Source organism: Amaranthus tricolor, chromosome 7, assembly GCF_026212465.1.
Source record: "Amaranthus tricolor cultivar Red isolate AtriRed21 chromosome 7, ASM2621246v1, whole genome shotgun sequence".
Taxonomy (NCBI): domain Eukaryota; kingdom Viridiplantae; phylum Streptophyta; class Magnoliopsida; order Caryophyllales; family Amaranthaceae; genus Amaranthus; species Amaranthus tricolor.
This window is the reverse complement of record NC_080053.1, coordinates 20,421,572-20,477,610: the sequence shown is the minus strand read 5'-3', so window position 1 is coordinate 20,477,610 and position 56,039 is coordinate 20,421,572. Positions and strand designations below refer to the sequence as shown.

At 33.1% G+C, this 56,039-nt stretch overlaps 5 protein-coding genes across 6 annotated transcripts in view; 2 read left to right on the top strand and 3 right to left on the bottom strand.

Moving 5' to 3' along the window:
* Positions 1-9,279: 9,279 nt before the first annotated feature.
* Positions 9,280-12,051, bottom strand: LOC130818989 (uncharacterized). 2 transcript variants are annotated; one of them, XR_009044046.1, is made up of 3 exons: positions 11,463-12,051; positions 10,935-11,007; positions 9,280-10,513 (listed from the first exon to the last, which is right to left on the bottom strand). XR_009044046.1 is itself a non-coding variant. In XM_057685285.1 (2 exons), exon 2 carries the CDS (start codon positions 10,243-10,245, stop codon positions 9,799-9,801), a length of 447 nt encoding a protein of 148 aa, XP_057541268.1. In that variant the 5' UTR covers positions 10,246-10,513; positions 11,463-12,051; the 3' UTR covers positions 9,280-9,798. The 2 variants fall into 2 exon arrangements, 1 of the variants encoding a protein (XP_057541268.1); XM_057685285.1 differs by lacking the exon at positions 10,935-11,007.
* A 2,073-nt stretch (positions 12,052-14,124) lies between these two features.
* Positions 14,125-34,874, top strand: LOC130818988 (mitochondrial Rho GTPase 1-like). Its single transcript, XM_057685284.1, has 15 exons — positions 14,125-14,344; positions 14,455-14,669; positions 14,999-15,131; positions 15,658-15,807; positions 16,279-16,455; positions 16,584-16,838; positions 18,581-18,649; positions 19,341-19,396; positions 19,475-19,556; positions 20,071-20,282; positions 20,561-20,630; positions 25,760-25,872; positions 26,830-26,980; positions 33,612-33,798; positions 34,449-34,874. The coding sequence occupies exons 2-15, from the start codon at positions 14,461-14,463 to the stop codon at positions 34,517-34,519; spliced, it is 1,935 nt and encodes a 644-aa protein (XP_057541267.1). The 5' UTR covers positions 14,125-14,344; positions 14,455-14,460; the 3' UTR covers positions 34,520-34,874.
* Positions 34,875-36,429: 1,555 nt separating this feature from the next.
* LOC130818987 (putative UDP-glucuronate:xylan alpha-glucuronosyltransferase 5) lies at positions 36,430-39,871 on the top strand. The gene is made up of 2 exons (XM_057685283.1): positions 36,430-37,289; positions 38,857-39,871. The coding sequence occupies exons 1-2, from the start codon at positions 36,515-36,517 to the stop codon at positions 39,780-39,782; spliced, it is 1,701 nt and encodes a 566-aa protein (XP_057541266.1). The 5' UTR covers positions 36,430-36,514; the 3' UTR covers positions 39,783-39,871.
* Positions 39,872-40,540: 669 nt separating this feature from the next.
* LOC130818985 (kinesin-like protein KIN-14S) lies at positions 40,541-45,605 on the bottom strand. Its single transcript, XM_057685282.1, has 12 exons — positions 45,374-45,605; positions 45,196-45,279; positions 44,416-44,546; positions 44,233-44,332; positions 43,845-44,141; positions 43,469-43,748; positions 42,833-42,994; positions 42,431-42,646; positions 42,294-42,331; positions 42,004-42,167; positions 41,811-41,924; positions 40,541-41,731 (listed from the first exon to the last, which is right to left on the bottom strand). The coding sequence occupies exons 1-12, from the start codon at positions 45,378-45,380 to the stop codon at positions 40,739-40,741; spliced, it is 2,586 nt and encodes an 861-aa protein (XP_057541265.1). The 5' UTR covers positions 45,381-45,605; the 3' UTR covers positions 40,541-40,738.
* A 10,265-nt stretch (positions 45,606-55,870) lies between these two features.
* The window catches only part of LOC130818984 (uncharacterized), a 636-nt gene continuing 467 nt past the window's right edge, over positions 55,871-56,039 (bottom strand). The window contains exon 2 of the mRNA XM_057685281.1: positions 55,871-56,039. This exon is cut by the window's right edge and continues 230 nt beyond it. Within this exon, the coding sequence (XP_057541264.1) occupies positions 55,964-56,039 (76 nt within the window). The 3' untranslated portion in view covers positions 55,871-55,963.

Here is a 56,039-nt window from a genome sequence, read left to right as displayed (position 1 = left end):
CATTTTTTCTCAAAATGATGGTTGTTTCACCTAATAATTTGGTAAAGAAGTATTATAGTAGTAATATTTTTATTTTATGTATTTTTAAATACTAAAACTCTTTTAATGGTATGCAATTAAATCAAAATAATAATACTGATGATATTATTCTAAATTTCTAAGTCATTTGTTCATAAAAATAAAGTAAAACTCATGAAATTTTTCAAACAAAATTGTAAAGATTGTGTTTTTTCCAATATATTGAAAATACTTTTTAAACAAAAATTATTTTAAATAGTGTCAAATCTCAATGCCTACTAATATGGAGCAAATGAAATTGTGCACTAACTCATATTTTCTTAATATCTACCTCACTTGTTATATTTTACCAACAAATTAATAATCATTGTAGACATATTATAAATTTATATTAGTCAGTTTTTTATATGACAATTATATAACCTAAATTATTATTATTATTATTATTATTATTATTATTATTATTATTATACTCATAAAATTTGTAATCTTTTTATAAAGGAAAAATTAATATTAATAATTCAACCTTTCACCAATTCACTGTGAATAATCCCACATTTAAATTATTTTTTAATAATTCAATCTTTGTCTTTAGTTTGTTAACAGCATAGCTTTTTATTTTATAATAATTCAAGCTTTATCTCTAGTTTGCTATCAGCATATCCTATTAGTACGCCAAAATAGCAAACCAAGTGTCAAAAATTAAATTATTAAAAAATAATTTAAAAGTCAAATTATTCATAATGAATAAGTAAAAAATTGAATTATTAACACCAATTTTTATAAATACAAATTTACAACAAAATTTGACACAACAATAAACCGATTGGTCAATATTTATATAAACATAAACATATTCTATACGCAAAAAATGGATAAGTGTGTAAAAAAATGATGTACAAACTATATAATGAAATGCAACTACCTAAAACAAAACCGAACATGTCCTCTGTGATTGAGGCTATGGAGTGTAAGGACCATAATTAGCATGAGCATAGATATATGAGGAGGTATACCTCTCAAAAGGCTAATCTACGGTTCAAACAATCAAGTGACCTTTGACATTTCAAGTTTGCAAACTATTGGCCATACAAAAATCATCCAACACATCAAACTAGAAAGAGACTAACTATGAAATAAGCATACATATACAAGATAAGAGATGTGTGTCCTTTCATCAAGCCTTTTTTTAATGTCAGTGGCTTGAGTCATACTCCTAAATTAATTGGGCATTTTTAACTCTCGAACTAAATGGAGTGGGGTCTCTCATTGTCTTCATTTTGGGTGCACTCACACGGTCACACCTATCAAGGTCTTATTTAATGTCAATACAATGTTTATTGGATCAAAATGAATAATGTTACCAACATTATGTCGTGTTGACAACGTTACAAGCATAAATGAGTTTGGGATGTTAAAAGGGCCCGACTAAGTCTTCCAGTAATACCTAGATTCAAGTGATTGTAACTTATAAGAAATATGCTTCAAATTACGATGACATGCAGATAGGGTGAAGAAGGTCTTTTGCTCACACATCTAGTTGATTCTCCCAAGTGAAACACCATCAATATTTAATAGGTTGCATAAGATATTTGGGGATGAAGATCGTAATTTGAGATTCGAACCATGTATGGATGTAGTTACACCATTCGACACTCTTAGTTCTCAATATAGTACATGATCGGTACTCTTAGTTATTATCTATAACTTTTCTCATAGGTTGTGCATGAAACATAATTACATTATACTTTTGCTTCTAATCTCGAATCCTATACAGCCTGGTAATCACATAGATGTATATCATGTACTCTCGTTCATGGTTTCAGAAGATGTGGGAAGAAGGGGAATTTGTGTTCGATGCACATGCTAATAAGTCTTCACATTGCTTGCAATGCTTTTATGCACCATTAATAATTTCCTAGTATACGACAACTTATCAAGGTATAAGAACAAAGAGATGAAAGCATGCCCAGTTTTTATGATGACTTGGAAGCCAAGTGCATTCCTAAGTGCAAACATGTATTCATGCCTGTAATAGTCCGTGTTGAAGTGAACCGGATAAATTCATACAAATATGAATTCCAGTCCACACATTGGACATTAAATTAAACCACTTTTAGGACCGATGATATTTTAGTGATAATGAAATAAAATAGTAATGACGAAATAACAAGACAACGGAAATATAAAATTACAACTTGAGAACCTACTGGCCTCTTCAAATCAAATACAATCCGATTCAAAATTTACTTACTGAAATAAAAATAATAAAGTATGGATGGATAAAATTCTAATAGTAATTCCGGGCACGATAGGTAGCTTGACTACAGGTTCTATTAGAATAGTCCTCACACAATAGTCCCCACCTGCAAGTCAACCTACTAGTCGTCGAATGACAACATCATAGCAAGTTCCGAAGCACATAACAATACATGTCAGAGACAACATACTATGTATTATATTAGTTACATACAAGCAATGAGTTCATCCTAGCATGCGAAGGCTCTATTAATTAAATGTCACGTTTGACTTTTCAGACTCCAACTCATGTCGTTGCCCATTCAGTTCGGGTCGACAGAGTATTTTCAAAATTTTTGGAGGAATACACAAGGGAGAGCTAATCCCAAGGCAACCTCTGACCTAAGACGTTGTCCGTCCTGTTCGGGTCGTCAAAGGCAAAAGTATGCATACCCCCATGGTGACCATAATAATTCAAAACTGCCATGGGAACAATAACAATGGTACTCCTTTCCAATTAAATAGCCCCATTTGAGTAATTACACAACTATCCTCAAATACCAATTTAAACTCTTTACAAATTATTTTGGGGATCTAAATCTTACGTGATATACAACATCACAACATGGAATGAGCACAATATTACTTTACATAACCAATTACAATTGTATGGTATAAGTGTGTACCTTGGTAGCACGATTAAAGTAACTCAAGCGCTTCGCGATTAGAATCTCAACCTCTTATGAATCAAGGTCCTAAACACAACACACATACAAAAATCACGTATTAGAACGTGTTCACACATTTAATCCACTTCATGCCATTAAGGCACTACTAAAACTTTATAATTTTAAATGATTTCTCCCAAATTTCAAAGGTTCCAAAATTTAAAATCTAATCAGAAACTTAAACGGTCATTTTGGACAGTTTAGAAAATTTAAATGGAAAATCCGACTTCACCGCTGCATCCGGAAGGCATCAATTACCCTGGGTACCAAATTTCATAATTTCTAACATCCATTTACTATTTTTAATTAATTTTAACGTTTAACGAGTTTTGAATACAACGGATAAGTTAAACGACAACAAAAGACACTCGACATCTCGGATTGGAGCACGACTGCCGAGACAGTAGCTGCTGTCCCATATATATATATATATATATATATATATATATATATATATATATATATATATATATATATATATATATATATATATGACTAAACCACAATACATACAAATCCACATTCCCTACTATTAATTGAATCTCAATAGTGAACCAAACAAAACTCATAACACTTACCCAACTCAATATATATACATGCATCCACTCATATACAAAACTTAATTATTAACCCAATTCATAATCACGACACGAAGAATCATCAAATTAAAATATCTCATAAATCATAAATCAAATTTTTTTTTCTTTCAACATAAAAGAAAAATCATGAACCCATAAGTTGTGACAATTAAATAAAATAATTCCACAACACTTAATTCCCTTAACAAATTAATATTTTATTAGAGTATCATAATCTAAAAAAAAAAAAAAAACAACTTCCTCAATTAAGATATATAAACACAATCCTTCAAGCAAATTAAATTTTGTTAAAGAATTATGAACTCATGAGTGACTATATAAATTGACCCATATTTTTAAATTCCTTTTTAACAAATTAAAATTTTGTTAAAGAAATATAAATCATAAGAACTTGTTTAAAATCAACATGAGTATAATTCTTATAACAAATTTAAATTTTGTTAAAGAATTACTAATCATGGAAAGCTATACATATACATATAAAAAAATCATGGCTTAATCCTTTCAACAAATTAAATTTTGTTAAGGATTTATAAATCATAGAAACTATATAAAATAACTCATGAATTAATTCCTCTAACAAAATCAAGATTTTTGTTAAAGAATTATAAATCATGGAACTATATAAAAAAAACATCATGAAAAAATTTCTCTAACAAATTATATTTTGTTAAAGAATTGTAAATCATGGGAAAAGAATTATATAAAATAACTCATGACATAATTCTTCTAACAAATTAAATTTTTGTTAAAGAATTATAAATCATGAAAACATAAAAAAAAAAAAAAAAAAAAAAAAAAAACCACACACATAAACACAATTCCTTCTAACAAATTAATTTTTTGTTGAAGAAATATGTAATTTATGAAAATAACCAAAATAAAACTAAGAACAATAATTCTTTTTTAATACAAATAAAAACAAAACTTTGATTAAAGAATTAAAATTTTAAACTTACAATTTCAAGGATTGAAGATTAAATAATACAATTGAACACCCAAAACTCAACTTAAGAATTTTCCTCACTTTTCCTCTCAATACTACACTTTGGCCGAAAATTTTGAAGCAAAAAGCGAATAAAATTTTCTGATTTTTTTGTTGTGAGTAGAGATTCAAAATAAGCTTAATTATCAATCTTAATTCCACCCTTAAAGCCTTACTAATTACACCCTTAATTAGCATTAAGGGAGGAGTTACAAACTCCCCAAAAGTCTCCCTTAACCGGCTCCCCCTTCCCCATGTATATTTTTAAAATTTTTTTTATTAATTAATTAATTAATTGTTCGGTTTAATTGTTAGACGAAAAGCCGTTACGTAATAAACTTGTTACGCGATAACACGCGCGTACCACTTAATAAATTAATTTAAGTTAAATAATTAAACAATCAAATAACTAACTAAATTAAATAATCAAATAATTAATTAAAGGGATATTATCAATGGTACCCCTTTACTATAGTAAAATATCAATGGTACCCCAGTTAATTTCAATGGTACCCCCCAAGTATATGCTAATTACAACCGTGACACTATTAATGATTTTTCAGTTAAATGTCCGTTAATATTTGATAACTAACCATGGTTAGTTTCTTCTTCTTCTCTTTTCCCTTTCCTCTTCCTGCTCTTCTTCCATGGCTGCTTCATCTCAAGCCCGACAATGATCAACCCGAATATGCAGAAAAGAGGAATTAGGAGGCTCCACCTTATCAAAAGGACCAGAACTTCCAGAGTTTGAGAATTGATAAGCACCAAACCTTGACGATGGAACAAACCCTTGAGATGTTGAAACAGTTGAACTCATTGACTTAGCAGATACAATTATCAGCCAGTAGAAGCAACAAAATCAAATCTTAAGAGCTGAGCTAAAAATCTATAAGCTAAAGCTTAACAATGTCTGAATCAACTTCATGAAATCAAAGTCAATCCTAAATTCAATTCCAACTCTATGTTCCCTGGCCTACTAAATCAAGAACATTAAATTTTCTTATTTCTTCCTTATTTTATAAGATGCTCTTTAAAAACCAATCACAAATTGATAGTCATCACTCATAATTCTATACCAAACCAAAATTAACAAATTTTACGATGTCAACTGATTACCATCAATCCCAAAGTAAAATAATTATTAAAAAGGTAAAGATTAGACAGGTTTGATTGCAGATAAAAGTAATTCCGCTGCATCAATGTTTAATCCCCAGAAGTAATCAAACCATAAGAATGAATCGACGATAAAAATTGTTGAAGTCGAATTGATTTTCAAAAAGGGTTTATTCTTTTTCAACAATGAACAATATGATGTGATGTGATCATGAAAACTCAGACGAATCCTAAAATGAAAAGGAGAAAATTTGAAAGATCAACCCAAATTAGAAAAAATCATAAATTTTTGAAGGATTTGAAGAATATCTATTTATTAAGATCAAGATTTGGGTCCTGTCTCCTTGGTGTTGGACCCTAATTGTTGCGATTGAGAGATTCTGAAGCGAAGGAAAAGAAAACTCACGCAAGAGAAGGAGGCTCTTCTGTTGATTGGAGAAGAAGGATCACAGAGAAAGAATGAAGCAGCCATGGAAGGAGAGCAGGAAGAGAAAGAAGAAGAAACTAACCATGGTTAGGTTAAAATCAAAATTTAACGGACATTTAACGGAAAAATCATTAATAGTGTCACGGTTGTAATTAGCATATACATGGGGGGTACCATTGAAATTAACTGGGGTACCATTGATATTTTGCTATAGTACATGGATACCATTGATAATATCCCTTAATTAAATTAAATAATTATATTTTTTTCGATATTTTAACGGGTTGTTACAATGCCCCATTGAAAACTCATCCCACGTGATAACCCTTTAAGAAGAAGAATATTGTAACAAACTTAAAATTTTTAGTCTTTCTCTTCTAATTAATTATAAAAACCACTCGATTCGAAATACAAATCCTTTGATTATTCAATTCAAACCATCTTTGATTAAACTTTTTTCGCTTTTCTAGTTTATTCCAAATATTAAGCTTTAAATTTTATTTTCTTTAAAATTATTTTTACAACACTAAAATATTATTTTATTATATTATATTACAAAAAGTAAATTTAATTATTATATTTATAGTTTTGTTAAAATGTTACTTTTAAAATTTTTCCCTTCAACTAACTTTAATACTAATTAACTTTATAACTCTATTTTAATTATTTTGTACTTAAGAAATAACCATATTTTTATTATTAACTTGAATATAGTTTAAGCTAATTTTTCTAAGTAAACAAATCCTATTTTCATAATCAAATCTTAGTCAAACTTATTCATTATTTTAAAGCATATTCACTTGCACTAATCAGGACAAAAATTTAAACCAAACCCCCAAAACCACCCCAAGCAACCCCCTCTCCCATATACCCATGATGTTTTCTCTACTTCTACACTCTAAACATTCTTTAGTCTTCCCAAGTCACTCTTTTCTCCTTTCCATAAGCAAACCTCCTTCCACACTCCTAATACTATTTTGCATGCAATCCTATTAACCTGGAATTTTGCCCCAAGATCCACTAAATCCCCCCTTGTCGTGACACACTTGCCAGTCTACCACCACCATCATCAAAATTTTCTTTCATTTTTCTCATATCTTCACTTCCTAAGCCAAAATCACCAGCTGTTGTCAGGCTCAAGTATTATTAGTTTGGAGCTTGGATTATCGATCATTCTTGAAGCTCGGAGATTATTATTTTGGAGCTTATCTTCTTTTTATTACTTTTTACTTGGTTTTTTAGTATCATCTTTGGTGACTTATTCTACACATTTTCTTAACTTTCTTATTATATGACTTTTATATTTATGTTTACTTGATGATAATGAAAAGCATGGAAATAAGTTTATTTAAGTATATAAGCTTTGCATATCTAGTTAAAGTATTTATATCATGTTTTATCTTAAACTTAATAATAAGGTGTTTGAGTTAATTTTTAAACTAATTAATGTTATAATAAGACTTTTATCATGTTTAGTAAGTTTTTATGTCAAATAAAATGTTACTTACATTTTTATATTGAAGTTATATCAAGTTTTGTGGTGAAATGATATTACTTTCAATTCACTTTAGAAAGTATGTAATTCTGAAAAATTATTATAATTATGATAATATTAATGAATGAGTTTTATTATTCGGAAATTTATTTCAATTTCCATGCATGTTAATTCATGGAATGTTATATTGTAATAATAATGCATAAAAACGATGTTAAGTGATGTTTTTGTGAGGAAATCATGGTGGATAAAATTTGTTGTGAACACAGAAACTTTAAAAGCGTATTTTATGAGTATATTACAGTATCTGAAAATTAGGATATCATTTAGATGTGTTCCATTAATTTGATTCCTTAAAATAACGTTTAAATAGATTTTTGATCAATAAATGTGTTCTGATATAAGAAAGGGTGCTAATTATTGTTTTGAGTGTCAAAATAGTTAAAAATTAGGATATCCTTTTTGAATAAGCATTTTGATATATTGCATGTCGAAAATCATTCTAAAGGAGATAGAAATCGAGTAGTATGTGAACAACTTGAGAGTGTGTCCAAAACTATTAAGTGCTTAGCTTATAGTCCTCGTGATGATGTCAACAAATATGAGGTTTAGATGTTAATGGGTTTACATTTTGAACTGAGAGTCAAGATAAGAAGTTCTATTTTTGCAAAATAAATAAAAGGTGTTTTTTTTGACATCATCTACATTGTACGCCACTACTAAGGATCAATCGTCGATTGATGGCAAATTGTTATACCACAGGTGAGTATGTAAAATATGGAGCTTGACTACTCTAGTAGATTTAACTCTTGTGAATTTAACTCGTTTGTGTGATTGTAAGGAGTTATTTATATACTTGTTACATAGGCTAAACTAGTATTTTATATTGTAGACCTAGCTAATAAAAATGGTATATTGTAGTATTAGAAATAGAACTATCCTCGATATAGGCGAAGTTGATGATGAGGAAGAGTATGATACTTTTGATAACTCCTCATCTTTTACTAATCCAAAATCTATTGCGAAAGACGATGGAGATGCTAGTTACATGGATGTAGATCACACAGAAAGAATACATTTGAAATTTGATAAGTGACATACAAGGTATGATCTAATTAGTAAATAGGAGTATTATAGTTTTGAAGTGGTTAGGCTTGAAAAAATGAGCATACATATGAAATTACATATTAAGTATTTTATTTTAAGGGTTTTTAAGCCATTAACTTGCAAAAACTAAGTCAAACTTAATTTGTTTGACATGAACTTGACATGAAACACTAATTAGTACCTATTAGAGTTTGAAATGTAGAGGCTTGAAAAATGGCGTAGTTGTTTTAAGGGCTTTTAAGCCATTAGAGCATCCTTACTCATGAGTCATGACCCAAAAAAGGTCATCTTACTATTTCACAACTTTTTTCTCTCCTAAAAGTTCATCTTTCAATCTAATTTTATTAACAATGACCTTTTTTAAAAGGTCATCATCCTCTCTTTCTTACTTTTTTCTACCCCATCATAATTTATCTAACATTTATCTTTATTTTTTTATATTAATATTTTCATGTACAAAGTTAATATAATTTTTTATTTGATTAAAATAGATCTACTATTTTATAATTAAAAAAATTATTCTTTTAATAAAACTAATATTTTTTAATAAATATAAATGTAGACATTAATAATAATTAAGGAAAATTCGTTAACTTCAAATAAAGATTACAATGCGCATAGATAAAATAAATACACAAATTAAAAAACTAAAATTTTAAATGATACATTAATTGCGATTCTCTCCAAACTTTTGCCAGATATTTTCAATCAAGTCATCTTTTAAGGATAAATGTGTTTGTCGATCTTCAACATCATCCTTATTTGCCAAGTATCGGTTGATATCAACAATTCTATCTGTGTAAAACTCAAAGTCATCATTTAATCCACTTGTACCTTCCGATTGACCTTTCGGGCGATCTCCCATGAACTCTCTACCATCAACATAGTGTGTATATGTATCTCTTTCATCTTTCACTATCATATTATGCATAATTGCACAAGAAGTAATTATATCAGAGTCGTTCTTCATCCCAAACAAGTGTGGGCTTTCTAATTATTGCAAATCGAGCTTGCAACACCCCAAATGCTCGCTCCACATCCTTTCCTGCTAGTTCTTGATGTTGGGCAAATAACCTTGCTTTTGCTGTTTACGGTTCAGTAATAGACTGAATAAAAGTAGCCCATTTAGGATAAATGCCATCAGTGAGATAGTAAGCCATGCCGTATTGATTTCCATCCACCGTTAAATTGACAGGTGGTGCCCTTCCTTCAAACAAATCAACTAAAAGAGGTGATCGATGTAGCACGTTGAGATCATTATATGAACCTGGCATCCCAAAAAAGGCATGCCATATCCATAAGTCATGATCAGCGACAGCTTCAAGAATTAATGTTGTAACACCAGCTCGGCCGTGATATTGCCCTTTCCATGCTGCTGGGCAATTCTTCCACTCCCAATGCATGCAATCAACACTACCAATCATGCCAGGTAATCCTTGTTCTTCACTAAAGGCCAATAATGTAACAACCCGACTTACCGTTGACTGAGTAAACAGGATCATCACAGGGTTCATTTCCCAAGAAATTGAAATCATACTTCCAAAACTTGAGCAAAGGGGTCACCAGCTCTTTAACGTGAACAACTCAGCTAAATTTCAAAACAAACATCTAACTAAAACACAAGACAATCATACAATACTCTACAAGTCGAATATAACCAACACAACCAAATCTAATATACATTTATCCAAAATCCTAATACAAATCTACAAATTCCTACGTGCTCAGCACAATATACATCCTTGGAACGCTATCCAACACCGCTAACCCATCGTTCCTGACCGGTTCTGATCTGTAATCAAACTAAAAGATGGAAACAACAGAGGGTCAGATCAAACTGAATGAGAAGTAACAATCCAAAACAACAAAACACCGTAATTCAAATCATAGGTTTGAAAGCAACATCAGTTCCATAGATCTATGTGCGCACAGGGAATCTAGTTTGAGAGGTGCCCTAAAGCTCTAAGGCTATGTCGCTCTCGGGTGAAGCTAGTCAATATCTGAATGACAATTCGCTTCAAAACAGGGAGCAGGGAACAATATTCCTCAACTCTGTCAATGACTAGCTCGCAAGTCCGATCCATTGACCATATCATAATATCAACATAAGCAGTCACAACAACATTTATCTCAATCAATTTTCAATTTCAAAAGAACTTTGATAAAACTATTTTACACGAAAAGTAGTTTGGCCAGACCCCTTTAAGGGACTGTTACTACTCACCAACAAGACGCTTCAAAGAGCCGTGATCGATTTGCAGCTATCAACTAGAAAGAGCGCGCAGAGAAATCGTTTCCTGGAGCATAACAATAACATAACACCATTTAAGTGCGTTCAACGTTGCTATACTAACATATAACTTATTACATCTCCTCCTAAAGATGTATCTTAATAAAAACTCTATTCTAACAGGTTTAAATTATCATAATAGTGCATAATCTAGTCTTTGATTCACCACGAAATAAAGTTTAGGGCCCAATTCATCAAAGAACGTCAAATATCCATTATTTCACCACAACTGTTTCCCAACAATATTTATAATCTCAAAATTCACTAATTTTATATCAAACAACGTTAAATCAATTGAAGCAAGTATATGTCATAAATCTTGAAATCAACAAACTGATCTAATGATGGTGATGATTCTTGATAAGAAATCAGTAAAATAACAAGGTAACTAGATCAAAGGAGGATTGTTTGAATAAAAGTAATATATAAGAATAAGAGGAACAAGGGTATATTAACACATACCACTTCGAAACCAGTGACACCTTGAGAAATCATAGGAAACTGAAGGAAATGTTAATATTTGGTTCTTTCGAAATTTTCCAGAAAGAGAGACTGCAAGAATTTAGCCTTGAGATGTTGCCTCAACTTGCACCTTCACTGACATAGTCGTACACCAAAGAAATCAACCCAAGAAATTAGATAATGGTTCTTGTATTTGCCAAAAGCACTCTCGAAATTCAGAAAAGATGAGAGAAAATGGGTTTAACTACAATTCAAAACCGAGACAGAATGAGATGATGTTTTTGGTTGCTAATTTGCTTCGAAATCAAGAATGAAAGGAAAGATGATTGGGGTTTTCGAAAATGTAAGGGTTTTGGGAAAAAGGGGCAAATGAAGAAGATGAATAATAGATGGAAGAAGAGGAAGAAGGTGGGGTTTGATGGCTGCCCGGTTCTGTCGCAAGGAGAGGGAGGAAGTTGTTTCAAGGCTTCACAGGAATCGAACATTGCATTACTACCCCAAGATTACAGAGAATCACAAGGAAATAGAAGAAGGAGGAGGGGTTTTTGAGGAGAAGATGAATACTTGTAATGTTAAGGCCAAAATGTGATTGATTTTTTTTAAAGAAAAGGAAAAGAAGAGAAATTAAATTGAGAATATATTTTATGTTATGTGTATCTAAGATCATTCTCGTACTGATAATTTTCTTAAACTTACTCGTCTTAAAATATTAATTTCCCAAATATTACATTGATGGTAGTGGTGAAACATAGTTTGAGAATTTTGAGAAACATAATAAGATGAATTTGGGATATTTTGAAGAATATAGTAATAAGAATTTAGAGTGTTTTGAGAAATGAAAGATTGAATAGAGGATTTTGATACTGAATTTGAGCACTTTGATTGTTAGAAGATTTTTTTCTTGATTTTTTTTACATGGATTTCTTCCATAATTTGGGTTATTTGAATCCATATTTTATTTTTGGGATTTTTGAAATGATTAATTTTGTATTTTTAACAAAAAAGTAGGAAAATAAAAAGAAAATATGTAAATATAAAATTATATAAAAAAATATCAATATGGGTCTCATTTTATAGATTTCGAAAAAATATGCCGTTGGTATAATTTTTTTTAAAAAAAAGTTATTTAAATACGAAAATAGCCGTTAAAGGCAAAAAACGGGTATTTTTTTGCATCCAATCAAAAGCCGACAAGTGGCGTCAGCAGCAGGCTGGCAGTTTTCCCCCGCCCAATCACACAGCGACACGTGGCAATTTTTAAAAAAAAAGGGTGACCGTTCACATGAACGGGTCACCTATTGACCCATTTGTCTTTTCCCCATCCCACCCAATATTAGGTCACCATTATAATCATTTTTGCCATGATTTGGTCATATGACCTCTAAAAGGGTCACCATTATTGATGCTCTTAACTTTCAAAAACTAGGTCAAGCTAATTTGTTTGATATAAAACTTAGCATATAATACTAATTAATGGTAAAATTAAATTTGAGAACATGGAGGATAACCTTGAAGGCTTGATGGAGAATAAGGAGAGAAATTATGTATGGAGAAGGAGGACATCCATGAAAATAAAAACTGTCGTGAATTGATAAACAATTTATTTGTATTTTTTTATATTTTTTTTAAAAGAATTGGGCAGAGCCAATTAGAGAAATTTCCAAAAGCAATCGTCACTTATAAGAATTTGTGCTAAAAAAATAGTTGTCAAACAAACAACTATTCATGTCATCGACTACTGATACTTCCTTGCTTACCTGTTGATGTTCTTGTCTTTGCCTTTTACATACCACTCATTTACTCGATTTTTTTTTCCCTTGTTTATATTTTGTATTTATATGTTTGTTTAGTTAATCCTTTTTGATTTATGATATGGGTCAAACTTGTGTTGTAAGATGCGAGCTTGTAAGTAAGACTTTTTTTGTGCGGGAATCTCTTTATGATGGTTTTTTCGAATCAAGGAACTATTTGACCGCATGATCTTTTATGAGCATGAGTTATCAATTTTCTTTTTTTCTCAAACTAATCATAATTTACTTATGTTCTATATACACTAGTAGGGATGGTCATGGGGTGGGTCTGGAGCGGGTCTGGCCAGACCCGGACTTGGACCCTTTTATTTTTTATAGGTCCAGACCCGAATCCGGACCTTAAGGGTCCAAAATTTTCAGACCCAGACCCAGACCCTCCAGATCTGACGGGTCTAGGGTCCTTGATGGGTCCTTAATGGGTCTTAAACAAAAGTCTCTTCGATTGTCAAAATTGAACCATTTGCGAGTCTTTTTGTATTTTTGTAAGCAACTTATTATCGTATTACAAACACTTGTTCGAGTCTATGAAATTCAAATACAAAATAATTACTAAAACTTAAAAATAAATATTTAATTGTATAGGGTCCGAGTTCGGGTTTGAGAGGCGGGTCTAGGGTCTGGGTCTCGAGGTCGGGTCTGGGTCCGAGTCCGAGTCTGCACCTTGAGACTCGAACTCGAACCCGTTAAATATTTTCTAGATCCAGATTCGATTCAAATTCGATGAGTCTCAAAAAATAAGACCCAAACCCTTAAAAAAGGGTGGATCCGAGGCGGGTCCAACAGGGTCCTAGACCCTTGACCATCACTAGTAGGATGATGATGGAAGCTCATTCAATACCAAACCAGCTCACATCAAAAACATTAGCGGCTTCAATTACTTTAGTCTTCCTTCCTCAATCTTGAACCTTCTCTTTCTATCTTCTTATTCTCCAAGTTCAGTCACCGTTTCAAATCATATCCCCAATTTTAATTAGGGTTCTTCTTTCTCCCTTCTTCTCAATTACTCCAATTTCCTCTCTCTTCAAAGTCTGAAAGCACAATTATTTTCTTCACGAACTCCATAACCAAATTGTAACTACTTTTTTCTTTTATAGATATAGAATATCTAAAATATATATTCTTCTTCAATGGACTTTTTAAAATCTAAACTAATCTATAAGATTTTTTTTTGTTTGATTCAGGAGTTGATGTTCATGGCAAGATCTTCATCTGGCAGCAAAAATGGCATTAGAATTGTTGTTGCTGGTGACCGTGGAACTGGAAAATCCAGCTTAATTGTTACCGCCATTTCCGAAACTTTTCCCACGAATGTTCCTCCGATTTTGCCGCCATCTCGTCTTCCTGACGACATGTTTCCTGATCGTGTTCCTATTACTATCATTGATACTTCCTCTAGGTAAACCTAAACCCTAACTGTTATTGGTGTACTAATTTGTGTTTTACCTATTTAATCTAATGGGTTAAGCTAAATAAGCTGCTGATTAAAGCTTTATAGTGAAGTTTATTAATGTAGTGTTTATTTTGGGCATGGGTTTTAATGTTGATATATGTGATTGTTTTTTATGAAATCAGTACAAAGTTGAGCTGTTATGTGTATGTTGCTGATTAGAACTTTATCGTGAACTTTATCAATGTTATGTTTGTATTGGGTATGGATTTTCTATGTTAGTACATATGATTGGGTATTTATGAGAATATATTTTTTTGTGTGCTGGATTTGACTAGTGTTGAGCAGAGGAACAAAGTTGGAGAGGAGATGAAACGTGCTGATGCTGTTGTGCTTACTTACGCATGTGATCGTCCTGAGACTCTTGATCGTTTGAGTACTTATTGGCTTCCTGAGCTTCGCCGATTAGAGGTGTTTGTTTATACATGATTCATCACTGAGCTTTAACTGCTCATTTTTTTATGTGATGATGAGTTTTTTCTTCTTTTGTATAGAACTTGTTTTTGTGATTGCAAATTAGTCTACTATTCTTGGTGTATTATTTTGATTCGGCGTTGCGGTGCCGAATGTTATCATGCTTAATAGTTGTTGGCTTTTGATGATATAAGGTGTATGTTTCAGTTAGATTGCAACACTATAGCAAGTTAGTACAGAGAAAGAGGACTATTCCTTGTGTCTAATGGAGTACTCTTGTGGGTTGAATCTCTATAAGAGATATGCATTTCTTAGTAGCTCTCATAATTTCAGCGAACTTTTTGCACAATTCCCTCATTTTTGGATGTAAAAACTTGTTTAGGTTGAAGTTAAGTAGAAGCAATAAAAACCTCATTTTTGCACATTTTCCTCTGAATATTCCCTTATGGTATTATGTAAATGCTCAGCTGAAGTTATCTTCAGCTTGAATCAGTATTAACTTTAGTAAACTATGTTTGAGCAGGTGAAAGTTCCTGTTATCGTTGTGGGTTGCAAGTTAGATTTGAGGGATGAGCAACAACAAGCTAGCTTGGAGCAAGTGATGTCTCCAATTATGCAACAATTTCGTGAGATTGAGACTTGCATAGAATGTTCTGCATCCAGACATATACAGGTAAATTTACTTTGTCATCGATCATTTTCAGTTTGTTTATCTCTTTGTTTACCATCTTTCTGTTTGTGTAATCTTCTTCACTGCAAGATTGCAAAAACATTTAATAGAGTAATTACTAGTATCAAAAGAGACACATGACAGAAAAGTTTTTAAACCTACTATAAATCGTAAGAAGCTCTCTTCTCATTTATGCAGTTGTTTCCAAAATTAAAGGGATTTTCTCTCTGCAATCTTATCTTGACGTGAGTAAAATTCTGTGCAATGATTATTAAGCTCTCTGTTAAGTACCCAAGTTTTAACTTTTAAGTGGGCAAGTAGTGCAACTGCTTTGGTTTGTCTTTTATCTTGTTCTTAGGTATCTTGACTGAATGATTTTTAATGTTTGATATGGTGTGGCATTGTTTGACTAATTTTCTTTTGTTGGAAGAACAATTTTTGTACTGAGAAGTTTATGTGTGTGGCATGTTGCAGATCCCAGAGGTTTTTTACTATGCCCAAAAAGCTGTACTTCATCCTACAGCACCGTTATTTGATCAAGAGACTCAAACATTGAGGCCTCAATGTGTCAGGGCACTGAAACGCATATTTATATTGTGTGACCATGACAAGGACGGCGCTTTAAGCGATGCAGAATTGAATGATTTCCAGGTTTTTGGATTCATTTGTAAACACTTTTTGATGCTCTGAATATTGCTAGTTGTTAATTTAAATTTTTTTGATCTTGCAAGTTCCAAGTGCTTCCAATTATTGTTGAAATTATTTGTGACTATTTACAGGTTAAATGCTTCAACGCTCCTCTCCAACCATCTGAAATAACAGGAGTAAAGAGGGTTGTGCAAGAAAAATTACCTGAAGGAGTGAATGAACGTGGTTGTCTCACTTTGAGAGGATTTCTATTTCTTCATGCCCTTTTCATTGAAAAAGGGAGGCTGGAGACAACATGGACTGTCTTGCGGAAGTTTGGATATAATAATGAAATTAGGCTTGATGAGGATTTTCTTCCACCATCATTCAAACGAGCGCCTGACCAGGTGAGTTCACTTTCTAGTTTCGTATTCTTTGCGTGATAAATCTGCAGAATCATGCCTCTTTTGGTCTCCTACTATAGGCCTTGTTTGTTTCATTATCATCAATAGGACTGAACATGGGTCTAATCTTAGATTTGGACCCCTAAATCTTCTGTGGACTCAAAAATTAAACAGAACTCCACAAGGTCTATAAAGTTGGATCCTTAGGGTCTAGGCTTCGAATAACGGGTCTAAAGTGTTTTGCTTAAATTATTTTTTTATCCTGGATTTTTATACCAATTTCATTCAATGTTTAAGTTCATTGAAAAAAGGAAGATATCCAATAGTGAGAACATGTCAATTAGTCAAACAATAGATTTTAAATTGATGATTTTTAATTTTGGAATATAATTTTTTCAAAAATAATTGACATATAAATGTTTGAACAAGTAAAAATTTATTTAAAATGATTACTAAAGTAGCAATAGGCTAATAGTTGTGAGTTATCAACTACTAAAATGACAATAGTTATGACTTATGAGTTTGATGTTATTGGAAGTAATGATAAATATTTATAGGGTTTTAATTAGATACTAGCTCAAAAAGTTCCAAGTTTTGACATATAATTAGGATATAAGGTTGAATTATGAATATTTAGACTCAGATATGAACCATATTTTAATTATCTTTTTGATGCATCTCATTATTTTGGTGTCTTGACAATCTTTGGTATGTTGCTATGTGTCTCTAGAAATAATGTAATCATGAAAAGATGGAGAGAAGAGAATGGCTAGTTGTATTTGGAATTGTATAATTCTATTGAAGAACTAAACAAAAACAGATGGTTGAAAGCATGATGATAGGGCTAGTTAAATCGAAACAAACCCTTAATTCTTCACATATGTCCTTTTGGCCATGCATGACACTAGTATTTATTCTTCTGCAAGCTTTCTTTAACTAACTTATAGCCTTGTTCTCTACTAAAGGTTTCACACTGCCTGCTGTAAAATACTCTCATGAACTACTTTATATAGCTTTTCGCTGTGGCCCGCATACCCTTCTTATATGTATGATTCATAGCTGAGGGTGGTAGAATCTTGGCGGATTTATGTGATTTGGTATACAACATGCTTTTCGAGTTGATGGGAAAAGTCCATTTTGAAGATTCTTCTTAGTGTTTTTCTATAAGCCACACAAAATATTTTGTTTATGTAATCCAGTTAAGTCTAAATTGGCCATGGCCCATACTTTCTTGGTGAATATATGCTTATATCACAATAAGTTGAGTTGGTCTTGTATGGATATAATGCACACTAAAAATAGTATGCACTAATCTCAAATTTAATTAGTGTGAGTTAGAGAGTGTGACCAAGTATAGTGGAGAGTAAAGAGTGTGGACTTGTGAATTGAATATTAAGAAAGGGTGCAAAATAAAAATAGTGTAGGTTAAATGCACATTTTTAGACTTGCATCAATAAGTTTTTTGAGTGTGGGGAGGATGAGGGCATGAAAAACTATGAAAGCTTTGATATTTTTCCCTCTTTCAAAACCTATTGTAAGAGAATATTTAGGAGACCATCATAAGTTTATTGCACGATTTATTTCTTGATCTTTTTTTTTGTTGTTTCAAATAATTTTCTGTCCATTGTCATGAATGTTTAAATTTTGTATAAAACATGGATGTTGTGATTGTAGTATTCTATACATTATGCTATCAATTGGTTCACATCATTTCAAAAGTGACTTTTTGATGTTAAAATACGCAGGGTGTGGAACTAACAACGGAAGCTGTTGAATTCTTGAAAGGAATCTTTAGTATGTTTGACAATGATAATGTGAGTGCATTTTTTTTCTTTGTAGAAATGGCTTTACGTGAATAGGATACATTGTTGGACTTTTTATTTATTGAGTACTACGATAATGCTTGTTTGAACTTTCATGTGATGGTTATTTGGCTTATCTTTGTATTTTGATCCTTCAAGCGTTGGCCGTTATAATTGGAAATTCATCATCTTGTCTACCTATATCATAGTTCAAAAACAAGGTTGCACCGTTAGGTATTGGCTACGTTGTAAAGGTTTTAAAATTTACCGAACTGAATATCTCGCGCTGTCAAGTTGTGAAAAACTATATTTTAGGTTGGTTTAAGGGATATCTCATGATTTTGGCTTCTAATCACTCTCGTTAATGCATCAATGTATCGTTACCATAGTGCCAAAATATGGTTTTGGTACGATAACGGTTGCGATTCGGTCGTGACACGGTGATGCTGTCTAGTTTTTGCACTATGGTCGTCACCCGTTACAACTATGACTATTCATCCATTCCTAAATTTGCAATTCAAATTCCACTTTTTGAGAACCGTCTTTGTTCCCGTCCAATACCATTATGAGTATGTGACCATTTTCACGCGAAACTTTTCCACCAAGTGCCAATAAATAGGTTTCTCTTTGAGCTGCATGTTTTCTAGGTAAGTTTTATTACATTGTCAACATCTCATATATATATTTTTTTCATTTATGGCAGGATGGGGCTATCCACCCTGCAGCTGTGGATGATCTTTTTTCTACAGCACCAGATTGGTAGACCTTGTTGCCTGTAGAGCTGTTTGATGGTTGTGTCTTGTATGTAATACCTGATTTTGTTTTCTGTTGATATAGTCCTTGGAATGAAGTTCCATACAAGGATGCTGCACCAACAACTGCATTGGGAGGTTTGACAATGGATGGGTTTTTATCCAAGGTATGTCTATTTGATCCTTGACGAGTGCAAGTTTATCTAAAGCATTACAGAGTCATTTGATATCTTGCTAGCTTTAGATTGAAGCTCTGTTCTTCCATGCTCTTCTGCTTTGTTGATAGTTTCATACTTGATGAAATTATAATAAAGGAGATCTTCTCTATTGGTCCCTTGGCATGCATTCTCAACCTAGGGGTGTCGCATAGATAAAACAAGATGCAATTTTCTTTTATTTGCTTCTTTTTCATGTTTCTGGTGGTAATATGTTTGTGCTCAACTCTCCTAGTCTGCTGCTTGTATCCTTACATCAACCTTTTTATAGGTTTGATTTGGAGAAACTAGAAAGGTGCAAGGATGATACTCCTATCATGTGCCTGTTATCATGAGAAAATCTTATGATTTTCAAAATTTTATTGCAACCTTTTGGGTGCTTGCTGTTATTGGATGCGCTAGTGTCTGAATTTTGTCTGTTTGTATACTCCAACCATAGTAAGCTTATGATCAATGTAACGTGCAGTGGGCCCTCATGACTCATCTTGAGCCAGCAAAGAGTGTGGAGTATCTGAAGTATATTATGTATAGTGGAGATGCTGCTTCTGCTATTCGTCTAACTAGAAGGAGACGTACAGATCGTAAGAAGCGTCAATCTGAGAGGAATGTCTACCAATGTTATGTCTTTGGACCAAAAAAGGCCGGTAAATCAGCATTGTTGGATGCTTTTTTGGGAAGGTTCGTCTTGCTACCAATACTTTTGCCTTTTTTCAAAATATTTAGGCTGGTTTCTATTTGATAACTTCTCTTTCGATCCTCCCCTTGAGTATATTTTCTCCATTTTTCTTGAAATTTCAACTCCAAAGCACGTGCTTTTTGGCGAAATGTTGCAACTGAAAAATGACATAGGAAATCGTTGTTTGTTTTGCCTTCATTTAAATGGTTAATGGAGATCTGAATTTTGGAGTTGTGTTGGAGCTCTCATGGTTTTGCTTGTTTTTTTTTTCTTATTGTAGGCCCTTCTCTGATAGCTATGGTGCAAATATCGAAGAGCGATACGTTGTTAATGTTGTAGAAGGGCCCTCGGTTAGTAGTACCTTTCATATAATTACCCTTTTGTTATAGAAGGTCACATATGCTCTTATCATACATGTACTATGGCTTGGTTGCTTCTAGCATAACTTGCACATAGAGCCAAGTTGATGATTAGTGATCATATGCTAGCCTTGTTCCCATGTAGTTGAAATATATGATATATGATTCTTTTATTCATACAACTACTATAAAATTGGACACTTGGGGAAACGCGCACATCCCTGGTTGACATGGAGCTTGTCATCCTTTGCATTCATAAAGAGTGGCATTTGTTCGGTTCATTCATGCAATGATGGTTTTAGATTAGTATGAGTTTCCAGTTTGAGTATGCTTTTTAAGCATCTCTTAGTCATGGTATTTGGAAATGTATTTGGGGTTTTTTCTAAGTGAACACTGAACAATGGTTAATGTGGTTCTGGCTTGAGGGTGCACTGCGTTGCCCCTATATTGTTATATCTTTAGGTCTCATTGGTATGAAATTATTGAGCATCGTGCTATAAGTGTTGTCATTGATGTGGATGATTTTATGGAATGGACTTTATGTGGATTTGCTTATGATTTGTTTGTGCCTACTGCAGTTTGTTTACATGTTAGTGGCAATAGCTTTTAGCTCCGAAGTGTAAACTCATAAACTTGATTGAAGGGGTTTTTTACTATTAGGTGAACTTTAATAACTTGGCAATTGATGCCTAAGGTGGTGTCATCTAATGCATGTATTTGATCTCAGTAATGGCTACTAGTGGATTTGCCTACCTATATTCCACTTATTTCTATTTTGCTAGTATGTGATGTCTTAGTGAAGAATGCAAAAAGCAGATGACTGTATCCTACTGTTTCCTTGAATGCTCTCCATTGTAAAGTTTTGGTATTGTTGGGCATAACTTTACAAGGGCATATACTTGTTGAATAGGAAGAAGGAATTTCGCATTATTAAAATTTGGAATCTATTTGGATTAGGGTGTGTTTAGAAGGTTGAAAACTCTGAGGTCAGCTTTTGCCTTGTCAAGTTTCACTTTCTTTTTGAGGCTATAAAATTTCTGGAGACATGTGAATTGTGATACATTATAATAATATTTTTTCTTTTTTCAGATGTGCACAAAATCATGCTTGATTCAGTTAGATTTCCTTTAGTTCTCATTTTTATGCATGGAGAGACGTAATCTTGCTAATCCGTTTCTTTTAGTATTTGAATATTTGGTGCCCTCTACTATGATGCATTCAATAAAGCAAAGGTATTACAGAATATGGGCTTTGAGGGGTCTAAATCCTTGTTTAATGTTTTGGAAAAATCATTGTTTAGAAGTTTTTTAAAAATATTTTTTTATAATGAAGTCACACTTTTCTAAAGCTTGTTTTGAAATGATCACCTAATTTTCTTGCCTATATATTTAAACCTGATTGATATAAGTCAAAATTTTCTCACATTCACCTCTAGCTCTCTTCACTTTTATTGTTGTATTCTTTCTCTTTGTAATTGTTATTCCTCCTTTTCACCTTTTGGTTCATTTTTCTGCTGCCCCGATTTGACTCTCAACAGGTTTCCTGTTGGTGAGATCTCAGAATTGAGATTGAGATTGAAAGCAGCGTCATTTTTCTTTTGAACCAGGAAATGGGTACTTTTTGAAAACTTTCAAATAAGCAATTCTATTCAAGTGACTTTGAGCTTATGATGTCTTTGGTTTTAAGTTGCACCTTATTTTATGATCTTCGGTAACTTAGACATGGGTTATACTATCCCCTAGATTTAGTTATCATAATGGACTTCATTATTAAATTGCCTTCATGGAGAAGGCCAATGAGATTGTTTTTGTGGTGATGATGCAGGTGTCTACCTACCAATTAGCAATGACATCAAGTTTTTATGTAGGAACTTGTTTGAATTGGAAAAGCTTAAAACTATTGTAAACCTAGTGTACTCTAAAGGATTCTTATGAGGATATAATATTATGGTCTAGTATAGTTTAAAATTAGTCATTGGATTTATAGTTACTGATTTTTGATTATAATGGACCATAATTAAATGAATCATTAAGTCATGTGCACTTCTTATCAATGTTATGGTCTAATATTGTTTAAAATTAGTCTTTGTTGTCACTAACAAGGGTATAGCAATAGTAAGATCGGCTACATTCGACCCGCCAAACCTTACTCTGGGTAGAAGCCACTTAATGTCATTGGGGTAATAGAATGTTGTTGTAGATGTGGATGATGAAAGGCACACTGAGAACAATTTTGTATTGTTTAGGATCAAAACCAAAGGCTAAACACTGACGGTTGTAACTTTTGCCATACTTGATTTTGAGGTAAATATTGTGTTATACTCCCTCCTTTCGCACAAGGAATGTTCACGGAAAATAAGAAAATAGAATCTTTTAGATAGTGGGTATATTATTTTATTGAATAATAAATTTAATGAAGGAAAAGTGGGGGCCATAAACATTAAAAAAATATTAAAAGAAAGTTAGTGGAAAATATATAGGGACCAAAATTAATAAAAGAATATGTTATAAAGTTAGTGAGAAACAAGTGGGGATCATAAGGAATATAAAATGTTAAAATGAAGTTTGTGGAAGATATGTAGGGACCATAAGCATTATTAAAATGTTAAAATGAGGATGAACAAGGTTTTTTGTCCAAAATTTGTGATATAAATAGAAAGATTTTTTGTGGGAACAACAAATAGAACACTCCAAAATGACAAAAGGGAACTTCTTTAAGAATCGAAAAAAGTATATTTTGTATGTGCTATTTGTAAGAGCTACTAATTTTAGCTTGGAAATGGGAGATTGGTTTGAGTTTTCTTTCTTCTCTATTGTGGGCCTGTTATCATTTCCAAGTTTAATCTTATGGATATAGTGTATTATGTGATTTAGTGTTGTTTTTGGTCTACAATAGGTGATAAATGTGATATCTCATGAGGAATTCTTCTACAATTTTAGCATGTGTATACAAGGAATTTGTCTTGTGGGATCATGCTAGATTTATTGCAATAATGTGTAGTTTATTTTTCAACTAGCCAATTTTTTTGATTTATATGGAATATTGAAGATGAATCATGGAAACTCTAGAGGTTAAATGGAGCGAACTAGCAAGGATAGAAGAGTTTATTCATATATTTCAATTCTTCTCCTACTTATCATTAGCAAGCCTGTTTGCTTCTTTAGTAAGGGTGAAAAAATGGAGAATTTTCGTGATGTATGAGAGATTTAAATATATGGGCATACTTGAGATTTGAATTTGTGACATTATGGGTTTTAGCTATGTGGCCACAACTGTTTTGGGCATTTGGACTGAAATTATGTTCATACGTTGCCAATTAGCACATTGATGGCATTGATGGCATTTCATAAGGACAATGCAATATGTTTGTTGAAGATGAATTGCTTGGATACATATCTACCATGTCAATTTGGACGATTCTTGGTGTTGCTAAAAGCATAACTTCCATGAAGAGATATTATGTGCTTGGGCAATTGCTATTCCTCCAAAATTAGAGATGAATTTTTATGATATAGTGTGATTTAGCCCTTGGATATGCTCCATCAGATTATTGGATTTTTTTTTTCTTGCAAACATATAAACCACAATATACCATCAGCTTTAAGGACGAATTAAGCATAAGATACGCTAGTATGGTTGGAATTTCTCATCTTGTTTACCTTATCTTTTTATCCTTCTTTTTCAAATATGTCTATTTTCAATTGAAGGATTTTTGCAAGCCTAACCAGCCTTTTTTGTTTGTGTTGTTATTACTCATTAGTGTTCGTTGCTTAAGTTCTTTATTCTTAATTTATCAATAGTGCATCTATTATCTTTCTGTCCTTATGATTGTACTCTTTGCTTTAGAAGTTGGGAGTTAGACATAGCTAGTCGGGAACAAGTAGAATTTTTTGTTGGATAATTTCTCCTGTATTTTTTTTATGGTTTTGATGTTCCTTTTTTAATCAAAGATTATGTCTTGTTGTATTAGTTCACCGTGTCGACTTTTATTAGTTGAAAACAAAAAGGTTTACTGATACATTATACATCCATTGTCGATTTCTGATGCTTGCGAAGGTGTTATCCTAATAGAGTCATAGTGTAAAAAATGAGGTTTCGGTCATGATCGGTGTAGTTGTCTTGCCGCCACATACTAGTGGGCAGTGGAGACTATGAAATTCACTTGAACCGGCTTCTGTCGGGGTTTTGTGTTATACCTTTACGATGCAACATGATAGAAATTGAAATCATTTACAACACAATTATATGTTACAATGCAGCCTTGTTGCAATACTTTTTCTTATCATCCTTTAAAGTTTTGTATTTATATTCAACAACTTCTGCTATACTGGGTTGAGAAATTTGTCTTCTCTGGCTTTATTTGATTGGTGAAGCATAAGGGAGCAAGGGACAATGTATTCTTGTTTATTTTTCTTATGGACTTATTTTCTCATGTGCTTTTGTGTTGATGAAATCACTGAAACAGAAATAGTCCTTTTTTTCTGATACTAGTTAAAATCTTTTGGTTACTTGGTTCTCTAGGAAATGGATGAATGTTGGCTGTGCAGCTTGATTGATATTAATCTTTTGTTTACGAGTTCAACGTTCACCAAGTTGCAGAAATTTTTTTCTTGTCTGATTTTTGACGCTTGCAATTTTTGTAGTTTTGCATTGTTATTTTGCTTGTGTTTGATGCTCTCTAAAGAAATGAGACCTTCTTTATGATAATGTCAATTCTCTTGACTATATTTACATGGCTCTTGGGCCTTTACTTATTATTATATGTACATCTCCCATTTTTTTTTGAAACTTGTATTTTCCTTTCTCATTCCTCTATATTAGAAGTTACCTTTTCTTTCTATAACGTCAACCGAGTCAAATACTTTCTCATAGGTTTAGTTTTTTCACATGATTTTGATTATTTTTTTTTCTTAGCTTTTCTTTATGTTCTTTCAAAGTTCAGTTTTATATCTAATTTGTTTCCTTAATTTCTAAGTCACTCATAAGTTTTAGCTACGTGATTGAAGAGTATATTGTATTCCTTAAATTGTTTTCTGAAAAATGAAAAGTAATAAAGGGAACAAAGAAACAATATGTATATGCCTATATGGTTATCCTTATATTCTAGTCTTTTTTGACAGGGAAGCAAGAAGTTCCTCATTTTGAGAGAGATACCTGAAGATAAAGTGAAGAGCATACTTTCTGCAAAGGATTCTTTAGCTGCTTGTGATGTAGCAGTTTTTGTATATGACAGGTATATGTACATATTATTCTATATGAATAATAATCACTGCTATACATAATTAATTTTTTCACTACTATTCATCAATATATTTTGTTGGGATTTTGTTAGAATTGTTTCACTGTGTAGATTTCAAACATGCATCTGTTTATAATTTGAGTTTTAATCAAATAAAGATTAAGCGTCACGTGTGCAAACTGCAAACAAGAAGGGTTGTAAATATGAAAAACAAGGGATAGTATTATCTCCCACAAGTTCACGTGCAAGTAGTTGTAGGATATGAGCAAGCTGGTGAGATTTGGTTTGGGTCTATGATTTTCGTTATTATATAGCTTTTGTTTATTAACCTCTCTTCCAAATTCAGAAATTACTAATGTCTATTTAGCGTAGTGATGAAAATTCTGGAGACGCTAATGCTAGGGTCACTAAGATCACCGAGTAAGTACCTATATTATGATATTTGTTCCCTTCCTGAATGGGTGAAATTGTGAAATATTATCCAGAGCTAATTCACCTATTCTCCTAGCTAAAAATAAGTTCGTGAAGGTTTGCTGTCAGTTTTGCTTTGCATCTTGTTGAATCTTGTGTCATGTACACTGTAAAATTTAAGCGTACCTTTTCTCGTTGCTGTGATGAATTGATATGGTACTAGAGTACTAGATGCTGTTAGCAATATGTCTTTAAATATCATGAGCTAAATATTGTGAGTGAGACTTAATTACCAGGTCTTTTACTCCTAGTTATTATTAGTTCAGTGTTATAATTTAATTAGTGTTTTAGGTTTTTTAATGACTTATTGGTCCTTGAATTCATGCAAGGAAAGTAGAGTATCATTAAGAATCACCATTAATTGTTGAAGTTTTTGGTGCAAATTTGCTCATCCTGGTCTACCCCCTCAAAAGAGATTTATTGGCGATGATGTTGTGACCTTTGTTATTATTATGCTAATGTGAGACATTTTTATCACAGTTCTGATGAACTATCGTGGAAGAAGACTGCTGAACTGCTGTTGGAAGTTGCTGGACATGGAGAAGATACTGGGTACGAGGTGCCTTCTCTTATTGTCGCTGGTAAAGATGATTTGGATCCATATCCTATGGCTATTCATGACTCTACTCGGGTATCTGTCTTTCAATATATTCCATATATATTATGCATATGAACATTTTTCGCTGTATTATATTTTGTATATATGTGAGGTGAACACTGCGGAAAGATTGTTTACTTGAATCTTGGTCACTCACTCTTTTTAGATGTGTACTCTTTTGCTATGGAAATTTTTGAGTTTGGATTTTACAACCTTTGCACAGTACTGTCAGAGTGAAAGAGGTTTGAGTTGTCATTTTATATGATAGAGGTGTAGTTTCAGTACCAGAATCAATGAATTGGATGTATATGAAGTGGGTGATGGTTTTCATTCAATCCTATGTTAATTGGACAATTATCCAAGTGTCGGTGACGTGTGTCCTCGAGTCGGACTCGACAATGTGTGATGCATCCAATGCAGAAGAAGGGGATCCTGACCTACAAGAGGTGTAGCAAAAGAGCTGCGCAAGCCATGAGGAATTCGGTTGAAGAAGCTATATGGATTCTGTTACAGGAAGCTGATGCAAAAAGTGTGCACCTGGAAAAGAGAATCAATTTAGTTAATAGCCCTTCTAGTGGAGTCCAGCTTATACATTGTATTTTGCCTCATATTGAGTAATACTCTAGAAAGTCCTAGCTAATGATTGTTAGGCTAAAATTATCTCTATAAATAATTGAGGTAAAGGCATTATAATGGCATCTCAGATATGAAATTACTTCTCTAGAGTAGCTAAGCTCAAATTAGCACATCTTCTCTTTTAATTGCCTTTCTTCTTTACTATTCCCTTAGCTTACTTTTTCCTTTTTTCCCTTTTTCCCTTTTTCTCAGTATCTTCAATTTCTACCTATTGAAAATTCCTGGTCCATATCAATTGGTATCAGAGAAAAAACAGATCCATGGGTAACCCAACCAATCAACAAAGAATTGAAGCCCTTGAGCAAGATCTTGAGATGTTAAAGGACTTACTTACTCAGGTGCAATCTGAATGGTGTGCATTAGAGGAGAGAATGGAAGAGAGGTTATTGAAGAGCTAGGAGAACCTCAATGATTCCTTAGCCTCAATGATACTGGAAGGGCAAAATCGAATGCAAGAGGCTTTGAAAAAAATGCAACCTCCAGATCATCAACCACCATTGCATAACCAGACCTTAAATACCCCTAACTTCCCAACACTTATTACGGAGGAAAGTAACCACTCGATTCGCACTTCCCAAAATTTCGGCCACCCCTCCACCCAAACAACCTTACCCATCCCGAATCCGAATTACCCACCCCTATCACCCATTCCAGTTCCTATTTCGCACCCCACCTCAGGCTTCCCACACATTCCCATCACATATCAACCACATCACATATCAACCATATCCTATTCTATTTCCCATCCAACCCAATCCCATGCCATATCACATCCTTCCCCATGATTATATCCATACCGACCTATTTGGATCACCACATCCGAATTATGGGCGTCCCGAACCGAACCCAAGAGAATATTGGAAGCTAAAAATGCTAGACACACCCATGTTTTACGGAGAGAACCCTGACGGATGGTTACTCAAGGCTGAAAAGTTTTTTAAATTTTATCAGTTGACGGATGAGGAGCGAATTGAAGTAGCCGTGATGAGCATGGATGGCGCAGCTCTGTTGTGGTATTAATGGGAATGTCAATTGGGCACGATTCGAACTTGGGCTGAGTTGAAAAACCTCATCCTGCATTACTTCCCCACGAAACATAGGCACCCTCTGCGAACAGTGGTCGGCCGTCAAGCAAGAAGGGACGATGGCCGAATACACACAGGAATTTGTGGAGAAGATTACGGTGTTGGAGAAGGTGCCTGAATTTATTATGCTTGGGTCTTATGTGAATGGATTAAAGGAACACATCAAGACTGAATTAAGATTGTTTGTTGCCATCACTTCAAAAAGGCAATGGAGTGGGCAAAATATATAGACCAAAAAGGCAATGGGGTGAAAACCATGAAGCTATGGATGAAGAAAAGGTAGCAACTATGATAAAATGGCCCCAATCGAAAACTCTTAAAAGAGTTACGAGAATTTTTAGGGTTCACTGGATATTATCGAAAATTTGTGGCTAACTATGCATTCATTGCTAAACCATTAACTGATTTACTAAAAAAAGATGCATTTGTGTGGAATGATGAGGCCACTAAAGCCTTTGCGACATTAAAATCGGCCATGACTTCAGCCCCTGTTCTAGCTATGCCCAATTTCTCCCTCCCTTTTATCATTGAAACTGATGCTTCTGGAAGTGCTCTAGGGGCTCTTATTGCAGGAAAAACTCCCAATATCATTTTTTAGCAAAACATTGGTACTAAGAGCAAGCGCGAAATCGATATATGAGAAGGAGCTCATGGCAATTGTTTTTGCAATAATGAAATGGAAGCACTACTTGTTGGGGCGAAAATTCATTGTCAAAACCGATTAGCGAAGCCTTAAATCATATGGGAGCAGTGGGAAATCGACACTGATTACCAAAAGTGGGTGTTAAAGTTGATGGGCTAGGACTTTGATATCTTATATAACCCTGGAGCATCCAACAAAGTGGCTGATGCGTTGTCTCGAATTCCTGATGAGTACGCCGAATTGAGTTCTTTACTCGGCTCACACAATATTCAATGAGATATTCTACAACACCAAGCAATTTAGTGAAGATTCGCCAAGCAATTGAACATCAAAATGCAGCACCAAGGGGGTTCACTATGCGGGGTGCCAAGCTATTCTACAAAGGGCGCTATATGCTGTCACACTCATCTCCATTCATTCCAGTGTTACTACAAGAATACCATGATTCGCCGATGGGAGGCATGTCGAGGAATTCAAAACGTACCAAAGGTTGGCTGCCGAATGGTTTTGGTTTGGCATAAGGAAACAAGTAAAGCAATATGTGCGGGAATGCACCTTATGCCAACAGCATAAGGCGCCTCAAGCTGTTCGCTTGCTGGGTTGTTATAGCCCTACCCATCCCAGCCCATGTGTGGTCCGATATTTCAATGGATTTCGTAGAAGGGCTGCCTACTTCCAACGGCATGAATGCAGTGCAAGTTGTGGTGGATCGGTTAACCAAATATGTTCATTTCTTGCCCCTTCGCCATTTTTGTGAAGGAAATAGTGAGGCTACATGGATTTCCTACTACTATAGTGTCTGATCGGGATTGTATATTTTTGAGTAAATTTTGGCGGGAGTTGTTCAAGCTACAACACACAAAGCTCATCCGTAGCACCTCCTTCCATCCACAAACCGACGGCCAAACGAAGATCGTTAACAAGGCACTTGAAACATATTTGAGATGTTATATCAATTAGCAACCTCGTAAGTGGACCACTTGGATACCATGGGCCGAACATTGTTATAGTACTTCGCCTCATTCCAGTCTGATGTCCCCTTTTCAAGCCTTGTATGGCCACCCACCCCCACACTAGGTGCGTTTTAATGAGGAGACCGTGGTCGATAGTTTGGATCAACTACTCCGTGAAAGGGATGCAATTTTAGATGAGCTACAGTTTAATTTAGCTCGAGCTCAACAATTGATGAAGTATTATGCTGATAAGAATAGGAAAGATGTTTCATATGAAGTTGGAGATATGGTCTATCTTAAATTACAACCATACAGACAAAGGTCTTTGGCTACATGAATCAATGAAAAATTAGCACCTCGTTTCTATGGTCCATATAAGATACTACAAAAGATTGGGAAAGTGGCCTATACATTGGAGCTACCTGATTCAACTCTAATACATCCTACATTTCATGTATCTCAACTCAAAGCAGCGGTAGGATCAGCAGTTGCTTCCCCCATTCCTCCTCATCTGACTCCTGACTTGGAATTAGTTGCACAACCCGAAGATATCCTGGATATACGTAACCGTTCCTCGTCCCCGGATCAAGTTGAAATTCTGGTGTTATGGAAGGATTTGCCTACAACAGATGCCACTTGGGAGGATCTTCAACGTATGCTGTTGGTCTTTCCTTCTAATCACCTTGTGGACAAGGTGAATCTGCTGGCCCAGGGTAATGTGATGCATCCAATGCAGAAGAAGGCGATCCTGACCTACAAGAGGCGTAGAAAAAGAGGTGCACAAGCCATGGGGAATTCGGTTGAAGAAGCTATGGATTCTGTTACAGGAAGCTGACGCAAAAAATGTCCACCTAGAAAAGAGAATCAAATTAGTTATTAGCCCTTCCAGTGGGGTCTAGTTTATACATTGTATTTTGCCTCATATTGAGTAATACACTAGAAAGTCCTAGCTAATGATTGTTAGGCTAAAATTATCTCTATAAATAATTGAGGCTAAGGCATTGTAATGGCATCTCAGATGTGAAATTACTTCTCTGGAGTAGCTAAGCTCAAATTAGCACATCTTCTCTTTTAATTGTCTTTCTTCTTACTATTCCCTTAGCTTACTTTTTCCTTTTTTCCCTTTTTCCCTTTTTCTCAGTAACTTCAATTTCTACCTGTTGAAAATTCCTGGTCCATATCACAATGCCTAGAATTTTGGGACATGGGGACACTGTTCTAAATTAGCTAATGTAAAAGTATGGTATAGTTTTTTAATTAATTATAAAAAAATTAAGATTTGAAATCAAAGTTTTGACATTTTAAAGGAAAATTTTAATTCTAAAATTCTCACCTGTGTTTAGGTAGTCTAGAAAAATTTAACATTTGCACTATTTTTCTTTTTAAGGACTTCCTGACTTGTAACTGCCTGGTTGCACTTTTTTCTTTTTTTTGTTTTTCTAACCTTTTCTTTTGCTTTCTAAATTTTAATATTGTATTTTAAAAAATCTAGTACAGTGCCCCTCTTATTCGCTTTGTTTTTTTTGAAGTATCTTATTCACTATTATTGTCCCATTTGGTTTTTCCATGCTTGCCAATGCACTATTAAAATTTAAATATCTCTTATTGTGTATAATTGAAAAGTATTAAAAAATAATATTGTAAAATTTAGATTGAGACGAATCCAATAAGATCCCACTTGACTATGTTTTAACTTATAGATCAAGAATAAAATATAAATTAAGAATGATCAATGAATAATATCAAAAAACCAAATGATATAATAATAATGAATAGGAGGGAGCAAGGTTATTAGGATCGGGATTCTACTTAGGGTTGTTGAGGGGGTAGGATCGAAATTGATAGAATCGGATCGTAGGATCATGTGATCCTACAAATAGGCATTAATGTGCTTTGGATTACTGATTATCAATTATATTTGTTCTCTTTTGAAGTTTTAAGGTGTAAATAAAAACATATTTGACTTCATTTTTTGAGTTTTAAAAAAAAATGCTTTCAATAATAATTTTCAAACTATAAAGCAAGAAAATTTTGAATTTTATAATGGTATTTGTATAATTATTTTAAATATATATTTATATATAATTGAAATTTGTATTATATGAAATTATTTTACAATTGAAACGGCCTATTTAGGATCGAATCGTAGGATCGTAGAATCGTGTTATGATCCTATCGCCTCAATTCTTGAGCTAAGTAGGATCGCACGATTCTACCACATTAAGATCCTACCTATGATCCGGATTAGTCGCCTATTTTTAGATCGTAAGATCGTAGATCAGAATCGGGATTCTGATAACTATGGGAGGGAGTATTTGTTTTTTATGTTGTTTCTTTTTTTTTTTTATTTTTTTTAAGTATAACCATCTTTACCTATTACCATAATGTTGAAGTCCTTTAAACGAAAAAATGATGTAAAGCTCGGATTTTTCTAGGATTAGTAAAATGTGAGATTTTTATAAATCAATCCCACCTTTAGAATTAAACTATCCTATTTTAACTAACTTACTACATTGTTGCATTGAAACTTGAAAGAAATAATAGATTGAAAAGTGACTGCTTGTTAAAATCGAAGGTTAACATAAAGATACAAGGTATAGTATCAGGTCCCACATGACACATGTCCTCTGTCGTGTTGACACGGGTACAATGGTCACATATGCCGTGTTTAGATAACATAGATTCAACTATGTGTTTCTTTGGTGCTCAACTTTTCTCGTTTGGACCATTTATATAGGGTTCTATTGCTAAAAAGAATATTAGGAAAGTCTTCATATTATTACAACCTGTTTACTTGGAGCTACTGAGGTTTTTCATAATTAATGTAGTTGCCACTGTAGTGAAGACCTTCCCATACTGCAAGTCGGTGATTGTATGACCTGCCTTCATTAAAGCCACTGCTATTCTAGAAACTTTTATGTCCCTAGATTTGGTTGCCTTGGCACAGATGATAAATGCAGTTGTTATGAGTGGATAGATTAACTTGCTGAAAGTGGCTAGAGAGAATATAGGAAGGGGCTTTAGAAGATAGATTGCCATTACTTTTGAATCATTGTTCTGTACCTACATGTTGACTTTGTTTGAAGATCGTTACACAAAAGACTGATTTTTTTTTAAATAATCCAAATGGAGGTTTCTTTGTTGCATTTAGTGGGCAAACATAACCTATGCAGTCGCAAAACCTGCAGTTGATATGCCTGTATGCCCTTTTAATATTGAGGTTTGGGGCATTGGAAACTATCCTTTCACAATCTTGTTGTATACATTTTGGAAAAATAAGATTGTATTTGTTAGTAAGATGACTCATAAACAAGCCATTTGTCTTTTTTTTTTTTTTTACTCTACAGGTTAGCCAAGATATGGGTATTGATGCCCCGGTGCCTATCAGTGCCAAATTAGGGGACTTCAACAACATATTCCGTAGAGTTGTGGGTTCGGCAGAGAATCCTCATTTGAGCATTCCTGAGACTGAAGTCGGAAGAAGCAGAAAACAATATCACCGTCTTGTCAAAAGCTCTGTTACTGTTGTTTCAGGTAGTATATCAATGTTTTGTTCTCCTGAGACGAGGCCTTTTTTCTTGAAGAATTTATTTTTAGATGAACTGTTTTGTTCTCCAATATAGGGCATTGATTTTGGCAGCCATAGAACATAAAAATTTAGCACAGTTTTTTTAAAAAAATTTAGTATTAGTACAGTAGGATTTATTGTGGAACAAGTTCCTGTGCTGCCCTTTGAGGAAGTCCCAATTACATGCATATGTTTTTTTGGGAATATAATAGGGTTTAGGCAGCAATGAGTATATGTTGTGAAACATTTTTTGGCCTTGAATTTTCCATATTATATATTTTTTCTTTGAGTAATCAATTTTAATGGATTGTTTTCCCAGTAACTAGCTATAGGAGATCCATTAGAAAAAGCTGACATTAATATTTGACACCATATCGTCCAGATCCAGAAGAACCGTTATACTGTCCTTTTAGTATCTTAAATACTGTGTGGAGTTTGAAATATGTAATTATACAATCCTCTTGAAGATTTCTGACTAATTAGATTCACTTTCGTTTTAATGATATCTCCTATCAGGGTTTGCTCTTGTAAATGAGTCAGCCGTTTATTTCATTTGTGTTCCCCCTGATGTGTTCATTTTTAACTAATGTAGTGATTATAATTCTTTCTTTTACAGTTGGAGCTGTTGTTGCCCTTGCTGGATTAGCGGCTTACCGAATTTACGCAGCAAGGAGAAATTCCAACTGAGCAAATAGATATGAAAATCCATTTCATGTCATATTTTTCCCTCCTTACCATATTTGTGCCCGCGTATGGGTGCCTTATATCTGACATTTGTAGACCACCCATTTTATAGTAGGTGAAAATCTTATCTATAGGCTTTCAATTTCTACATTTTGGATGCTGGGTTTTATGGTAGTGTATAGTTGCTCTAAATGCCAAATGGGTACTGGTTTGGTGCACAATCAGTGCAATAAAATTTTTGCCAAAAGATGTTATTTTGCATTGTTAAGTAGAGAAATGCTTTTGATTTGATGACATTTTGTATTGCCATGGCAATGGGTTTTTAATGTTCAATTATTAGACGCAATTTTTGATGGAAGTTAACGATCCGGGATTGTACTCGATCTACTTGGTATGGTAAGGTTTGTGTCCTGCAACTTCAAATTTGTTGGATCATGCTCTTTGTGCACTAAATTATTCAGATGTTTGTGATTCGTCATTATAGGCTCTATAACAATGTCTCAAGGTGAGACTGTCTCACACAAGAATTTGTGATCATTATGTGTTGTTTTTAAAAATCTTACATGTACATGTTTTTTCAAAAATTCCACTTTTTGTTTCAATTTAACTTAAATCTTTTTTTTTCATTAGTAATTGAATGAATTCAATTGAATCTTTTATATATTCTAAATTAATGTCTATATTGTAATTTTACAAGCCTCTTTTCTCCTTTTCCATGCTTATCTTTTTAATTTTTGTATTTATAAAATGTTTAATTTTTTTAAATTCACATACCAGAGTACACAATCGCCCAATTTAAACATCTATTCAAGATTCAAGAAATGAATTTGCAGAAAAATTAAAATTTATTCAATAAAAAATTAAGAATCTCAAATCAACAACACCTATTTATTCTATTTATTTTACATCAATTGATATTTTGGTTCGTTCTATTCACTTTGTATCAAATCTATTTTTGGATAATAGTTTATCAATTTTTTTAATCTCATCTATACATTTTAACTCTTTTTTGATTTCATTCAACAATTCATTCGCTCTCTTCATTTATTATCGATTTTTTAAAAACTCTACAATTTCTCTTTGCTTCAAATCTGTTGGAACAGAGAGAGTATGTTTTTACAAAATCTCGAATTATCAATATGTACTGTTATAACAAAAATCTAATTGATAATTTTGCCTGTAAGATTCTCATTTATAAAATTTCGATCCACCTCAAAATGTTTTATGCGATTACATTGAATTTGGGTTTTTAAAATGCTAAATTTGTTGCCTTTATTTCACATTAAAGTTAGATGCGTTTATTTGGGAAAGCCAAGTTTATTCATCAAATTTACAGAGCCATAAAACATTCGTTATTTCGTTAGCAATTTCTTTTATGATAAAAGCTCAATTTTCACTGGCTACTTATAGAAAAGATAAATTCTCTTTACATTCTCCCAAATAATTCTCTAACTTACTTGAATGAAAAAATAGATTGCGTACAAATGATGTGTTTTTAAAAATTTCTATATGCAATTATATATTGCATGGTTAAATTAGTAAGGTTTTGTAAACTTAAAAATGGAGGGCATATTGTAAATTTGATTATTAATTAGTCTGTTTATACATCTGTTTCAATCATCCACAATTGGTAGTTGAGCTTTGATTAGAGCATAATTTCAATTAAAAAAATCACCTCAATTAAATACAATATAATATATAATGTACAATTATATAATATAATAAAAAGGAACTAACATAGAACCCAAAATTTCAACTACTTGAATTATACGACGTGCAACAATGCACAATGAATGTATACTAGCTAGCTATATATTTATGTCATATACTATACACACACCAACTTTATTCCTCTAATGTCCCTAAAAGAAATTAATAAAAATAAATAAATAAATAAAAATAAAAATTGCCCTTGACTAGTTGACCTATTACAAATATAAGTATTTATTAGCTAATTCAAAACTAGAGATAAATCCATATTTCATCCAACATACATGCATGGCATCCATTAAGCCTTATTCTTCAACCACCAAAAGAAAACTCATAATTTTTTCCCTTTCCTTCCTCATTATTTTCTTCCCCCTTGTGTTGCTTAGCACTTTGTTCTTCTCAACTCCTCAATTTGCCTATGTTGAACATCTTCAAATACAACCATCTTCGCCTCATTCAAATAATGTCGAACCACCTAAATGGCTTAAGGTCATCCTCGAGTCACATATAAGACCTGATCAACCCTTAAAAGTGGGTTTAATCAACTTTGATGATTCCGAACAGTCCCACCTAAACAATTTAGGTGGGTCTGCACAGACTGTAACTATAAATCTTAAGCCAGTCTCATCTAATATCACATGGGAAAATCTTTTCCCAGAGTGGATAGATGAGACTTTGCCTCAAGGTTTTTGCCCAGAGATTCCCATGCCGGAGCCTGGGAGATACTCTGGACTCGATGTAGTGGTGGCAAATTTGCCGTGCACAGAAGTAAAGGTGGAGAAGAACATGAAGGAGGGGATTAGAGATGTGCATAGGCTACAAATAAGCCTTGCAATAGCTAATCTTGTTGTTGAGAATGGGATTAGTAATAGCCAAGAAAAGGATGTGTGTGTTGTGTTTATTGGAAAATGTGAACCAATGATTGAGCTATTTAGGTGTGAAGATTTGATATTGCATAAAGGAGATTATTGGGTGTATAAACCAAATCTAGACAAGTTAAAAGAGATGATTAAGATGCCTTTTGGAAGTTGTGCTCTTCCTCAACTTCATGCTCAAACTTCAGGTTAGGGTTTATAATGATTGAATTTTAAAGTCAACTATTATAATTGCTTAATCTAAATGTTGATATAACTTGTATGAAATATGATTTTTTTTACAGCTTTAGAGTTAATTGTTAAAATTATTAAATGACTTAATATTTATTGATACACGTAAATAAATTTAATTTATTATAATGATTGATTTTTTATTATGTGATTGACTTTGAGACCAACTAATAGGAAGGTTGATGGTTGGTATCATGTATATATTCATTACATGTTGACATGTATGATTGTTGGTTGGGGTTAGTACGTAGGTCATATGATTTTCAAAATATAATTATTAGAAGTTTTTTTTGCATGATAATTAGTTTTATGATTTGTCATAAAATTAATATATACGATTAATAATTAATATGTTTAAATTGATGGAATGGAACCTAAAAATACTAATGTAAATGTAAATTATTTTATTGATGATTGAAATCTTAATCTATAAGCAACGAATAATTTAATATAAATTTAAATAATAAAAAAATAAAGCCAAATAAGAATTGGTCCAACAAGTTATATCTTTATTATTCCTGATCCATTTCTAATTATATAAAGCCCCTCAATATTAACTATTAAAGCAATAATGAAATCTAAAATATTTTAATTGTTATTTATATAATTGGCATAAATCGTGAAATTTCAGATCAACATCACCAAAATTAAAATAATCTACAATTGTCACATACAATATATGAGAGAAATGGGTCTCACAAATTAAACACAATTAAGAAGTAAACCATCCATAATTATATATATAAACTAATTAATAAATTATTTTGTCACTTTAAATTCGCTACATTGTCTAAAATAAAGATAACAACAACATGCTAACAATAAGACTATTTCAAAATCAATAAGGTAGGATGCTCTTTTTATTTGTTTTTTCTTCATAAGTCGTTTGGTTCCAGAGAAATATTAACAAATTTAATTATAATTAATTTTTATATAAGAGGAAATGAAATACGGAGAATGAATTACCGAAGAAACTAAATACTAATTCTAAAGAAAAATATTTTACGAGGGAATTAAATACCATTTTCGCCCAAATTTCCAATTCCATTTTTTCCAATGAAAATGAAAATAAAATAAGAAAAATATATATACTTTTTTCTAAACCAAATACCCCTTTATTGCACCCATACAACGTTTTATGACTTCAAATCGAAATATTTTAAAGCATGAACATCACTATCGTGCTTGTTACACATTAATCTAGACCATACCAAACTTCTATATAAAATAATCCAAACATATCATTATTATGAGTAATGGAGGTTGACATTCCCTTAAGATAATACAATGATACCCTTTATTTTAGAGGTCATTTTGTCTATGAAGGGACCACATAAATTTTGGACCTATTGTACTTCAACTAACTAAAATATTTGAATGAGCTCATAACAACCTAAAATCACATCATAGAGATACCTATGAAAATGTTAATATATTTTATGTCAATTTTTTTAATATTTTTTTCATTTAAAAATGCAACTAACTTTATATTGTATTTTGTTAACTAATTTATTAAATGTGTAGGTAGTCGACAATTGCAAGGCAATGAGAAAATTCAGAGTTTAACAAGAGCTCCAATTACATACAAAGCAAAAGAAGCCTTTGTAACGATCTTACATTCATCCGAAGACTATGTGTGTGGAGCCATCGCATTAGCACATAGCATACGTCGAACCAATACAACGAAGGACCTAGTCCTCCTTGCGGACCATACCATTTCTAGTCACTCCATCTTAGGGCTTCAAGCCGTGGGATGGAAAATAAAACGAATTCATAGAATCAAGAGCCCTAATGCTGAGGCCGATGCCTATAACAAGTGGAATTATAGCAAGCTAAGAATATGGCAATTAGTCGAGTATGACAAACTTATGTTTATCGATTCTGATTTTATAGTCCTACGTAACATTGATCATTTCTTCAACTATCCACAACTCTCGGCTGCACCTAATGATAAGTGGATTTTCAACTCAGGAATCATGCTACTCGAACCATCTAAGTGTTTTTTCGACAATCTTATGGCTAAACGTTACAACCTTAAGTCATATAACGGTGGAGACCAAGGATATCTAAACGAAGTAATAACTTGGTGGCATAGACTAACATTGCACATCAATTTCTTGAAGTTTTTTGAAAAAGATGATAAAGATAGACTTGTTCCTAAGGATATTTACACAATCCACTTGTTAGGGACAAAACCATGGTTATGTTTTAGAGATTATGATTGTAATTGGGATAGAGAAGATTATCATCCTTATGCAAGTGATGATGCTCATGCTAAGTGGTGGCAAGTTTATGATACAATGCCTAAAAACTTGCAAACATATTGTGGGATGACAAGGAAACAAGATAGAGCTATGCGCAATAGAAAAGCTAATGCTACAAAGGTACATCTTTCTAATGGTCATTGGAAGATTCATATCAAGGATCCTAGACAATATAACTTAATTTAATTTAATTTGATTTGATTTTGTCTCTTTGATGTCAACAAATTGTAAATTGGACATACAAATTGTAGTTCCAGACTTTTTTTTCAAAAAAATATGTAATTATTTATATTTTATATTCATAAATTCTTTATTTTATAATCACATAAGATATCACCTTTGCAAACTTTTTGTATGAATATTAGTTAGGATCTTGCTAACTAATTAGGATCTTGCAAACTTTTTGTACATTAAAGTGTATTATAATTAGGATCTTGCTAACAAACGTTCCCGATGCATTCGTTATGATTTAGTACGGATAAAATGAATTTTATATAGTAACTAGAATATAATTTAAGCTTTTAATTATAGAAGTATTAATTATATGACCTATTATAGCATAAAATATAGAATTTATCATCAAATCACGCATCCAAATATATATTATATTATACCTATTTTTTTAGTTTGTTTTTTTAATTGAACTCTTTTCAACATACCCTCCTATTCTATCCATTAGTCCCACTTATTTTTTTCACTATTCACTTATCACTCTTAATTTGTATTTTATTCTTAGTCTATAAGTTAAAATCATAGTCATGTAAGATCTTGTTTAATTCGTCTCAATATAAAGATTGTTAATATTAATTTTTATAATTTTTAATTAAGAATTTAGAGATATTAAATGTTAAAATGTTGCCTCGACAAGTGTGAAAAACTAAATGAGACTAATGGGTTGAATAAGAGGTAGTATTATTTATTAGGTGATAAGAAAAATGATAATGTATAACAAAAAAAGCTCCTCATTTGGCTAAATTTGCAAAAGAAAAACTTTACCAATATAATAAAAAAAAATAGTCGACTTTCAATTACATACACAAGAAGTGAGATCAGAACATCCATCTAACAAAGAATTGAAGGGAACTAAGGATTTGTAAAGCTTGAATCTGTATTGATCAGTTTCCACACTAAATTTAACATGATCATACAATAGATTTCCTGACGTTTCTCAAGCCTCGCAACTTGAGTGGACTCCAAATGACCGGTTTTTTCTGCAGGGCAACAACAGTTGGGTGCTTTGGCCTCCACGAACCGACCTGATGTGTAGGTGGGCTTGCCATAAACCTCCTGCTGCTCATAGGTGTTTGTTCTATTGAGGAACTTATCGGAGTTCTTTTCTCTGTTAGAGGAGAAAACATCTTTGCAAAACGCGTTGCAGTCGATGTTTCCTTGAGAAAAGAGGGTCTTGGTAATAATGTGCTTTCGAGTTTAGCGGTGCTGGTGTGGTGCAAATCTTGCTCAGGATGAAGTGGAGCTGTGGAGACCCTTCTTCTAGGTTGTAAACCATGCGCCACTGTCTCATTGGATGGTCTGACAGCAATGGATGCCCTCCGTGGGCTTGCCATAAACCTCCCACTGCTCATAGGTGTTGCTTCTGTTATGGAACTTGTTACACCTCTTCTCTCTGGTAGAGGAGAAAACACCTTTGAAAAACGTCTTGCTCTTGACGTCTCCTTCAGAAAAGAGAGCCTTGGTACTAACGTACTCTCACGTTTAGGGGTGCTGGTATGGTGCAAATTTGGGTCAGGGCGAAATGTAGCTATGGAGACCCTTCGTTTGGGTTGTAAAGCATGCGCCACTGTTTCATTGGACGGTCTCAAAGCAATGGACACCCTTCGTGGACCCCTTGTAGTTCTTGCATTTGACCCAGTGGACACGTTTTCTTTACCATCGAATGAACTTGGAAGACGACAAGACATGTTTGATTGTCTCTTGGATGGTACGGGTGTTCGTGAGGGTAGGAAATTGGAAATTCCTCGCAGTGGCATCCTCTTGTTTGAAGGACCTAGTGGAGGCTTCTTCTCGGCCACAGTCTTGAGTGTTTGTCTTGGTTGTCTTGCAGCAGCTATTGCTCCACTTTCTTGTTTCTGTCTAGTTTCCCTCTCCTCTGCCAGTTGATTCTCAAGATCTCGCACCTGTTGGAAGAGATATTAGGACTTCAAACATTTTTTTATCTTAAGAATTAAAATTGACTCTGAAAGCAAAAGACAGTACCTTCTCCTGAAGACTTCTACATAGATGCTCTCTAGTAGAAAGCCTTAGCTGCAATGATTGTACACTATCCTGTAGTTTCTTTGTTTCCTTCTCATCGTGCTTTAACTTTTCAGCCTGATAAGATTAATACAAATATAAGCTTGGGTAAAATTGAATTGACAATACCAGGCAAAATGGCATTCAAGAAACACACCAGATGTTTATACTTGAGGAGTTCAGACATGTCTGCCTGCTTGCGGGCAGGACCATACTCGATCCCCTTGACTCGACTTGCAAAGTTCAGGGAGCACAGAGTCTCCCCCAAGTCTGCATCACTGGGACTAATCTGGACGAACATCAGGGTCTTGCAATCTCCGCCTACATTGCCAGTGAATTGAGAGATGGTTAATAAATTAGAGTTTAAAGGGATATCTGAGTTCACCATGAACATACTTCAGTGACGGAGAGCCAAGTACTAGGCTAACTTTGAAGTAAGTAACATACCTAGAGAGCTTTGCAACATGTGGGTGAGCTTTGAGTTCCTGGAAGTTATCAACAAGAAAATAAGACATATGTTAAGTCTACTTGGTCTCATCGATTCAAGATTTTAAAAACTCTGCATGTGAAAACATGTACTAAACCTGTATGGAACATGCGCTGTTTTAGTTGCAAGGGCAGAGATGACATCACCAAGAGCTGATAACGATTTGTTTATGAATTGGGATTCCTTGAGTCTTTCACCTTCAACCTCAATCCTTCCAACACGTTCACTTCCAGCCAAGTCTACCAACCAAAGATTACTCTTTGTCCTTTGTCCATTTACCATATTTTCCCCTTTCACAGTCACCCGCACCAAGCTAAAGCACATTCAAAAAAAAATCAATTATGCAGTAATGCTTGTTCCATTTCTCACTCATCTTTGTATTTGCCAGTATTATATAAGCAGTTAACCAAAACCAAAATATATTTTCTAGGAAAAAGAGAGTGATGTAGAGCACAAATGCATTTAAACAGATAAAATTCAACTGTAACAGAAAATTTACCAATGGGAACGGCTACTGAATTCATTTGCATTGGTTGATCCAACAGATCTAACTCGGTTCCCTGTCTTCAGTAATTCCCATACTTCTTCTGTACCATGAACTCGAGCTTCAAACAGTCCAGGAATTTCTTGTGTCCCCTCTGGAGCTTGTTTTATTTCCAACCTGAATGAACAAAGCGCACAATTTAAACCCTTAAACACGGATAAGTAAGGTTTCCATAGTCATCCCTATTATTTAAGCGACTCTCCCAAGACAAGTCTCTGCATTAAAAAAATAGTCATCTCTATTATTTAAGCTACTCTCCCAAGACATTGTGTTAAGTCTCTTGTTTGGATGGGGCCAAAGATCTATAGTTCTTTGGTTTCACATTATAATGGTCTACATTAAAATTGCACACTAAATCATGTGCACTTATATTTATGTATATTGTGAAGTCGCAAATGATGTTTGCTACCAAGGTTCAATGAGAAACAACTTTGTTATCACTAATAACGGTAAGATTGCGTACGACCCCTCAAACCCCGCCTAGGTGAGAGCCACTTAGTAATGGTATGTTGTGTGTTGTGGTTGTCTCCCTAGACATCGTGTAACAAAATGACGCACAATTTGATGCTGTAAAAGCTTAGAAGTACTTACTTCTTTGGTGGTTCACTGGAATTCTCAACCAAAAGGTCCCTTATTTTTTCATTGTAGACCTCCAACATGCTGACAAGAAACTCGTATTTCATGGTACCACTTTTCTGATTAGCAACTCTGAATAACTCCTCCAAAGTCCTATAGTTGACACCTCTATTACCAGGTATGCCTTCCATGGTAAAAGTCTTTCCAGTTCCCGTTTGTCCATATGCGAAAATGCAAACATTGAAGCCATCCAACACAGAGGTGACAATTGGGGATGTTTGTGCAAACACGTCTTCTGTAAATTCAAAATCAATGTCAAAACACCAGTGATTTGTACATTGCAAGATAAAGATTCATTGATGAAAAAAAGTAATCAAAGTGATCAGATTACCTTGGCCATCTTGTGGCCCGAACACATGGTCAAATTTGAACTGTTTCTTTGAAGAATCAGCACAAATTACATTCAAGTCATGGTCTTGGGATGAGGGAATTTCAATGACAGAAGTCGACCCTTTTGCAACTTCCTCTTGATTCAATGGTCTACATCTACAAAAGACCCTAATATTGCCTTTGAGCTCGATAACTTCATTGTAGAGCCTCTTTCTTTCAGTATATTCTTCAACATACTTTTTCTTTAGAAGCTCACACTCTGCCGTGTATTTCTTCTTTAAATCCTCATGCTCCACACCTGATGAACAAATAAACACCCATTTAGAAGTTGAACAGCACAAAAATAATATTTGAGTGAATGAAGTAGAGGAGGAAAAAGGGTGACATACTGAGGTGCTGAAGTGTATTCACAACTTCAAATCCAGGAAATTGTTTGCTTGTTATATCCTTTACTTCATTAGTAAGAACAGTATGCTCTTTTCTCAAGATCTGAAACACAGAACCATACTAAGTTACCCCATAATAAGCAAGCTATGTCACAGGGAGAGCAACAATAGTCCCATCAAGTTCACCTGAATTTTGTCACTAAGGTCACTGAGTTTCTTTAGAATTGGAAGCTGAGGCTCCTCATCAACTGATAATCCTTGGGACTCAATGGAGAACAAACTTGCATCAATTGAACTTTCACTTTCTTCTACTTTTTCTGAAAGCACATAACATTGTTAAATTCAGTGCTAAATACAGCAACATGACAATTTGATCCCTTTCCAGTTCATCAATTTTCATCCAAACAATTAGCAACACTTTGAAATACAAGATCACAACTAATGGCAGAAATAATGGAATACTAGATCATATTCAATGATTAATGGTAGTAATATTTTATTTTGTTTTAGCTTTTTCTGAAAAGATCCTAATAACTGATACTTAATTCACTCGGCCCAGCCATTTGTAAAATCACAAGAAGAGAATTTTAGGTTATTTGGACTATTTTGGAGAAAGACCTAATTCATATGATGACTATTTTTCGCTGACAGAACTAACCTAACATGGGAGAATTCGTCACTTCAAGAAAGTCAAGCAGCAAATTTTCACAAACTAGAAAAATTCCTACATTGAATCGTTGCAATTCAGAACTGATTATCAACGATTGACATCGTAAAACGATCAAGAAAATGTAAATCCCAGCCATACCTACATTCACAAAGGGAGTTCAAGAATCCCACAGTAATTCTAAGGTTTTACATTTTACTCCAATAACTTAAATGAAAGCAAAAAATAACAAAAGGAAAAGAAAAAAGTAAGAAAATCAAAACAAACAACAAATTAAATTGAAGACTATTGATTGTTACCGTGTCGTCCAGAAGGTGTATCAATTTCCCATTCAATAAATGCGTTTTCGTTGCAATTTTCTCGGACATTTTCTGCGATTTGATCTAAAAAAGAAAACAAACGAAAAAATTGAATATATCAAAGAATCAAGGATAGGAAACCAAAACAAAATCAAATGAAAATTTGAAGTTGTATTACCATCCATTTTTTTTTTCTTCAAATCAAGTACGCTGGCAGTCGATTGAAGAAATCTGCACTCAAAAATTAGGGTTCCTCAAAGATTTAGATAGAAAGAAAAAGCTTGCAAATTGAATAGAGTATGAGAGAAAGCAGAAAGCTTGTGTGTATGAGAGGGAGAGAAAAGAGGAGACGAAATCTTTAACGGCTATTTCTATTTCTTTGCTCATATTTCAAAATTTTACAGTAGAAGCCGGCCACTCAAATGAACTTTAATTTTTTGTAACGGCTATAATTTTTTGAATCATTTAAATTAGAATTTTTTTTAAGATGTTTAAATTAGAAAATTTTACTTTTAAAAAATTTTACTTTTGGGCCTTAATTTTCTTTTAAAGATGTTGTCACTCATGTTACCGGTTTTCATAAAAAAAAGTTACTCCGTTCGATCTTTGAAGTTTGACCAATTTGAGTTTTTTACACTTATTGAGAAAAGCAGAATCTTTTATTGTAGTAGGTATTATTTTAATTAAATAGTAGTGTAAAGTAATGATTGTATTGAAAGTATGAGAGAAAAAAAATTAAAATAAAACAAAATTTAAAGAACAAAAAAATGAGTGAGAGAGTGAATATACTAGAGAAATAAGGGAATGAGAGAGAGAAATGAGAGTATATTAGGGAAAAAAGATTTTCAAAAATGGAAATTATTCCAAGGACAAACTTTTGAAACTACCCGTTATAGTAAGGTGGACAAACGTAAAAGAACGGAGGGAGTATATTGCTACGTGTTGAAATATTACTAGTTAAAAGCTAAAAAAATGCCTAAGCCCTCTCTCCCTCCCCTCACCACCAGGGGTGTTAAACGAGGAAAATTTGAAAAAAATAAGATTATTTAACAACTTAATTCCAAAAATAAGCTCCGTGAAAACTTATTTTCCAAAATAAGCGTCCGTACATCCAAGCCTAGGTTCGGCAAGAGTCGCTGTTAGTAACAGCGAAAGAGACAAAAAAAAAAAAATTAAAAGCCTAAAGTCGCTGTTACTAACAGCGACTTAAAAAAAAATTAAAAGCCCAAAGTCGCTGTTAGTAACAGCAACATGTCCCATTTGACATGACCAAGTTTGTGCAGCAGCGTAACCTACATTTTTGACAATACAAAGGGAAATACTAAGATGGGGCCATTTGTACATGCTTGTATCGGCATGAATGAACTTGTCTAATAGATAGAATTCTAGGATTGCATATGGAGAGAATGAGATGTGTAATCCCTCCTTGAATAAAGTAAAAGGATCAGAGAAATCATAACCTTGGTATTAGAAACTTTTCAAAACTTACCACTATTTTCAATAAGCTTGGAAGTATTTAATCTCTAAGACGGCATAGAACTCAATAATCTCTGATAGTCTGGAAGCAACGACTGAAAGAACAATAATAAAAAGACATACAAAAAGAATTGTTGTCATCTTGAGGACCAAGTAGCCAATTCATCATAATTTTGCATATGTAAGAAAATCGTGCTTACTAACAATTAAATTCTGTAGCTATTTTAAAGAATTTGACTATAACATAAAACGACATCATACATAGAAAATATGTGATACCTTTGGAATTGAAGAAGTATTTCGGAGTTCTTCTGTCTTGTTAAGCTTCATACCAGCAAAGATTTCATATATCAGACAACCTGAAAGATAAAATGAACAATTTTAGAAATGCAGACATGCATGGTTTATTAGTGTACTAGAACAGTAAACATTTAATAAAAAACCTTAACCACCCAGTAACAGCGACTTTGAGGTGAGCTGAAACTTAAAACGCATTAAGTCGCTGTTACTAACAGCGACCTAAAAAAAATTTTTTTTTTTAAGTCGCTGTTAGTAACAGCGACTTTGGGCTTTTAATTTTTTTTTTAAGTCGCTGTTAGTAACAGCGACTTTGGGCTTTTATTTATTTTTTTCTCTTTCGCTGTTACTAACAGCGACTCTTGCCGAACCTAGGCTTGGATGTACGGACGCTTATTTTGGGAAATAAGTTTTCACGGAGCTTATTTTTGGAATTAAGTTGTTAAATAATCTTATTTTTTTCAAATTTTTGTTAAACGAGTCGGGTTTTCATTTTGAGTCCTTATTCGGCCCATTTTTGTAATGGTTTTGCAAGGACTAGATTGAAAATGGGTCGAGCTGAAAACGGACTTTCCTACAATTAAATTGGAGCAGGCTATAAACGGCCTAATAAAAACCGAAAACGGACATTATAAATAGAAAAAACGAGCTCTACTACAAGTACAGTTATTATAAATTATAATGCCAATGGGAATTATTAAATTTTACAATTTAATTATTATAAACTAGTATAGAAACTCGTGTAATCTACAAATTTCTTGGTGTGAAATATATATAAAAAAAACAGTTTCAAATAGTAATGTAAGTACTGTATAATATCGTTATTAAATTTATCAAATACATGCCTTTTTGAATCAAAACATAATTACAGGCGTTTTTTTTAATTATTTACCTGATGCATAACTTTTTTTCATTCAATTGAACATATTAAATTCTAAGTTAACTAAATAGAATTACTATAGTATTTCATACAAATACTTTACCTAATTTTGCTCCAAACTTAAAAAAAAATAGATTCTAGATTAGATAAATATTGTCATGTAATCAACTATTATTAACTTTACATAATCTTTTGATCCTATTTCCCCTCCCAAGACATGCATTAAGTCAAAAATTTTACTATATATATATTCTTAATTAATTGTTCTTATATGTTTCAATTTATTTACCATTTTTAGTCATACTGTTACTAAATAAAAATTAATCAATATGACGTGTAATTATTTTGCATTCAATGATATTTTTCCATTTGTCACGCCTCTTTAGAATATGACATTTGGAATTTTTCAAGACATTTATAGTATTGTATGATTGTTCTTATATGTTTCAATTCATTTACCATATTTAGTCATACTGTTACTAAATAAAAATTAGTCAATATGACATATAATCATTTCGCATTCAATAATATTTTTCCATTTTTCATGCCTCTTTAGAAGGTGACACTTGGAATTTTTCAAGACTTTTATAGTATTGTATGATTGTATGATATGATTGCTATGCCTCTTTAGAAGATGACACTTGGAATTTTCTAAGACTTTTATAGTATTGTATGATATGATATGATGTATGATTGTCATGCCTTTTTAGAAGATGACACTTGGAATTTTTCAAGACGTTTACGGCCCGTTTGGTTGATGGTGATGAAGTAATGGGAATGAAATGTTGTAATGACAATAGTAATGAAGGAATGGATATGAGAATTGGTAATGAAGATTCTTTTGTTTGGTGTGCATGACTAAAGAATGGTAATGAAAGATAATATTCCATTAATTTCATTTGGTTGTTAGTAATAAAAAATGGTTTCATTATTGTATATTTGTATCTAAAAGCATTATTGTATCTAAATTATTCTATCTAATGATTCTTTTTTTAATAATAATATTTTTTTGATAATTACATACAATACCTTTTTTTCTTCATTATTTTTTTTCTTCAGCTCGAAACAACATTACCTTATTTTATTACCACAGTAATACTTCATTACCATTACAGCCTAATACTAGGTTGTTTGATGGTAATAAAAATGACCCTTTTTGGTAATTTCATTACCTTATTTTATTACCATCCATTACCATTGAAGGCATCCAAACAACCAAATTTTTTATTACTTAATTTTATTACCATTACCGCCCTCTAATACTATGTACCAAATGGGCCGTTATAGTATTGTATGATTGATCAATGAACATAATAATGATTTCTATTAAAAAAAATGGTCCGGGCTTAAGGGCCCCTGTAACACCCCGAGATTTTCTGACGTCATTAATTAATATTTTAATAACTTTTGGGGATTTTATAATTATGTTAAATTAATTTAGAAATAGTTTTAATAAAGTCCTTTCATATACGAATTTAAATATTAACATATATTTATATTAAAAAAAATACAATTACGATTTCTAAATAAAGAGGTTCGAATCAAAATTATTGTTTTATTAAAATGTGTGCAATAAATTACTTAGAGTTCGTTTCTCTCTTAGCAGTCATCTTTAGTTTAAAAATTAATTTCCTTATTTATGAGCTCCTTGATGTGCATTTATAGTCTTATCCTCGTACATATGGAACATTCTTCTACTATATCATCAATCCCCAAAATTCTCTTATATGCCACTGTAGTTGTCTTAGACGTGTCAAGTTCCTTTTTACCTAGGTGATTTTTCCTTTATATTTTTTATGGTGCTTTTTCCCTCTTTTATTAACACGTGTCCCACTAGTTCATAATGATCTCTAATAATGGACAAGTGTCTTCCAAACGCACGTGACCCTCCCATGCACTAATACTACAACGTACGTTCAATGCCTTTTCAATCCTCCCAGATGAATGTTGTCAGATCATAGTTAATCTTAATAATTCCTCCCAAATTAGCACTAATTTAATCTTCCCAAACAGTTTTGTATCAGAATTACTTGTGACAAATATTTTACATATACAATTGGAGTAATATGGTAATGATACACACTAATGGAGTTTAATCCGATACTACTATCTAATTGCATATTTCATGATTGGGATTTATCAATTTGTATGACCATCTAAATCTGTTCTATTCACCCTTTTAGGTGTATTTGATCGACAATCTTGCACTTAATGATCCTATCACTAGTGGAAAAAACCTCATTTGCTGCGGTTTTTTGGTTATTATTTGCTGCGGTTTTGGCCCCAAGCAATAGTGATAGCAGCAAATAGCTATTTTAAATGCTGCGGTTAAAAACCGCAGCAAAAAAGGGTATTATTTGCTGCGGTCAACCCTTAACCGGAGCAAATAAAGGGGAGTATTTGCTGCGGTCAGCTTCAAAACCGCAGCAAATAGTTATTTTTTTTTTTGTTTTTGCTGCTTCAGGAGGTGCTCCGTGTGCCGCGGAGTTGTTATTTTTTTTTTTTGCTGTTGTAACACCCTCAGAATAGGTCGGACTTTTGAAAACACCTTAATGAAAAACATGAGCCAAAACCTACTCATGGGAGTGTTACCGCCACATCTATTTCTAATAAAATAAATGTAAGGCTTAACGACTAAGAAATAACTTAATAATTTTAAATCCAACAAAGGGTCTTACAACATAAGAAAAGACTGAAACGTAATTTGTGTCCATATAAAATTTAAACAACCTAAGGTAAAATTTAAACTGAAATACGACTCTAACAAAAGCTATGTTTCTAGGTGATCCTCACTCCACGATTCCCATGCAATCAATAACCTGCAACATAAGAATGCAAGAAAAACAAGGGAAAAACTCCCAAAATCAGAAAATTGAGTAATTCCAACTCCATCCCGTAAGACGATTAAGTTTGAAAATGAATTAAGAAAATAAAAATATAATCAAATTGAAAATAATTTTAGAAAATAATATATAACTGAGTTTAAAAGAAAACAATTTAAGAAAACAATATATATAATATCACATAAACCAATTTATTAAATTGATAATTAATAATGACAAACACATAATCAATTTTTAATTTGAGGGAACGAGAACACCAGTAGGCCGAGGCTTTACCCCTATATCTACTTCATCAAGAGGTCGTCACCCCAAATAATTCAAGGCCAGCAGAGTAGTCTCAGAGAACCCTAGTGTGCACACCCCTTCTACTTGGATCACAACAAATAGAAGGAAGACCAAACATCGTATCAAGTATCAGAAATAATAATACCTGTCGGCAGCTATACTAACCAAACAGGACAACCTGTTCATCACCCTTATACTTGGATCACAACAAATATAAGAGCTTCGTTTCCCTCATGTTACACTTTACGTGATTTAATATATTTTAATAATTAGTCGCGAGCACACAAACATTCATTATACAATTTATTTTATGATCATAAATTTTCCCAATAAATATATATCTCAGGAATATCCAACTGAAATCTCATTTTTCAAATCACCATTCTAACATCAATTGGTGGCAATAGGAATTAATATCATAAATATTTCTCTTCCAAATAAATTGTATCAAATTTCGATATTAAAATAATAATATAAATTCTATCAAAATAATAATTATAAATTCAAGTTAGACAAAAATAATGGTAAATATAATTTGAGAATATATAAAACATAACATCATATAAAATAAAGTCATATCAAATCATGCACCCATTTAAACACATTAATTATCACTTAGCACATAATACTGACGGGATAGTCCTAATTAGATGGACATTGAGAATTACCTTGTCACGCGATCCTAGACAACGTACGCTCCTAATAATCTCTGTCTACGAATCCGTTGTCTACACGAGAAAATATTATATCTCAATTTAATACCCCGATCAACCCATTCAAAAATAATTTAAAAGACTCCTTTTTATTTTATATACTTTATTTAAAAAAAAGAATAAATTTAAACATGTAATTTAAAATTGTAAGAGTAGTATAAAAGAGCAAGGTTTTAAATAACATAGTTAACTCATTTTATTATAAGATTTAAAATTGTAAGGGTTAAAAAATAATAATAATAATAATCATAATATATAAAAAAAAAAAGAGAAGTGGGTGAGTTTCCAGGAACCCACGAAAAGAAAGAAGAAAGGGAAGGAGGAGAGAGAAGAAGAAAGGGAGAAGGAAGAAGGAGAAGGTGTCGGCCGGCGGTGGCTCCGGTGGCCGCCGTCGCACGCCGATGGTATCCCAGTGACCCTCGTATCGTCGGAAAAACTAAGGTCAGAATTAATTTTTTTTTTTCAAATGCAAAATGTGTAATTTGGATTGAAATTGGTAGAACAATATTATAAAGAGATGAAATTTCATACCTTTAATATCAAAATCTTGCGTTTTCTTGACTGAATTTTAAGTAAATGGGAGATGGAGGAAGTAATTTGTAGAAGAAGAAGGAAGTGTGAGTAATAATGTGAATGAAATTAAGGGTTATTGGTTTAATTTATAATAGGTAGGTGAGGTTGGTTATAAGGTTTCACTAGTGGAAAAAACCTCGTTTGCTGCGGTTTTTTTGCGATTATTTGCTGCGGTTTTGGCCCCCAGCAATAGTGATAGCAGCAAAATGTCCTACTTTAAATGCTGCGGTTCAAAACCGCAGCAAATAAGGGCATTATTTGCTGCGGTCATGGGCTAAAACCGCAGCAAATAATGGGTGTTATTTGCTGCGGTCATGGGCTAAAACCGCAGCAAATAATGTGTGTTATTTGCTGCGGTCATGGGTAAAACCGCAGCAATAAGTGTCTTTTTTTTTTTTTTCTTTTTCCGTTTAATCCTTATAATAATGCAATAATATTACAATGTAATAACAGTGATTAATCCAATGATAATCACAGATAATCAACATTAATCTCTTTGTAATAATAAACTCTCGCTCGTATATATATATAATATAATATGTACGTACATATATATATATATATATATATATATATATATATATATATATATATACATTAAATAAACTATAAAAAATAATCAATAGTAATTACAATTTATCAAGGACAAATATTAGCAAGATACACGGCAATCTTGTCTTTTAATTCGCGCATCTCTTCACTTCTCAAAGCGCGTGTTTCCCTCGGAATGTTGTTTAAAACCTATATTATAATATTAAAATAAAAGCTATTAATATAGAAACATTAGATTTTACCAATAATATATTTAATTAAGAAAGTAACAAATACTTACGGCATCTATATTTTCGACTCCAAATTCCTTCACGGAATTTATAATATCGTCCATAAACTTCAGCGCGTAGTAGCCGCAGTCAACGGAAGAAGGAGGTTGTTGAAAGCACTAAGAGAAAATAGAAGTTAGTGTCAAAAACGCTTAAAAACGCATAAAATCGCAACTTAACTTCTAATTTCTAGCATATGACTATTATTATCAATTCTAACCATTTCAACACAATAATATATGCCAAATAGTGTTGTGTGCCAAGTTTCGTGCATAACAAACCATGTTTGACCTACTTTACGCGCGAAATTGACAAAAACGCTTAAAAACCCATAAAATCGTAACTTAACTTCTAATTTCTAGCATATGACTATTATTATCAAGTATAACCATTTCAACACAATAATATATGCCAAATAGTGTTGTGTGCCAAGTTTCGTGCATAACAAACCATGTTTGACCTACTTTACGCGCGAAATTGACAAAAACGCTTAAAAACGCATAAAATCGCAACTTAACTTCTAATTTCTAGCATATGACTATTATTATCAATTCTAACCATTTCAACACAATAATATATGCCAAATAGTGTTGTGTGCCAAGTTTCGTGCATAACAAACCATGTTTGACCTACTTTACGCGCGAAATTGACAAATAAAAACGCGAAATTGACAGCATAAAACTAGTGACCAGACCACCTTACACGACACGTGGAGACCAAACCTATGCATCCAGGACCTAGGCTAAAGTGGAAATGGAATCTTGGTACTTGGATCTAGCTATCAAGGTCCTAAAACCATTCTAACAATCCCCGTGGACTCCTAGAAGCTGAGCCGAAGGAGGGCTGGTCGACAGTTTGCTAGATCAGAATTTTGTTTAAGTGTTTGTGGTTGTTTCGTGTTCTTTTCATGATCATTTGTAGTTTTTGACTGTGTCATTAATCAAAGCTTACGCACAACATTAATCCTTGCATAACCAAGGCCTTAATCAGCCCCGGTTTCGCATCAAAACCAAGTTTGAGCTACTTTACGCGCGGAATTGACAAAAACGCTTAAAAACGCATAAAATCGCAACTTAACTTCTAATTTCTAGCATATGACTATTATTATCAATTCTAACCATTTCAACACAATAATATATGCCAAATAGTGTTGTGTGCCAAGTTTCGTGCATAACAAACCAAGTTTGAGTACTTTACGCGCGAAATTCACAAAAACGCTTAAAAACGCATAAAATCGCAACTTAAATTCTAATTTCTAGCATATGACTATTATTATCAATTCTAACCATTTCAACACAATAATATATGCCAAATAGTGTTGTGTGCCAAGTTTCGTGCATAACAAACCATGTTTGACCTACTTTACGCGCGAAATTGACAAATAAAAACGCGAAATTGACAGCATCAAACTAGTGACCAGACCACCTTGCACGACACGTGGAGACCAAACCTATGCATCCAGGACCTAGGCTAAAGTGGAAATGGAATCTTGGTACTTGGATCTAGCTATCAAGGTCCTAAAACCATTCTAACAATCCCCGTGGACTCCTAGAAGCTGAGCCGAAGGAGGGCTGGTCGACAGTTTGCTAGATCAGAATTTTGTTTAAGTGTTTGTGGTTGTTTCGTGTTCTTTTCATGATCATTTGTAGTTTTTGACTGTGTCATTAATCAAAGCTTACGCACAACATTAATCCTTGCATAACCAAGGCCTTAATCAGCCCCGGTTTCGCATCAAAACCAAGTTTGAGCTACTTTACGCGCGGAATTGACAAAAACGCTTAAAAACGCACAAAATCGCAACTTAACTTCTAATTTCTAGCATATGACTATTATTATCAATTCTAACCATTTCAACACAATAATATATGCCAAATAGTGTTGTGTACCAAGTTTCGTGCATAACAAACCATGTTTGACCTACTTTACGCGCGAAATTGACAAATAAAAACGCGAAATTGACAGCATCAAACTAGTGACCAGACCACCTTGCACGACACGTGGAGACCAAACCTATGCATCCAGGACCTAGGCTAAAGTGGAAATGGAATCTTGGTACTTGGATCTAGCTATCAAGGTCCTAAAACCATTCTAACAATCCCCGTGGACTCCTAGAAGCTGAGCCGAAGGAGGGCTGGTCGACAGTTTGCTAGATCAGAATTTTGTTTAAGTGTTTGTGGTTGTTTCGTGTTCTTTTCATGATCATTTGACCAAACCTATACAAAACCCATAAAATCGAATTTGTGTACCTTTCTTGCTATCCATTTTGGAAATGTGGCTCTGGATGTAGATCCCATTTGTCCACGCACTCTTTTCATTGCGCTGAAACGCATGGGAAAAGTAATACCATTTATATATATATATAACACTTAATTAAATCAAATTGGTAAAATAATTAATATTACGTACGCATTCAACAATGCTTTGAATCTTGTGTTGCGAGGTAGGCTGTTAGGTTTTTGTAATGAGTCGAAGACGTGCACGGTGTTCATTAAAGGACATATGATCAAAAGTATCCAATGCAAACTACAAACACAAATTTAAAATCAACAAATTAGAGATTAGGTGACTTTAAAAATCAAAAGATAAGTTCAATTTCAAAAATAAAACTTACTCTTCCCAATATGGAGCCAGAATGAATGTGTGTTTACATGCAAGGGAATTAGTCAAAGCAGTCTCAATGTATGCTCTGACGACATCTGGATCATTTCTACATTTACTACCTGAAATCGTCTCCGGACAAAACCATCCAATTTTTATTGGAGGTTCGCAAGAATTTACCTCCTCGTAAACCGCACTAAACTCACAAATAAGAGAATTTTGTTAGTAATTCGGTCATTAAAACAATTAAACAACAATGCCTAACTTGTAAGATAATGAACATCACCTCATGTAGACATGGAAAAGAGCTACGTTCAGCATCTCTCCTCTCAAAAATTGCCCGATGTCACTAGGACCA

What these genes read in the sequence shown, in the direction of transcription:
- LOC130818988 (XM_057685284.1), top strand. Translation starts at nt 14,461, where the DNA reads ATGTTCATGGCAAGATCTTCATCTGGCAGCAAAAATGGCATTAGAATT. An exon ending in GTATGTTTGACAATGATAAT is followed by an intron (nt 18,650 to 19,340) that starts GTGAGTGCATTT and finishes CATTTATGGCAG; the next exon opens with GATGGGGCTATCCACCCTGC. An exon ending in GCAGTTTTTGTATATGACAG is followed by an intron (nt 25,873 to 26,829) that starts GTATATGTACAT and finishes TTTTTATCACAG; the next exon opens with TTCTGATGAACTATCGTGGA.
- LOC130818987 (XM_057685283.1), top strand. Translation starts at nt 36,515, where the DNA reads ATGGCATCCATTAAGCCTTATTCTTCAACCACCAAAAGAAAACTCATA. An exon ending in ACTTCATGCTCAAACTTCAG is followed by an intron (nt 37,290 to 38,856) that starts GTTAGGGTTTAT and finishes TTAAATGTGTAG; the next exon opens with GTAGTCGACAATTGCAAGGC.
- LOC130818985 (XM_057685282.1), bottom strand. An exon ending in ACCTTAGTGACAAAATTCAG is followed by an intron (nt 44,333 to 44,415) that starts GTGAACTTGATG and finishes TCTGTGTTTCAG; the next exon opens with ATCTTGAGAAAAGAGCATAC. An exon ending in TCCAGTGAACCACCAAAGAA is followed by an intron (nt 42,995 to 43,468) that starts GTAAGTACTTCT and finishes TTGTTCATTCAG; the next exon opens with GTTGGAAATAAAACAAGCTC.
- LOC130818989 (XM_057685285.1), bottom strand. Translation starts at nt 10,245, where the DNA reads ATGATTTCAATTTCTTGGGAAATGAACCCTGTGATGATCCTGTTTACT.